Here is a 62,047-nt window from a genome sequence, read left to right on the forward strand (position 1 = left end):
GTTGCTGCTTTGTTTACTAATTGTGGCCTGCATCACTTAGTCAAGTATGATCAATACTAATTAGGTAGTTAACTCTAATAAAATAATGTTTGTCATCTTCAATTAATTTAGTTAATTCCTTAACTCAACAGAACGGGTTTGTCCTGACCCCGACCCCATCCTGCCCTCGATCGAAACCCGCCCTGCTCCGAGTCGGGTTTAAACCCGCCCCCGGTCGGGTTGTGTTGGATCGGGTACCCATGGGTTCGGGTGCTCCTACCATCCCTAACTGCGGGTTGAAATTTTTATTAAAATTCTACCCTATTCTACCTATGGGTTGAAAATTCCCCAACCCTAACTCTACCCGTATTCTAAAGTTTTAAACCCTATCCTATCTTATCCTACTTGCAGAAATATTAAATTTTTTCAAAATAAATATAAAATTCAATCAATCCAAATTTCATACATATTAATAAAATAAAAAATAAAAAATTAAATTTAAATTAAAATTAAAAATAATAAAATTTAAAAAAATTTAACATAAAACTACAAACATACATATTATTATAAATATACAAATATTTTAAATTACTAAATTAATTAACTAGTTTAGTAGTTATTTATTTATGATAAATTATTATATATGAGAGAGATTGTGGGTTTAATTTTTATTTTTTTATTATATATTTAATTTTTATAAAATGTGTGTTATAATAAATTTGAGAGTGGAGGGGTGAGTAGAGTAGGGAAAGGAAATTAGCACCAGAAAAGGTCCCGACAAGGCTTACGTCAAAGTCGAAAACGGTGGACCTAAGTTTCAGCAACTCTGTCAAAGTCGTTGACCAACTGATCTATGTCGTGGGCCCCATACCCGCATAATCAATTTCTCTTATTTCATTTACTTTCTCTAATTTTATATCCAATTTTTATACAGTAAGAATGTCGTTCAACAGTAGTATTATGTTATCACAAGAAGACACTCAAAAAAAAAAAAAAAAAGAAAAAGAAACTTTATGTTATCACAAGTCTCTCTCCAATTCTATCTCGTTTTCATAGTTGAATTAAACCTACTTAACTTAGTTTTTATCTAGACATATTTTATATTTAACTATATTATTTTTTAATAGATTAAAAATGTTCAAAATGAAAATTATATTTTAAAATAAAAGGTAATATAGTGCTAGAGCTAATTCATAAAAACTTTACATTTTATATATTCATTTATGAGCATGAAGGATGTGTTATCATAGTTTTTGGAATATTTATCAGTATGAAACATGTTTTAACTCTTAAACTAATTTTTAAAGTTGAGTTATATTTATTGAATTTTAATATGCATTATTATTCCTACAAAATTTGTGCTCCAAATTAGTGAATTAAACATTCTTATTTATTTATATCTACACACCACGCCTTTTATAATGTAAATAATAAGAATAAAAATGATACTATAGGATTTTTTTATTAAATTTTCTAAATACATTTAGTAAATAATAATTTAAAATAATTCATTTTCTAATCTAAATATTACAATTAAAAAATTTAGCTAACTGTTCTTATAGTACTAATCATTGTTCTTTTTAAGAAATATATATTTATTAGTTGTTACTCGTTTTGTTCTTGAATAAGGATAACCTTTTTATTGAATTAAATAACTGAGAATAATAATGAGTAGAATTAAATAATTTTGTAAAACATATTTAAACTAAGTATGTTATTTTATTGTTTTATATATTTAATTAACTAATATATATATTAAGGATACAAATTAAGATTACTTTTAGTATAAACTTTAAAATTTTTTTACTTCATTAAAATATGATAAAAATATGAAGAATTTATATTTTATTTATTTTTTAATGGATAATTTTAATATGTATTTTTAAGGTATGTAATTTTAGAATACATAGTAATTAATCGGTTATCTCTTAGAGCAACCGCAATGTATAATTTTAATTTTATTTTATTTTAGATCTTACAAAATATTACATAAATATTTGTAAGATCATATATCACAAAACTTAATTATTTAAAATTTAATATAAAATTTATCACTCTAATACTTAGTCTCATTTTAATAATAATATTACGATATACATAATAATGTTACATTATTTATTTAGTGGGAATTTAATAGATTATACAAATAATAATATTTTATTAATTTTTCTTTAAAATAATATAATATTTTTTATTAATATCAATATCATTTTAAAAATAATATTTCATATAAATTGTAATTTTAATTTATTTTAATTATTATAAAAATAAAAAATATATATCTAAAATTGATCCGATTCGAATTGCTATTAGGTTCATGGAGTTTTGAAGTTGCGTAGAGGAGCTGGCATCATTGTCTGCGGGGAGACCATAGATAAAGAAGAAATGCAAGCAATAGTCAAAAAATTATCCAAATATATTTTCTAAAAATAGATTAGGTAAAGACAAGTAATAACTAATAAGCAAAATATGAATTGAAATTTGGTTTCCCTTGGGTCAATGTCACTGATGCCTTCAGACTTCAAGTCTTCAACCATGCGGGAGATTAAATATGGCCGTATTTGGTTCTCACAATTGGATAAAACATTCAGAATAATAATATATATAAAATAATAATATAAAAAATAATATTTTTATATTTTATATACTAAATTAAAATAAATGATAAAAATTTAATTTATTTTTTATTTAAAATTTTAAAAAATTATAATAATAAAAAATATAATTATAAAATATTAATAAAAAAATTGTATCTTTATTAATATTTTTATATTTTTTAAAATAAATACAAAATATATTAATTTAATATTTTTAAATAAAATATTTTTATTTATATTTTATCTATCAAATATAATTTTATATTTCTATATTTTTATTTCATATCCTAATTCTGTGAACAAATGCAGTCATATGAGACATTTATTGCAAATCTCGTTAATAACTACCCTTTTAATTTCTTTTAATAACTACCATTTTCATTTATTTTGAAGGAAAAAAAAGTTGGAAACTCGGATATAGTTAATTTCACGTGAAGTTGATATTTGAAAATTGTTAGATAATTTGATTGATTTAACTAAATTTTTTTTTAATCGCTCTCAATATTAATTTCACATGAAGTCGACTTTACCTGAATTTTTACCAAAAAAAAAGAAAGTTGGTTTACTGCTCAATTAAGCAGAAATATGAATTAATTTATTACGGATGAAATATGTATGAATTATTTGAGAGTTTATATGAAAGGAACAAAAAGGATTGGGGTTCACAGCAGTCGCGTGACATTAGACACTGTTCGTCGTTTAGCATCTGCCTTTTTCTTCAACCAACAAACTCTTTGACTTGCAGAGAGACACGGGAACACACACTGGTTTTGGTTTTAAAATTTCATGCTGCTTTCCGCTGTAACAATTCCTACTAGCTAAGCTTTTCTTTAATTTAATCTAATTCTGCCTTAAAATAATTCGTTTTATATTTGCTTAACAAAGTTGAGAAGTAGTGTATTTACCATTTAAGTAAACAAAATATTGAAGGAAATCTAAAACATTGAATGAATATGTGAAATAGGCTTTTATTGCAAATTGCAATTATTAGTAGCGTATTCAAGTACTGTGCCAGTTAGTTATATTTTTCAAGTTCGCCAAGGGTCCCACTCGTTTGAAAAAACATGTTTAATCAATTTGATGGTTAGTAGCACTCAATTGTGCTATTGTTATTACATGTTTAATGATTCCTTAATTATAGAGTATGTACGATAAGTTTTGAAGTTCCACTTCAAGACAATTTAATTTGTCTTCATTCATGATCTAGCCTGGATGTGTAGCAACTTTTTTTTTTAAGAAAATATATTTTAATAAAAATTTAATTTTGATACATCAAAATTTAAAAATTTTTATATAATCATTTAATTAGGTTCATTCGTTTAAATAAATTTTTAAAATAATGTGTTTAAAAATTTATTTTTATTAGTGTACCAATATATATCTAAATATATGTAAAAATATTTTATATGGTCTTAGCATAAAAATTAAATTCATTGCAATAAAACCAAATTACATGCAAAGTTTACTTCAAACTAAGGATGAAAATTAGATAAATTAGATTTTATTATTTTTATTATACACCTCTTTTGTATACTTTCTTGTTAATATATAAAAAATATTTTTTTATTTTCTTTTCTTCTTATTAATTACTTTCAATACAAAAAATGAAAAGCATACCAAAAAGAAATTGCATACACACATAGTGCACATAATATTCATTTAAGAACATCGTTTTTAGGGAGTTTATAGTTTGTTTTTAGCTATTAAAAGATATAAAAAATAATTTAAGGATATCAAAGATAACATTATTTACAAAAGCTATGAAATATTAAAAGTTTAATAATATCAAATATATTAAAGATTATTTTGTTATAAATATTGATTAATTATTGAAGATTTGAAGACCTACTAAAAGATTATAAAAAAAATTAAACTTAACGTATCTTCTTAATTTATTACTTTTGTCAATATCTCAATAGACATTAAGTAAAACCGTTAATGCATTAAAAGATAGAATACATATATTTTAAAATTTTGTAGTGGTGTCTATTTTTTTAAATGAATTTACAGTATGAAAGAGATTAATTAGTATGAAAAAGTTTAGGGATTAGCAATTTTATTAAATTTTGACCAGCATGTAATCAACAAAGAAAAATGAGTTATTGGATAAAATTTTATACTATTAAATTATCATTAATGATTATTTAATAATTAGTTGACTATAAATCACAATAATTACTGGTCCTAGCACTCTTCTTTTCAAATAAGAACAAAAAAATCTCTATTGTTGATATGCCACGTTTCATAGTGAAATAAAACGATATGCCACTTAAAAAAATGGTTAAATTAAAATATCATGTGTATATTAATTTAGTTTTTGAAAGAATAAATTATTAAGAAATACAACAATGACAAATTGATCATTCATTTGATTAAATATAATGTGTTATAAAAATATTTATATCGTGTTATATTATTGAGTAATAGAAAGACTAATCTAACTTATAATATAATTTTTATGGCGTGATTAGCCAAATATAATATAATTAATTTTTTATGTTATAAAATATATTATCTAATTTTTTTAATATATTTATTAAGAAAGTCTAATTATTGTTAGAGTATTCAAATTAAACCTAATTTATAAATATAAGATTATAGAATAAAGGAAGTAAACAAAGTAAAAAATGCAGAAGAGAAATTATGATAAATGCATAAATGAATGTGGAAATTTAATAGGATAAATTCAGGAAAAAGAAAAAAAAGAAAGAAACAGAGTGGATTTTAGAAAGAGGCCAGCTCATGAGCTCATGTAACCGTCAACTCGGACCGTGACAAACAACTGCTCACAACAGACAACACAACAAATATATACTACTCCTACTTTTTTTTTGTTTTTTCATTTCAAACCAACGCAAGAAAATTACCCCTCTCAACTAAATATTTTTATAACAATCCCGCTAGAAAAGGATCTAGCTAATAACAAGAATTTTTAAACTGCACTTCTTATTAATTAAATTTTATTTTTAAAAATACAAAATTAATAATTATTAATTATAATTAAAAAAAAGTTTAGGAGGCCAATAATTTTTGTATTTTGTACTCAGCACTTAATCATAAAAAAAGTAGGTAATCTTTTATTATTGAATATAATTTCACACCATTAAAAGTGCTATTAATGATCAATTAATAATTATAAAATACAAAAATTGTCGACTCTTAATACTCCTCTTATTTAAAATTGACTGATTAAAAATTATTTATTCATATTTTTTCTTTTTATAAATACCAGCACCTGGATTATTATTTCAATTAATTAATAAATAAATAGAAGGGGGGAAATAAGAAAAAAAATTGAACAAGTCCTTTCTTTTGCTCCTCCTGCTTACTTTCTTTGGTTTCCTCTCTCTCTCTCTCTCTCTCTCTTTCTCTCTCTCTGTGACTAGTTTGTTTGTGTGGGTTGGGGAGGGATTTTCTGGGAAAATCGGTGGGTAGAATCTTCTGCGCCGCCAAACACTCCCTTCCCTCCCCCTCAACGCTTCAACTAAACTCAACTCAAATGTCATGGGAAGAACCTCCTCACTCTGCAACCTCTTCTCTTGCTTCGCACCACCCTCCACCAACGACCACCACCAACAACCACCCGAGCTCGCATTCCAAGAAACCGAACCGCTAGACGAAACCCTAGGTCACTCATTCTGCTACGTCAGATCCTCAAATCGCTTCGTCTCTTCTCCCACTCACTCACCCTCTCATTCCGATCGCTTCCTCTCTTCCCCTTCCGCCTCCCTCCGCTTCTCCCCAACCCACACCGAACCCGTTTTCAAGTCCATTTCCGGTGCCTCCGTTAGCGCCAACAGCTCCGCTCCCAAAACCGTTCTCCAATTTGACGCTGATGCCGCAGCTGGTTTCCCTCCCAGGGGCAGTATCGTAAATGGATTCGAAGCCACGTCGTCGTTTAGCGCACTCCCGCTTCAGCCAGCTCCCAGAGGCAATGGTGAGCCTTCTGGAAGGGCTTTCTTCCTCTCCGGTCCAATCGAGAGCGGAGCTATGTCTGGTCCACTTGACGCCGGCGCCGCCGCGGAAGGGGGAGGACCCGCCTCCAGCGCCGGTGTTCCTTTCTCGGCGCCGCTGGGCGGGTTGTACGCCAAGAAGAAGCGGAAGAAGGGGATCCCCGGGCTTAGGAAGGCGTTCCATCGGAGAAGCCTCTCGGAGATGAAGCGGCCTTGGGTGGTGCCCGTGCTGAACTTCGTCGGGAGGAAGGAAGATCCGCCGGAGACTGAAGGAGGGAGCGGGGCTGCAGCGCCGGAGGTGGGGAAGGGCGAGAGCAATGTGCAGTGGGCGCTGGGGAAGGCAGGGGAGGATCGCGTGCACGTGGTGGTGTCGGAGGAGCAGGGTTGGTTGTTCGTGGGGATCTACGACGGCTTCAACGGCCCCGACGCGCCGGAGTTCTTAATGGGTCACCTCTACCGTGCTGTTCACAGTGAGCTTCAGGGGTTGTTTTGGGAAGTCGAAGAAGAAGAAAAAGCAGTGGAAACTAACCCCTCGAGTGAACCTGCATCTGCACCTGCAGCTGAATCGTCAATGGCTGCTGAAGAAGATTTCAAGGACGACGGAGGGTCAGCAAAGAGAGTGACATTTCAGGTGGAGGGAACGGAGAGCAGGCGGCGCAGGCTGTGGGAGCTTCTTGCGGAGGATGCTGCTGAAGATGGGCTTGATCTTTCGGGTTCGGACAGGTTTGCATTTTCGGTTGATGATGCACTCAGCGTGAGCAAGGAGGGCTCATCAGGTAGTAGAAGGTGGATGGTGTTGTCAAAATTGAAGCATGGATTGTCAAAGCACAAGGAGGGCCGTGGGGGGAAGTTGTTACCTTGGAACTTGGCTACGGAAGATAAAGAGAAGGTTGAAGTGGAAACCCGGGCAGAAGAGAAATCTCATGGTGGGGATGGCACTGGCAATGGCAATGGTGGTGGTAGAAGACGGAAAGTGGGTCCAGTGGATCATGATCTGGTTTTGAGGGCATTGTCTCGGGCACTTGAGATGACAGAACTTGCATATTTGGATATGACGGATAAAGTTATCGATACAAATCCGGAGCTTGCTCTAATGGGGTCTTGCCTTCTAGTTGCTTTGATGAGGGGCGAGGATGTGTATGTGATGAACGTGGGTGATAGCAGGGCCATTGTTGCTCAGTATGAGCCCATAGAAGTTGGTTGTAGCAAGGAATCCGGAAGTCATGGGGATGTTGGGTCAGGTGCAGAGAGCATTACAGAGGAGTCTTCATTAGGCCAAGGTGAACGTGCCATCAGGTCGGGGAAGGAGGGTCCTGCTCAGGAAATGAGGTTGGTGGCATTGCAATTGTCCACTGACCACAGCACGAGTGTTGAAGAGGCAAGTTGATTATTCAGCTTTTCATCTCCTTTTAGCTAATTGGATCATTTTCTTTTCAAATGATTGAGTTGTGGATGTGGTGGAAACTGGAAACTTCTCTGTTATTTCCTTTTTGTTAGCTGCGTTCTTATGTTCCTATTTCCCTTTTCGGCACATGTTTAATGTCAAACAATTTTGTCTTAGAACTAGTGGAGATTTCATACTGTTGCTTTTTCTGAATTTCCCAATCTTCTTAATTGACTTGCTATTGCCTTATATAATTTCCTCAGTTTTTAAGGTGTTAAATGCTTATTGACCTTGAAGAGTCTAAATTTTGAATTTTTCACATTCTTTCTTTATTTGTCTCCCTGTCCTAGTGTATTAATTTGTTTCTTTGATTAACAAAAATAGTTCTTTGACATCATTGATCGTTCCCTTGTTTTGTATACTATATATGCCCCATCTTTTGGATCTTTACAAGACAACTTTGGTATCATTGCTTTCTTCGTTAACTTCTGTCAAGTTTGTTTTTCTGTGTGTCAGATTATGGACAAGTTTGATGAGTCACATTTATAAGTCCCACTTTTAATAGTGCTGGTATTAAGCTTGTTTTCTTTTTCTTCTGTTGTATTGCAATCTATTATATCAGTTGTCTAAAAGATTCGCCTTATTGTTTTTGCAGGAAATCATTAGGATCAAGAATGAACATCCTGATGATAGCCACTGTATTGTAAATGATAGAGTGAAAGGCCGTCTTAAGGTCACCAGAGCGTTTGGGGCAGGATTTTTGAAACAGGTGTCTTTAAAATTGCTTCATCGTAGTAATACTTCATTCTTACAATAAGCTTGTGAATAATGTTGCAGAGAAAATTAATGATAGGGTGGACTGATTAGTTAAAATGGAAATTGATACATAAATTATTAACAGAAACTATGATTTTAATAGTCTGCTCTAAACTTTTATTTATATGCTGCACTTTGAGAACTTGTACATATAAAAATCTGTCATCGGCCTTCCAGATTTTAGATGTTAGTACTTCTTAGTGAGGATCAGTCCTTGGTTTTAGAGTATGCCAAACTTAAATTCTAGCCATGGAAAATAGTTTTACATATATTTTCACTTTGTTAGTGCTTATGTGCTGCTATACATGATCATGTTGAATATAATATTACTTTTTTTTTTCACCACATCTCTGCTCTTGGCTTGGCTGCATAGACTTATTTAATAACTTTAGTAAATGGATTCTTACGCGATGGTATGATTTTACATGTTCCTGCAGCCAAAATTCAATGATGCAGTACTAGAAATGTTTCGAAATGAATATATTGGAACTGCTCCATATGTATCCTGCTGCCCTTCATTACGTCATCATAGATTATGCCCTAGAGATCAGTTCTTGATCCTCTCATCTGATGGGTTATATCAATATCTAAGCAATCAAGAAGTGGTTTCTCAAGTGGAGAGCTTCATGGAAAAGTTTCCTGATGGAGATCCTGCCCAACATTTGATTGAGGAGCTGCTTGTCCGTGCAGCCAAAAAGGCTGGTAAACAAGCCTTTTCATCTCATGAATCTTTCTTTTACTTTTGCAGTCTTGTTGAACATGTCCAATATGTTGAATTACCAAATATGGTGAATCGATAATTTATCTGTTTACTTATTTATTTCAAAATATTTTCCCCCCAATATATGGAGCAAGAAGGTTTATAATTAAAAGTTTCTGATTTTCTCTTCAACTTCTTTTGCTACTGTGTCCTTTTCTTTTAGCTTACGCTGAAAAGCTTTGTGTCATTCTTTATTGTGCTAATCTTCGTTTCTTTAGTATACTAATTAGTTAACATACTGCCGAGCCATTTTTCACCAAACTTGTGTTGCAGCCCGTGGTATTAAATCCACAGCTCTATCTTTTGTGCCAACAATGAAAAATTGTTTCTCCTTGCTGCATCAATAACCAAATCATAAGTTTCTGATAAAAAGCGAGCAGTTCTTGTAAGATTTAGAATATGAATACCCTTACGTTTTTTTTTGGATATATAAGATGCCATTCTGGGATTCCATTTTCTAGCCTATGTATTTCAACTTGCATCCTTGTGCTGCAGCAACTGCATATACTTTTGTAGATCCATAAACTGTTACTCATTTCCCCTGATATATATATATAAATATTCCTTCTTTTGTCACAATGCTATCACTTGGGACTATTGTGGAGTTTCGTAGCATCTATGTGCATTCTTTGAACTTGAATGGTTTGTTTGATTCTCTTATTTAGAGAAAACACTTTGTTGTTACACTTCTTTTATGCTAGTTGATCTGTTTGTATTCAAACTCTGCCTGGCAGTGAGGAAAAGGTAATAGAACAAAAGGGATTGAATGAGAATATTATCAGTTTAATGTGTATAATATATTTTTGGTGCTTCTCCACCGCCATTAACCTGCAACTTGCGTTCAGATTTGATAATGTATCTTCCTATTTGTTACAGGAATGGATTTTCATGAGTTGCTGGATATCCCTCAAGGAGATCGGAGGAAGTACCATGATGATGTTACTGTTATGGTGATATCACTCGAAGGAAGAATCTGGAAGTCATCAGGGAAGTACCCGTGAGGCCTTGCTCAAATTGCTGTTGGCTGTACATATGTGATTGGAGAGCATATCACCCAAGGGTGCGAAAGTGTCAGCAACGAAGCAGCTTCACAACTGATCCACCTTTCGTGGGTCTTCGGTGTTCATATGGATGTTACTCCATATAGAGTTACAGACTGAGGAATTTCACTTATCAATGGCAAGAGGCTAGTCAGCACCCAAAAAGAAAGAATGGTCAAGAATTGGGAGATGCAAATGCAAATTGGTAAAAGCTCAAGAACAGGCATAGGAGATGGGTTTTTTTTTTAAGTTCCTTTAGGCAGAAGAGCAAAGTATAGCCTTTTTATAAATTGTTTCTCAAATCCAATCTGTAGTTTTTCTCTTTTCCCCGTTTGTAGATGAAAAGTGATAGAAGTTTTGGATACCGTAGGCTCGTTCCATTCATTTTTTGTTTTTGTTCTTGTCCTTTTTCGTTCTCTGGCAGAGAGCCAAGAGAATGTGGGTGTACATTGGTGGGGATACAAATGTACTGATTGAACTTTTAGTAGTCCCTAGTCGGAAAGGAACTTGTGTAATTGAGGGTGGATTTCCACCTTTGCGGATTAACATTCATCTGAATTAGAGATCTCAATCAAGTCATGTACAATATAATCTGCTCCTTGTGAAAACTAAACGTGATATCAGATTTAAACATCGATATGATATATCCACATATGATTCCTCGTCATGTGTCTTTCAAAGTAGGTGGATATTGAAGGCATTTTGATTCAGACTTCAGACCAGTCCTCAGATAATATTATATCTATCTATTTTTATTATATAAAAGTCGTTGGTTAAGTTTTTTTACACTGTTTAAGCTATATTTTTTTTTAATGATGTCATGTCAACAATTTTTACATAATTGATAATATTCTACTACTCTTTCAAATAAGTTTAATTTTACCACTTTTTTTTATTAAATATATTTAAATATATCATAATTATAAAATTAATTTAATTCATCATACTAGTACAATGATGTGACTACATTTTCCATTATTGGTACCGTAGTTGATTAATACTAACTACTTTGTAATAAGCTGGTAATTACGACGAATTCCAAGTAATAAAGGTATCCCTAATGAAACCGATACATAACATGTCTGATAAAACAGCTCACTGCCTCCAATCAATCCACCATCTTCTTCTTGTTTAAGTTGAATGTTCAAACCTCAAAGCATATTCCATATATCTATATCTATCTATCTGTTGCATAGTAGTAGTGGCAGTAGTATAATTGAGATAGTGGTTAAGGTGGTGGTAGTGGTGGCTTGGTTGGTGGGGAAGAATAAATGCCCGGGCAAGAGAAACTGGTCCCTACTCAAAACAACTCAGGAACAGGACAACTTAGAGGTGCTGGTGGTAGTAACTGAGAAGTGAGAACTCAAGCTCAAACACACATTTCACTTGAGGGAGAGGGAAAAAAATTGGGTTAGATCCACCTATACAGATGGTAAGCCTTAACCGAGTGTGTATAACAGAAAAGCCCGAAGGCTGTTCCCGTCCCTGTCAGGGGAGATGCCAACCATCTCTCCTTTTCACGAACACAGTCAATGTATGAATAATCTATTTTATAAATCTGAAATGCTTCATCTTTTTACCCGATGTAGGACTAAAAGACGGCAAAAGAGTTACTTGAAGTTTTCACTTCTTACCTATTTAATTGCTTGGACACTTCCACTCTAACTTCCAATTTGCAAAAAGGGAACCGGTTATGCATGGTGATCAACATTTTAATTTTGAATTTTGATGTTTTTTGTTTTAGTTTTTTAGTGTGCCATGAAAGTACAAATAACTATGCTAAGAAAATGTCAGCAACCTTTCTTTTTATTTATTATTTTTCTTGGTTATGTGTAACTTCATCCGCTTCTAAAATTTATTGGTAAAAACTGTTACCAAACTTTTTGCCTTTGAAGATTAATATGTTTATTAAGTCAGAGAAACTACTCCAATTATGAAAAATCTCATAATCTTACATTATTTAACAAATGCATTTACCATTAAGAAAACAAATACAACTATAAATTAGTTATACATAATTATACAGGATGCACCAAATGTTATTGATTCAATACACAGTAAACTTTTCATTCTTTCTTAACCAATGGGAGTCCAGAACCATCACAAATAAAGGACCTTTGCTTTGGTTTCGATTCAGAATTTTATGATCATTTTGGCGATGGATCTAGTAAACTTTTAATCTGACTTCGTACTCTCTCTCTGATGGAAGGGTAAGGCAACTTCTCTATCACCTCCCCTCCAAAGGCAAATATTAGAACTCTTCTAGCTGACTTTGGGTCGATGCCACGTGCTCGGAAATACAGGAGTTGGCTTTCTTCTAGATCACTTATCGCAGCTCCATGGGAGCACTTGACATCATCAGCCACAATTTGGAGATTTGGTTTTACATTTATGCTAGCGCGAGGCTCGAGGAGAAGGCTTCTTGTTAACTGTCCAGCATCTGTCTGCTGAGCATACCTACAATAGAACAGTGTACCGTTGACACAGAATGACTCATCTGATAAAGTACTAGACATTTGTAAAACAAATGCATCTATATTAATAATATAAGAAATGGCTTAATCTCACTAGACCGTACTGATGAAACACTCCACAATTCCACTTTAGGGAAAAGAAAACTCGTTAACGTATTAGCATAAGACTTGGAATCAAAGATTGAATATTTATTGGTCAAGAGAATTACCTGTTAACCTTGATATTGCCATCAAAAACTGCTTGTCCCTTTGAATGTGCCACAATGCATTTATGAAGTTGACGGGAATAGCCCCGGGGGTGGTCCAAGACCAGACTACTATGCAGATCCTGTGTCTGATCACCAACAGACAAGTGCAAGGTTGATAACTCAGTCACCGTGTCTGGGCCAAGCTGTTGTATATGAAGATTGTGCCTCCCCAATTTTCCTCCCGTGCTTATCTCTGTAAGCTCATATGTACTAGATGATTCCTGCAAACAATCAACAAAAAATCACAAACTGCTCATCACATTTCTTCAATGTACCACTGTTATAACCTCTCAGGAGAAAAGAGCATTCTTTGGAGTTGTTAGATTATAAAGGCAACAGAAATACTTTATAGGTAGCGCTTAAGTATCATGATCTTCACTAATATTTGTGACTGAAAACAAGGTTTCAACTACAAGAAATGCTCTTTTTGAACAGCAGGTCCTTTAAAATCGCGTCAATGCCCAGCATCCTAACTCTGCTTCCTAAACAAGTTCAACAGACACGTCAATTTTTGGGTTGCGCAGAAAACCCAGCTCAATTATGAGGTAGGCATCACATTAATTGGATTCAATCAAATCTAAACACCAATAAGTTCTTCCTCAATTCCTCACCGCATATCTGGCTTAAACAAGTTACTACCTATAGCTCTATACATGTATATCATGATGCTAGCAAAGTTGAACAACCCACATCAGGTTCCACATACTATGTACTGGTAAGTAGAATGGCGTGACCTATTCGAGAAACAGCACAAAGCCACACTTGCCACTACCATGTTCTATTTAATCTATCTATTGTCCTGCAATTTCGGTGATTAAAAGTCATAAGGCAGTTCCTTTTTGGTCAAGAAAAGAAAGGCTACTATTTGGTACAAGTGACATGGTTCTACAAGAAGGAATTTTCCCAAATAATCAATGAATTAATGGTACATATTCCAATAGAAGCTATGCTATAGAATCAATCAACACAATGATAAGAGCGAGGATGTTGACCTGGCGAATAGAGGTCCACTTGATATGTGCAGAACTCGATGATTGGTTTTGAATATAAGAATGAGTAAGCTTAGCACCTTCTCCGACCACCGCCTCCAAAGCGGAGTTTGTCCAATAACAGTCATTCCCTTCTTCCGCAGCCGAAAACTCCTCGATGATACCCACTTCGGCGCCCTTCTCCACCACCACCACCACTCTCGGATTCGACATTCGCATCGTCTTCGAGCCCTCCGCACCTCCCTCGACGGCCAAGTACCTCAAATAGATGGGAGTCTCCACGCGGCACCCTTCCGGCACGTACACCACCGTGGCGTCGGGAGCACCGACACCGTTGATTGACCAGAATAGATCGCCGGCGTCGAAAGCGCACATGAGCTCCATTACGCGGTCAATTATGGGGGTGGATGCGAGAGCGGACAGAGTGCCTACGTAGACGCCTTGTGGAAGCTGGGAGGAGTTGGAGAGGGGCGTGACGGGGTGGCCGTCGGCGATGTTGAGTGAGAGGAAGGAGGTGGAGTCGGCAGCGGGGAGAGTGGTGGTGGGAGGGTGTTGAGAAACGGGGAGGATGTTGGAGTAGCGGAGGAAGGAGAGATCGGTGAACCTGAAAGGCTCGTCTCTGCGGGAAGGCCATGGTGTTGAGAGGAGTGATTCGGAGGAAGCTTCTCGAAGCTTCTGGAGAGGGGCTGTTGAGGAAGGTAGAGAGTCTTCGAGGGTTTCTGCGAGTTCTAAAACGAAGGGATCTGAGGTTACGATGGCTTTTGATTGGAGTGAGAATCTGTTGGGTTTGGTTCTCACGAATTTGTGAGAATTGAAGGAAGGATTCAAAGGTGTTGGGGTGAAGGCTACAGTACTCATTATCTCTCTCTCTGCTTCCTTCAATCTCTTCACTCCTTTCTTCTCTCTCTCTCTCTGTGAGTGCCTGAGAGACACAACTGAGCGAGTTCACTATTTTTGGCAATTGGGCTTTTCTTGGGCCTAACAAAAATTGGGCTTTTCACACTTCCGCGACAAGATGTCTGCGCGCCAACTACGTCCTACGTTTCAACTTTCAACTACCTGCGTGCTGACGTCCCATGAATCTATGTCGGAATCATGTCCCCTCATTCCATATTCCATTCTCTTGCCTCTTGCCACATTCAAATGTGTTTCACGCTCATATGCATCAACATCTCATCTACCCTTCAATTGCTTCATACTTCCTACCTACCGTATTAGTATTTTCGTTTGTCATATGCCACTATTTCACATACCATATCAGCACTTAATAACATAAACTAATAATAAAAACTAAAATAATTAATTTTTTTAAATTTTATTTTACTGCCATTAAAATAAATAAGAATATTAAATATGTTTAATATTTGTTTTTTGACTGTAAATTTACTTGGTAAGTATAGTACACATGGTTATCTGAATTTGGCCATTTATGATTTTTTTTGGTATTTTAAAGTAACATTTTTAAAGTTGGACAAATGCAATATTTAGAAAGAAAAAGCATAAAAAGTGATTAATATGTTTCTTTGCGGTAATATAAAACATTATCCATGTACCAGTAAAAGATTCAGCCGCGGTACCTGCTTTTTTCGCAAGAACTCCAAGATGAAGAATTACTCGAAATGCTGTTAAGATATCAATATCTTTTATTTCATGTTCTGTGAAGGAAAGAGTTCCGTTCATTATTTTAACCGATACATCGATATTGACAAATCTTTTTTTTTTGTCTTAGTTTGTGATCTGAACGAGTCGTATAGTATGTTTGGAAAAAAATAGAAAGATTTTTCAGAATAAAAAAAAATGTGTAAAAAAAAATTATCAACATATCACTTTTTAGTTTCAAAGAGTGAAGATGTGAATATTTCTTTTGTTGTTAATGACAATATTAAAGATGACAACAGGATAACTTATTGTCTTACTAAATTGCTAGGTGGATTCCTTTGGTGTTGGTTTGCTATTTTTTTTCCTTAGATAAAAGTTATTTATAAGTGATAAATAAATCATATCAGAAAATAATCAAAATAATAATGATTCTAATATATAATAGAAACTAAAAATTTTGCAAGCCTTCTTATAATTAACCAACTACTTGTAATTGTTGTGGCCTTTCATGTCTCTATTGGGCAAACAGTTTTTCTAAAAGCACTAAAGCCAATCGGATCATAATGCAGCCAAATTATGTATACATACACCTCATTATTCCTCCCATAGTTCCATATCTTCCATCTTCCATTGATAGGGTTGATCATTCTCCCCTAAGGTATGGTGTCAACATGATTAAAGAGAGGACTTCAATCTATGCGTATTCTCCGCCGCATACTTGTTACTTTACTAGTTGAGCCATTTTATCTTCGATATGCATTTTATTATAAATATGAACTTAATTTTGAAGCATTACAATTTTAGCTAGCTTTCCATCTTAGTGATATAGAGTATATATAACTGTACTTGGTTATCACTAACATCAATTATCGATCTAAAATCTAATCCCCACTTAGCACAAGTTAAGTGACCAAATTGGAAGTTGACTTTTTTTTTTTTTTTAATAACCTCTGAATGGTACTACTGTATAATGCACTTGAGTGTAGTATGAGAATGTTGAAGAATGGTTGTGCATTGCTGTGAACTTGCACCGAGAGTCAAGAGACAAAGAAACCGAAAGGAGCAGACAAACAACAACATCGGATAAGCTAATAAGGTTCATTGTCTTCATGTTTTTGTCCACTTCATTCCCCAATGGAACTGTACACATGGAAATCTTTTATTTTCTTCATTTTCCACCTCACAACCCAACAACCCAAATTCACCCTTGTCATGTGCATACCAAATAAGAAATAAAGAAAATATGTACATAAAATGCTATCCCTTTATTTTTTGGTTTTTCACGGACATCCCAATCTAACCGGCCAAAGATGAATCCGTCGCGAATTAGAGCTCTATTTAAAAGCTTATCGTTGACCAATGAGTTATTATATGTGGTGAAATTCAAACTCTAACACTTATTTAAACGAATTAGTGAATTAATACCAGACCAACCCAAATTAGTTTACGTGTTCCTTTATTGTAAAGGAGAATTTCCATTCCCACCTAGTGACTATGAATCCGAAAAATGAAGTCAATGAAATCTCTACAATGTTCATACGTAATCAATCAAAAGTTTAAATTTCTGTAATAAACACAAAAACAGATCATCTCAACTACTGCTAAGTTCTTTATTTCTTTAGCCATCTATTTGACACTATAGATATCTATATCTTTTCATTCCCTCTAAATGTTCTTAAACTAATCTTAATTTATTGGTTTGATAATATTCTACCCACATTATCTTTGCAGATTTATTAATATATGATATCATCTATATAAAAGTAAAAAGATAAGGATAAGAATATAAGAGAGGATTAAGGTTGGAAAATAAATGGAGTGTGACACAAGGCAGAAAAAAATTGCTGATAAAGTTGTAGATGTGTGTATAAACTGTATATATATAAGCCACTTGTGTTTAAAATTTAAATAGACCAAACTAGCAATACCGTTTCCTATGCACAATGTGAACCCAAAATTCCGTTGGATTAATTAAAATGTAAAAAGAAAGAAAGGGAGAATGAGAATCACATCAAAACTCAAAATAGAAAAACAAAGGCTCACAGCATTGGCAAGAGGAACACACTTAATTATTTTACTCCTTTTGCCTTTTTTTCACATCTTAAAAAGGAATAGTCCCACTTGATTGCTGCTTTGTCTAATATAACTTGTTAGCCACATCAGCATAGAAAATAGACCAATGTATAAAATATAAATGAAACCAAGAAGTTTTTAAATGGTCCAATAATGAGAAAATTAACTTTTATTCTGCCCCTGGATGGCTGGGTCGCTCTGCTTTTCTTTGTTTTTTTTTCCATGTCACAATGTTGAAAAAGCAAAAGCTTTTGTTCATGTGTCTTTGATTTCTTCACTAATAAATGTAAAGAGCAAAATGCTTAACCTACAATTTTGTAATGTGATTGTATATAGTTTAGTTTTTTCTTTTCTTTTCTCTTCTTTTCTTTGTTTTTAGAAAGAAAGTAGATATTACAAATATTAACCATGGACCATTATTCATGCAAGATTAATATAGAAAGAGCCCAAAAGAAAACTAAAAGGTCTTGCATAGTTAAGAAAGAAAAATGTCACAAATATTCTCATTCTCAATCCCAAACTTGTAACTCTGCATTTTTCCTCCATTCAACCTCAAATGTTATAAAATCCAATGCAAATACCCATGATAGTATGATACCTTTTACAAAAATTTCACAAGGAGTAGGGTCAGATTTTATTTATTTATTTATTTTTATTTTAGTATTTTTTTTAAATTAAAAAAAAAAGTTGATTGTGGAGTGGTAAGAATATGGCAGAAAGGACAAAGTTGAAAGCATAATAAAACTGACGTCAAAGCAAGCTTTAATTTTTAACTTTTCTTTGTGCTTTCTTGGTCATACACTCATATCTACGCAAGACAATTCCACTAATTACCGCGTATTTTGCTTCAGCATCCACTCCATAGTCCCTACAAGTTGGTCCCAGCAATGGCAGTTTAAAAAATGGAGCCAGATTGCTTTTAACAATCTACATGTGAATTTTGAGGTGAGAATATAAAAGAGACTCTCTGAAAGTTTTTTAGGAGACTTGGACCCTCACCCTCTTTGATGACACAATCACATGAATTAAAGTGTTCAATCCGACACAATATGATGTGGATTTAACTTGATGTTCAGGGTCTTGGTCGCATCATCCATCCATTTAGGTACCCTATTCCTGTTTTTTTACATGTTCACACAAAATTGAAAATTCTTTGCTTTCTCAGCAAAATTAAGTGATATGATATGTCATATGTGTTCAACCAAAATTGTCCTGCAAAGTTTGTGCTGAGATTTGGGAATTGAAATGTAGTCAACAGTCACCAATAATTTGAACCGCCAAAAATAAACTAAGAAAACATGTTATGAGTCTATATCAAATGTGAGAAACTATATGAATATATGGACTTATATATATATATGAACAGAACTAGAAAACTAAAACTTTATAGGTGTGAACGGGGCTGATGAAGTGGTTGGTGGGGCCATTTGCTTTGGAATTTTGGGTGCACTTGAGACAAGCAATCTCAATTCTCAAACTTTCGGTGTGTTGTGTGCAATAATCTTTAACTGTTAATTCCTTCTCCCAACTGTTATATATAGCACACCATCTCTGGCTTCTTTTACTCTACTCTACTCTACTCTCTACTCTCCACTCTCCACTCTCCACTCTCTTCCTTATTTCTATCAATTTTTTTCTGTTTCCAACTCAATTTCACATTCTCCATACAAAGTAACTACATTACTATTTAATTTGGTTCATCTTAACTTCTGGGGCTTTCAAAAGCTTCCAACTTTTTTGGAAATCTTTCCTACTCAAATTTTGGACTAGTGCCCATTTTTCTTTTGTGAAAGTTGGTATTTGGGTTACACTGATTTGAACATCTGGTTACTTACTCCTCAGTTTGGTTCATTTTTTCTTAACGGGGATTAATATCAAAGGGGTGTTGGTGGGGGAAGGGTGTGATAGCTTCATAAGAGACCTCAAATTTCTTTTTAAGACCATGATTCTGGCACACAACGGGTGCCTTCTGTTGAATTCTCGCCTTATTCTTCACAAAGAATATATCATAGACAAAAGTTTCTACTTTTGGATCTTTCAGATTTTTAATAGCTATAGTCTTGGTACCTAACAGGAAAATTCTATATCCTTCACCAACATTCTTGAAAATACTATCTTTTTTGTTGTGTTAAATTGAGACCGGAAGAGACTAGAAAACTGCATATACCTTTGGTTCCTTGTTTCTCAATTATACACTTTCCATTCTGTAAGTGAGAATGGGAGGGGCATCACTGCCTCCGGGTTTTCGTTTCCACCCTACTGATGAAGAACTGATAGGATACTACCTGAAAAGAAAAGTTGAGGAGCTTGAAATTGAACTTGAAGTTATCCCTGTGATTGATTTGTACAAGTTTGATCCTTGGGAGTTGCCGGGTAATCTTAAATTTCACATCTTAATCATTTACTTAAACACAAGAAAGATTTTCATCTATGCTAGTGTGAACATACACTTTATGGATGCTATAAAAATACTAGAAAGCAGTGTTTTGTATGTTTACTTTACTTCAGTGGTTAATAATTATTGCTGAAGCACTAACTTTTCAGCTTTACTTTAGTGTTAAATATCAATGGAATCAAAAGAAAAAACAATGATTTCGTTTCTAAGAGGCCTAATTTGAATTGCAGAGAAGTCATTCTTACCAAAAAGAGACTTGGAATGGTTCTTCTTTTGTCCAAGGGATCGAAAGTATCCGAATGGATCAAGAACAAACAGAGCTACCAAAGCAGGATACTGGAAAGCCACTGGAAAAGACAAAAAGGTTGTGTGCCAATCTAGTCCATCAACATCAATCATGAAAGCCACCGGATATCGCAAGACCCTTGTTTTCTATCGCGGAAGAGCCCCTTTAGGCGACCGAACGGATTGGGTTATGCACGAGTATCGCCTCTGTGATGATCTTGGCCAAGACTCACCAAGTTTTCAGGTAAATATTTGGTTCTAGTCTTTCATATGTTAATGCTTTGCTTTGGATTGGATTGGCCTTAAAGATTTAGTTCCTTTTGTAGGGTGCTTATGCTTTGTGCCGGGTTATTAAGAAGAATGACAAGGCCAGTGATTACAAGGGTAAAAGAGGTGTCAGCAGTTCCAAGAATGAGAATGAGAATGAGAATGAGAGCTCAATGAGATTGTCATCCTCTAAGGAGCACTTGAGCATCTCTGCTGATGTTTCTTCTCAAGCAAGTCAGCTATGCAGCGAGAGTCGTTATTCGAGCCCTATAGCTTCTCCTTGTGCATACAATGTGGCTGCAACGGCCGGGTTTGAGCCACCTTCTGTGGACACTAATCCTTCAACCTTCTTGGTCTCCCCTGATATGATTCTTGATTCTTCAAAGGTAGTGTGTTTTGTAGCAAAAGAAGGAACACTTGATTGAATAGCTATGTATTAGGGGATAAGTTTATGACATTTTTGCTCAAATTGCAGGACTTTGCTCAAACACAAGATGTTATTTCAGGATTCTTTCCGCATCATGAATTGCCAAGTACAATGACACCATGGCAATCATTGGAACATACAGAGATTTCATCCAGTTCATCCTACTCAAATTTCAATGGGGAGATAGAATTCTCTGATGAACTCGGCCTAATTGGCCGAATGTCGCGTTACTCAGGACAAGTAGACATGTTAGACTTCTATGGAAATGAGGAAGTGCTGTATGAATATGAAGGATATGACCAGATCAATTCAATCAGAGATCCAAGACAATTCTGAAGTGAAAAGGAAAATTTCTCCTTTTCTTGTAATGCTAAGCATATATGGGAATGGAAGTAAGGGAGATCTTGATGATGGAGGGATCTCTGAGGCAACGCCTTTTAATGTGTGTCTTGGAGTGAAAAATAATGAGTACAAGCTGCTTCTTCTGCACAAATGCTCCTAGCTATGTTTATCATTTCATGCAGTTGTGTAAGATGCTCGGGTGACATCACATTTTTTAAATTGCACCTGGTGTTTGGTCTTAAATTCATTCACCTTATGTAATGAAGGAGAATTTCTTATGTTTCTTATATTTATTCACCTTTCTTTACATACTAACTTAGTAACTTACATGAATTGAAATGCATGCTTATGCATTTTTGCTTTTCCTCCAATGCTTGCCTAATTTGTTAACACAGCAAATAACTATGGGATATGAGGCATGAATCATTCTTTTTATATTAAATCTTCATTAAGGTAAGTTAGAGTTGAATTGTATTCTCCACCCTACTCCAAAAGCAAAGAAATCAAAATGTTTGGCTTTGAAAAGTTCCAAATTATATGCAGACAAACTAAAATAGGTAGAATGAGCATATGAACAAAATCAAACTCCTGTTTCTCCTTTATGTCACAAGAGCCGTCATGTATGCTTATCACTGCATAGTTTTTATTTGAAAATAAAGCTTGGGGATGAGTTTTACTTTTAGAGTTGACAAGACATTCCAATCTTTAGTTGCTTTGAGAAGCATCCAACAAGCTTTCTAGGGGCCAACTCTTTTAACTCTTAGTGGGAAATGATCATTAAAATCTTGATGAGTTTTCCAACAAATTTAAAAATCAAATTCATCCATAAAAAGTTTCACCTTATCATTTATGAAGAGAAAAGGCAGTGCTATAGTGCAAGCAAACAAAAAACAAAAGATTGAATATCATTACTAAGATTTGACAAATCAGTTTAAGATGAGAAATTCTGTGATATTACTTTATCTTTAGATCAGTGCAGTCTCCTGTGGTGCTATCATTGTTTTCACTTTGGGTGCTATCTTAGTTTGAAATTTGATATAAACCTTATGCTTTTACGCTTTGACCCTCTTGAACTTCCTGTTCAATCCCCGCATTGAATTCACTGCATCCTCACCAAGCAGAGAAAATGCAAATCTATAAATATTGGGTGTCACATGGAAAGCAAAAAGGAAAAGAGGTTAAGCCTACACCAAATAAGCTAATTAGAAATAGTCAAATGTGAATCATACATTCTTAGCTACACATTTTCTTACAACACTTGACTAGTTTAACATTACAGATAGATCTAAAATCTGAAGCCAGATAGAGCATGGAGAACAAGATTCTAAACCTAGCATGATAAGAGATGAAAGACAGGTTGAATTTTCATGATCATTCTGGTTTCTGTTCACTACCAATATCGGACTAAATTGAGTATTAACTCGTGTCGAAATGGATTAATCCATTCTTTTGGTTAGCAATTTCCAAACACTAACCAAGATTTTAGGGTATGTATTCTTCTGATTCTGTTGGAAGAGTTTTGGCCAAACAAGAACAAAGAAGATTGAATCATGGACTAATAATGCATGACCTTTTGGATTGCTTTCCTAAAGCAGTAACAACTGTCAAACTATAAACTGTAACAAATTGAAAAAAATCTCTTGTTACAATCTTTGGCATCTACCACCCTGTGATTCCCAACCAAAAAGTGTATTATATATGTGACATGTTCCTCACTAAGCAGACATCTTTGATAGAAAAACTTGTCTAACCACTATGCTCCACTTGTAGAGTTGAAAACGAAATGAGTGAAAAGCAATCTCAATGGAAGTTATTTTATTGACACTTCTATTTGATATGTTGATCAATTTCTTGTTGAATGTGGGAGGGACTTTATTTGTATTGGTTGCTAATGAAAAATGAAGAAAAGATTATAGATACTGCCAAAACTTTCAACCATGAGAGAAAGTGGCCCTTTGATATATATAAAAAATCAGAAAAATTATTCCCTTGTTAGCTTGTTCTCTGATTTTGATATGCTTGCAGCACAATTTGGTGACTATTTGCAATTAAATCCTTAGATTGGGAATGTCTTATAATAATAACAGGTAAGATTCTCATTTTGGTGAGCAATCCAGGTTACAATGGAAGTCAAAAGCTTAGACAGAACACAAATACTAGTCTACTACCCTTTTGACATCATGCATCTTATAACCTGAACTATATTATGATTAAGAGAATGTTTATATTAATAAGTTTCTACTAAGAGTACATTAAAAATTGAAAACATACTCAAGCATAATATATAAGAATTAAGATCATGCATCACCATGTGAAGGCAAATGGTTCTGCATCACATCGACTCGGGGTTCCTCACAAGTCACAACAATGTTATCATCAGGCCTGAAGTCTTTGAAGCATGCTAACCTGCCCAGTTCCTCAATTTCCTCAATGACAAGGTCTAGTTTGGCCACCATTTCCACAAGCAAAGATGCAAAAGCAGCAAAAGGGAGAGCCTCAGAGAACTCAAGGCTAGTGATAGCAATCTTACTCAACTGTGGTCTCAAGGACTTTCCTTCTGTTTCCTTTGAATGTTCATTGCAACCCCTCTTTGTTTTCCATTCCAACAATGCAGAAGAGTCCGTCTTAACGCTCGATAAGGAGAATCCAGATGTCTTTCCCTGTCTTTCTTGGCCAACTTGTGCTGCAGCTATCTTGAACATGCTGTTACCATGGTTGTGCTTGTTCTTGGAGCCCAAGAAAAGGCGTGGCTGGGATTTTATGGCAGTGTTAAGGTCCTGCAGGGCTTCATGGAGATGATCAGAGAGTATTTCCGGAGAGATATGGCGCCGGTGCCTTATGCTGTTAGCAAGTTCTATCAGTGCTTTTGATACCTCTGCTGAAAGCCTTATGCAGGGGTCCTTGAACATGGCTCTAACAGATCTTGGAGTCTAAAACAAATAAAAAATCAAACCTAAACTATCAATATCACTCTATCAGTGAGATTTAAAGCTCAAACTTATGAAATTACTGATGCATTACCTGAATTTCTGTTCTCAAACAGCCATGTAAAGCAACCACAGTGTATCCGAATTGGCGAAGAACAGCTCCCACTTTAACATACTGCTGCCATGGAAATCTGTGACATGAATGCCTTGGCTCCCAACTTGCATGTAATGCCTATCCAAATTAAAATAGAATAATTGCCTTACTAGAAGATCTTCTATCATCAATACTTCATTGGAATAATGAACCAAGGAATGATTAAATGGACTTACCAACATTTCATCAGAGGATTTTGAATCCAAAACAGCTTTATAGCCTTTGTATATTGGATCCTCAGATGATTTGTCCTCTCCAGAGGATTCAATTTCTCCATAAAAGTATTCATTCACACAAGCTGCAACATATCTCAGCATGGTTAAGTGCTAACTATGGCAAATTATCAATTGATTGTATATATATATATATATATTTATATCACCTTCTATTGATTTTGCTAGGCCTTCAAGCTTGTAAACTGTTGAATTATGGAGATCTTCCCCTGACCAATTTGGGAATATGAGCAAACTCATGAGGAGGCAAATGCCACAGCCAATAGCAATGGTGTAGATTCTGTCATGTGCAATCTTCAACACATTGTCAACCCTATAGCTTGACACAGTAATCAAGTTGAAGGTCAAGAGGAATATGATTATGCCATAGTCATAGTTCTTCTTTATATAGGGAAAGAACCTTGTATAAGTAGCTACAGCTCCTGGCTCAAGAATAACAAAATAAACCTCAAAATTATTAGTCATCACAACCTTGTTGCTACTCAATTGTCACAACCATTATTAAAGTATATACCTATAACAAAAACTGCAGCCCCAATGAAAATAGCTTGAACAACCCTACTACATGCATTTGCAATATATCCAACAATAAATGCCAAAGACCCTGCTAACAGTGTCCCTAATCCTCTATTCAGCCCTTTGCATAAAGTTGCTCCTGCACCCATCACAACACAACCAAGATATTAATATATACAAAAATGTTACGTGCGCATAAAAAATCAGCTACTAAATCAGTCATTGTACCTGCAGTGAACTCGAGGACGACGACAACAGTCATGACAGCCCAGATGGCACTCTGGCCAATCCAATGGTACATGGGCTCCAAGAGATACATCAAAGAAACAAGAGTGAGAGAGAGACCAACTTTGAATGCATGGATCAACCTTCTAGGGTCTTCACGCCCCACACTCCACGTAGTCTTCCATGCAACACTAGGAAACTTTCTCATCCTCTCACCAAACACATTTGCACGCTTCATCCACTTCCCATCAATAATGCTTCTGCTTCTTCCATTGTTCTCATTGTTATTATTCTCCCCAACTGCCATTTCCAACCCTGCATGAACTTTAGGAACCATTTTCTTTTTAACTAAGTTGTAATATATGATTAGTGTTATCAATTAGTTCGATGATCATGCATGTTTGAGCATGCAAGAAAATAATAAAATCGAAGTGGGGATTGTAAATGTATGACATGTGAACCCCAACTTTGTGACACGGAGCAGCTTCAAATTTATAGGGAGAAGCTACTGGTGATGCCATTTTCTACCCTTCATCACATGCATTCCATTAAAGTGAGTAGCTTTAATTTCTCTCTAGTGTTATTTAGAAGTCAGCAAAGCGTGGAACCACATTTATACGATAACTATTTTTGTGGTCAATTGTTAGGAAGGACACATGTGTATGTAAACCATTCAAAATTGACCAATATATTAATCAAAGAAAATGTTAATCTATTGATATTAACAATAATCTTTTTACGACACTATATTATTATACTATTTTTATAAAAAGCTAAAGCTTATAAAAGATCAAAACTTATTCTTCACAGCTGCTAATAACAGTTAACATGAAATCAATTTAGGTTCATCATTTGATCAGTTCACTCATTAGCTTAAATATAAATCGAGAGTTCGAATTACATCTTATATATACAGTAATTTATTAACCAATAATAAATCTTTAAATAAAGTTTGGATTTACATATTAGTTCTTAGTATATGGGAGTGAGAGATACCTTTAAACCAAAATAATAGAGAACATGCAAAGTTGCAAACTATTGTCTATGAATATATAAAAGATTTGTGTTATGTAAAGTGTAAACTTAAAAACATCCACCAGTTATTGAAATTTGAACATATTTTATCCATCCTAGGTAGAAAAATGCTTAAATAAATAGGGTTTAGGCAGAAAAGAAAAGTTGGTTAAATATGTTGAATATTAAATAAATTAGGGCCACAAAATAAATAAAGTTGCACCGACCAAGCTAAGGCTACGAAGTACGTCCGTCCATGAAGGTACAATTATGCGGCAGCAGACGTTCAACTAAGGGTGCATTATTTTATTTTGTGTATATTAATTCCAGTTTTCAGTAACTCAAAAAATCAAAATATTATTATATTCTTGGTGTGACTGAGTGAGAGTCTAGCTAGTTGGGATTATTAAAGGGTCCAGCTGCCAGCCACGAACATTTCACGGGAAAAATGTTTGATATGATAATAGCCATAACATAACATAATAATGCGAATGAATATATAAAAAGGAAAGAGGCGAGCCGTGCGTGTGAACTGTTTTGTTTGATGTGAACGTAACTCTATTTCTAAATCAAAAACGTAACTGTCCTCAACAACCAGCTGGTGTTGATGTTTTGTGAGCGGTTCTCTCGTGCACTTCTAACTTGTCCCTCCATGACTTCAAACCATTTGAAGCTCGTATTTCACCATCTGGTTCCACACACAACTTGCCATTTGTGTTGTTCTCTTCTATTCGTATCTTTCTTAGATACTACAATCTATATAAATAGATGCTGCACCATTCTAGACTGAAAACAGGTATACATGCATTTTTGGCCTCTCACTTCTTGATTTTTTAATTTACCTTTTTCATTCCTTTATGTCTCAAGTTGACCATTGTTTTCAACTACCTCTTATTTTTCTCAATTTGATTCGTCATATAATTCAAATCATTTTTAACCGAAAATGTTCAACTCACACACATAAGTCTAATCAATGTATCTAGCTATGCTAACATTAATCACAAATTACGGTAATGACACACTGGTAAGTGGTAATTATATTGGTTAATCAGGAATTCGTGGAACTAACGTTAGGGCAAGGGTGACTACATGTCTACATGAATATGCAAAGGGATGTTGGTACCCCTCAAGGTCTCTCTGTCTATGACATCTGACTAAAATAGAACATATTATTGGATTATACCTTAAATATTAACTAATATCACCTACTAAAATAAAAGATTTATATATTTCACTATTCGATTCCCTATTTAAGTAGGATAAGAAATGGATTTCAGTATCAGCATGAACTGCCATTGATACTTAATATTTTCAATTATAACACAAGTAACATATCCCAACATAACATAACTGCCATTGAACTGCCATTTGCATGTTTGTTATTTACAAGCAAATGGCAGCAACCACCAAAACTGCAGCTATTCAAAAGAGAAGCTGACGCCAGAAATAAAGATTTTATTTATATGCAAATTGCTGATTAAGCTCTCGCCTCACAGCATACAGTAAACAGTATTTGGGGGGGGGGGGGGGGGCGGGAGAGATAAAAGGGCAAGAAATGACTGCAAAGAAATGAGAAGTTCACTGCATAAACCAATGCAAGCTTAAGAACCTGCACCGAACACACGGATTCTCTGTTCAATTGGAACCCGGCAGCAGGGACAGGTAGCTTTGCCCTTCCTCCCATACTCCTGGCTGCAGCTACCACACATAATTTGGTGTGCACACGGCAAGAAAACAATTGAAACTTCGTCTCCCTTGCATATGATACATTCTCTAGCACCGTTGACTTCTTCTTCAAAATCCTCAAGATTGTCTAATTCTTTAAGAAGCTTTGTGATTGTCTCCCTTTGGGGCTTTGCAACATCAGAATTACCTGTCCGTGAAGCTTTTGATTTCCGATGCTTATCAGCAGATCGAGAAGATACTTTAAGGCATGAAAGCTCCTGCTCAAGCCTCAGGAGATCATCCTTGCGACGTTGGAAATCTATCTCTATCTTCAGGCGTAAAGCCTTAAGATTTCTCTTACTGTCAACCTCAGCTGCTTCCTTGCTATGGCGTTCCTCCTCAATTAGTACCAGGGCTTCCTCTTTAGCCTTCAACTCTTCCCTGACCTTGACCTGTCATAAGTTATTATTCAGATTCAACTATTCAGAAGAAGCATGTGCTTGGCAATGAACATTTGTATTAAATAATTTCAGTAAAAAGCATGCATAAACAGAAAATTTCAAAAAGTTCAGCCCAAAAAATGAAGTTCTCAATTCATAGCATCAGCATCAGACTTAGCAGAACGCTGCAAATTCATAGCTTAGTCATAGAAAGGACTTGAATATAATCAACAGACAGAAAACTCAGGTATAGCTAATTAGCAAATAGCAATGAGGAATAACCAAATAATCTACTTCCAGAATTACGAATCAGAGAATACCTGTGTTGCAAATAAATATAATTAAGAAAGCTAAGAACCGATATAAAATCATGTACCCTCCAACAATATCTGTACAAATACGTAAGATGCTATACCTTGTAGGAGCAATTCTCCACAAAAGTGATCAATTCAAGAACACTAGTACAATTAGTGAATTCAAATGGATTCTACTGCATAAACCTGTAATATACAAATACGATCCTACAAATGAAAGACATCATAAACAATAAGGTTTCAAAATCACAATGTAGTTGTAGACAACAAATTCAAGTTAGATCCACATTCATTTGTTCAGGTTAAAGTCCAAAGTCCTTCATGCAGAAAATATAGATTTCAGTATCACAATAGCAAAAAACAAACACCACACCACAGGTAAACAAAATTCCTTTTAATGGGGCCTGAGTGTGAGCATTGTCTATAAATAAATAGATTAGAGGTGGGAAAAGAGCAACCTCAGCTTCTTTCTGACACTGTCTAATCCGAGCCAATTCTTTTTCAATCTCCACTATCTTCTGTTTTTCATCTGAAATCTCCTGTTGTAGCTTTGCTATCTGTTTTTCCCAAGCAAGAAGCCTCTTTAAACACTTTTTCTCCCTTTTCTCAACCTGTGTACAGTTTTTGACAGACTCTGATGCACTCAATTTAGAAGCCTCCAACTCTGCTCTAATTTCTGCATTCTCCGTCTCTAACTTTTTGACAGTTGAATTCGCCTGATCAACTTCACCACTAGTCTTCCTCAATGCCTCCTCCATCTCTAATAGTTTCTTCATTGTCGCGTCGTCGAGCGCTTGCTTGCCTTTCTTTAACTTCTGAGCCTCCTCTCTTTGGCTTTCCATCCTCAACATTTTCAACTCAGCCATATCATTGCTCAGCTTTGTAGCTGCTTGCACTGCCCTCTCATGAGCCCAATCCTTTCGGACCTTGAGCTCTTTCTCGAGATCCTTAACCTGATTAAACAGAGCAAGTAACACCTCATCCTTCTGATCCTCTGCAAGAAGCTTCATACAATCATCGAGATTTAGCTCGCGAAATTTATTCATCATGGAGGTAACAGCATCCTCTGCCGGCCCAGTGCTACCAGCGGGAATGGCTACGGCTTGTGGCTGCGGCAACTGTTTTGAGTGAGCCTTAAAACCAGCAGCGCACAGTGCAACATTTCTTTTCAACAAGGACTTCATCGAAGGAGAAAGATTAAACCTTTTTGGGAATTCAATATCTCTCTGCAACCGCAAACTCATCTCATGGCCGCAAGCGAAGACCAAATTAAAATCCGGAGGTCCCCCTCGAGACTCACAAAAATGTGGAGATGGAGACACAACACCAACTGCATTGTCACCAGTGTTGGTGGTAGTAGTAGTAGCAGTAGTAGTAGCAGTACGCGAAGAACAACAAGTACATTCATTGTTTGCAACCGGAACCTGAATTGTGCTAGCCTTTCCGACATGAAAATCAGTGACTAGCAAACACCACAATGCATCACCCTTAGTCAAATTGGGCCTCAACTGCTGCAAGAGACACACCATAGCAGCAAGAGAATACGCCTCCAATTGCATCAAATCGGTGAAAACAGGCATAGTGTCATCGCTACCCTCCAAATTGCCGTTGCTTTTGAGATAAGCCAAGGAATTGTTGAGTATGTTCTCCAGCGCATCGACGCCGCCGAAACAATGGCCATTGTTGAGGACCGCCTTGAGAGCTTGGTCCTCGCTGTAGCCCATGGACACGATCTTGGAAACTACGTCAGCGTAGACGATCTCCATGTTCCTCAAGAGAAGCTCTTGGAGCTCGTCTTCGGTGCAGAAACCCCAGCTGTAGGGAGGAATGTTAGGGTTTCGGTTGGAATTGGGCGTGGCCACCGTTTTATTATGGCAGGAATCCGAATTGGAATTAGGATTGGGCGAGGATCGAGGTTTGCGATTGGTTCGGGTGTGCTTGTCTTTGGCCCTCATCCCTTTATATCCGATTATTCGTGCAATTTTTGGAAGAGGAGACTCTTGAAGATAGCAAGGAGAAGAAGAAGATGATGATCAAGAAGAAGAAGAGGAGCAGTAGAAGAAGTTGCAGTGATCAGTCGGTGAGTGAGTGAGTGAGAGAAATGAAGGGGGATTTTTGTGCGTTGTGTTCGTGCTTCGCTTCGCTTTTCCCTCCTCAAGAATAAAAAGTAGACCAATCCAAATTGTAATGGTGAGGTTTTAGGGTTTGGGTTTTATTTTTTTTTATAGGGAGTTTGGACCTGGGGTTTTGAATTACATGGGCCCCCATCTATACTCTTTGTCAATTTCCAGCCCTTCTTCTCATGCCCAACAATTTTTCTTATGTTTTTGTAGTTTTTTTTCCACCGCATCTCTACACCAATCTATTGTAGATTTGAATTTCATTTAAAGATTTGTCACTGATCAATAAATTGCTATATACACAAGGCAGAATTTTAACCTGCAATACTTGTTTATTTATTTATTTTTATTTGTTTAAATAAATTAGACAACCTCAATTCTAAACATCACAAACTCACACACACTATACACTCATCCACATATTTAAGAGTTCTACCACTATTTGGCCCTTGCCAAAGTTTGAAACTGGATATAACATATTAAGAGGCATCATATATTGCCACTTAACCTAAGCTACAGCTGCGATGTCACATTGAATGTGTGCAATGAATCCCAGCTTAATAAAGGTAGAAGTCCGTTCCATTTCCAAGCTGCTTGGCTATTACATTCTGATTTCTCTAATATAATTAATGTTATTATGAAAATATGATAAAAGTAGATAAATCATAGTTATCAGAATCGAACTGGTAATTGAACCGATCAAGTCATTGGATCACTGAGTCATTGGTTTAACTGGTGGATCACTGGTTGAACCAATTGACTCGGTACTATGCAAATAAAAAATAAAAATAGTCAAAAACCTAAAATTAAATTTTAAAAAATACATATTTTTAGTAACATTTTAAGAATAATTAAGTTGAATTCTATAAATAACTAATACAAAAATAGACATATAATTAGTTTATACTATTATATAGTATCTTAATTAGACACAATAAGAATAATAATCTATGAATTATATCCAAAGAATAATTTTAAGATCTAAATATTTTTATATAATTAAATAATTATATAAATTATTTTTTCTCAGAATAAATAATTTTTATTTTATTTTTATATTCATTATTATTTTTTATTTTAAAATTAATTAATTTGTACTTCAATTAAAAAATAATTAATTTAAAAAATATTGAGTTAAGTATTTTCATATATATATATATATATATATATATTATATATATATATATATATGTATTAGTTATAAAAAATGAAAATATATATTATAAAAGCATTAACAATACTAAAGAAACGGTTTAATGCAGTGGTTGTCAACTTGGTCTTCAATTTAGAAGACCGAAGTTTGACTCCTACTCGCTGCAATCCATTTTTCCAAATTTCTCAACCCGCATGCTGACGTCAGCATGACGTCATCAGCACGCAGATTGACCGTTGACGGCATCGGTTCGGTTCTGATCCGTGTGGGTTTTGACCGGTTTAAATCGGTTTGATCGGTTCGTACCGATTTTGACCGTTCCATTTTCTTAAGCGGAAAATATACCAAATTGGACCGATACAAGATTCGGTTCACCGATTTTTTGGTCGAACCGGCTGGTCCGATCCAGTTTTTACAACTATGAGATAAATAGGAGCAAACATTTAAATATGAGAATATAAAAAAGTTGTATCTTGATCATATTCTCACAATGTAACGAAATAAATAGTCATTTCTGGTTATTAATAATTTAGACGCTGATAAAATTGATCATACAAACAAAAATTAAAATTACATTTATGAAAAATAAATTATATTTGACAAAATTATTCAATCATACCTAATTTTTTTATTAATATCGTTAAAAAATGAATTAAAATACTCAAACTACCTCTGTCTTATTATCTTCCTCGTTTCAACTCTATCTTTATTTTTTTTTGACACCACCATTGTTAGCCATCTGAAAAAAAAAATTACATCATTCTAATTTCATTATTGTTTACGTCTTCTCCCTCACCACTATTATCTCCTGCATCTTCTTTTCATTTTTTATTCTCAAAAGAAAAAAAAAAGGAAAGTAAAACTCAGATCAGAAAAAAGGCAAGACGGAGCTGACGACAATCTTCTCTGACAACGCATTCTTCCTCCTTTCCTCCTTTCCTCCTTTCCTACTTTAACGGTTTTCTTTTTCAAATCTTTCCTCTCTTTCGTGTGTGGAGCTTGAGGTGGCAAAGGCATGGACTTTGGTGGAACACCGAGTGCTGCTGCACCATTCGCTATAGATGAGGGATGTGGTTTGTTTGCCCGTGATAACTTGGATTTAAAATATAATTGTAGCGTGAACATCTTTAAATTTGGGTCATAGTGTAAGAAAAAATTTAGTGTAAACTTATCAAACTTCATTCTAGGGGCCTTGAAAGCAATGATTTCATAAGGTTCAACCGCAAACAAAAGATATTGATATATTTTATCAAATGGTTGCACCTTCTGCTCATAAGAAGATATAAATCGGTAACTTGGTTTTGTTAGGTCTTCAATCTCAGGATATTCAATCTGAAAAATTAGATATTTTGCTTTGTCTCTGATCATATTGCTTTATCACTCGATATCCAAACCGACCAATCCTGACTGTTTTGCGAATGAAAACTTTGCGCTTGTGAGGTTAAGGTTGAGTTGGAGCATCTTTAGCTTCAGGAGCAGCATGCTTCGCTAAATTGGTTTGATGGCGTTTCCCTTGCATATGAGCCAAATTGGTTCAATGTCGGCGGCGATGGTTCTTGTGTGTATGTGCGCGGTGGTGGTTCAAGTCACCGCTGATGTGGTTCAATGTTGGTGGTGGTAGTAGCCGTTCGTGTGTCTGTATGGCTGGTTTGTTTTTAAGAACGGAACAGACAAGATACTGATAGGCAAAGATACAAAATTTTGTGTTCTTGTATTATGTTTGGCAATAAATTAAAATAAATTATAAAAATTCAATTTATTCTTTTTTTTTCATTCAAAAAATTTGAGATGAAAAATATAATAATAAAAAATATAATTATAAAAAATTAACAAGAATAATGAAAAAAATAAAAAGTAAGTTGTATCTCTTGTTAGTGTTTCTGTGTCTTTCCTATCAGGATGGACACAAAATACACTAATTCAGTGTTTCTGAATACATTGTCTCTGTCTATGTCTCATCTGTCAAACACAATTTTGTGTCTTTGTGTTCCTGTCTCAGTGTACTATTTCTGTAAACAAATACAGCCTATATGAAGTCACTGTTGTAATTTAATGTTGGCGGCAGTGGTAGTAGTTTGAGTCACGTTTTTGGCCTTTTCAATGTCGTCAGCGACGGTGTGTGTATAGCAGTGTGGTGTGTGTATGTGTGCAGCTGTGGTTTCGGCTACCGCTACTGTAGTTCAATACCAGTAGTAGTGGTGGTGGTTTGTCTGTATGTAAACTTGTTTTTTGAGAATGGTTAACAATGTAAGGGTGGTGGCAGTTATTATATAACCTAACGAGCATCCAATTTAAAAAATTAATATACACAATACAATTATTCCACAGGACAATTCAATTACTCTTAAACAATATAATCATCAAATGTTTAATTCTATATAAAAGTTTTTACTTAAATAACACAAACACAAATAAAATATTGTGATATAATGTTATATTTATATATCACTAAAATAAAATTAGTTTTTATATAAACAAAATTGTTAAATTAATAATTGACGATCTTAACTCAATGGTAAAGACTTTTTACATTAAGTGAGACGTCTTTTGCATTAATAAAATCTACTCCGCACTTAACACTACGTCACTACTTGCAGAATGAGATTGGCAATCCTATCTGACCAGATTGGATAGGTATACATGGGTCAGGCCACACCGGGTTTGGCCTAACAAAGACCCGACTCGAAATATATACCGGACTTAAATTTTAGACCCAAACCCAACCCTAAATCCGATGAAACTTACACACCTTCGAACTGGGTGAAGATCGAGTCTTTAGCATGTAAAAATCTTCAAATTTCTAACCATTATTTCACAATTAACGTAATAAAATTCATTTAAAAAATTATAAAAAGAAAAAACTTCAAATTTTCAATTTCTACTGTTTTGTTCTCTTCATTAATTGGTGAAGGATCTCCTTCTCCCATTGTTCGTATCCTAAACAAATAAAATCAAGAGTTAATTAGAAATTTCTCTTAATTTTAAGGTAAAAAATCATATACATCTTCATTAGAAGTTAATAGTTAAAAATTTATAAGTAATTTGGCATATTCGATTAAATTGATATATAAAAATTTTTTACTATCAAATATCATCTTATGAATTCTCCACCAAATTTTAAACCTCTAATGTCTAAACTATCTATATCCACTGTCCATAATTTCTAATGTTCGTCCACTCCAAAATCCCAACACTTTTATACACATTATAAAACACAAATCTATTTTAAAAACAAGACAAATACACACAATAAACACATAATTTTTCATTCAACACCATCATAATGTTCCTATGTTTTCTATTCTATCAAAATCATAAATTTTAATAATCAAAATTTCTAATAAGAAATTTCAATAACAGAAAGAATAATAAAGACTTAATCAAAATACTAACAGGAAGATGGTTACGATGGAAAAGTTGGCGGCGACGCTGTCAAGGCTTGAAGAGAAGGACTGAGAGGGGACTGAGATCTGAAGGTGGCACTGTGGCAGGCTTAGAGTGCGTAGAAGAGGGCTTGTGAGGCATAGAAGCAGTAAACTGAGTGAAGCTTGTGAAATGAATGCGTGCCCCCTAACTCAAGTAGCGAAAATTAGAAACTATGATCCCCCACCGGGCCGGCCCAGGTGACATGAGCTATGGTCCAGTCCCAGTTTCGTCTCCCATTTTGGTTTTATTTTTTTTCTTGGGTCATTTTCGGGCCACTTCGAGTCTGTGCCAACATGTCCCAAAAATCTTTGGGTCTGTGATGGATCTTTGGGTCGGATCGAGTCTTGTATACTCTTGGAATTAGATACTCACGGATAAGATATATGTTGTCACTCTTATAATAATGGTAGTGTTAGAGATAAAAAAGAAAGATTAAAGATAATAAGATAGGAATACTTTAGGTATTTTAATTCATTCTTTAACGAAATTAATAAAAAATTAACGATTGGATATTTTTGTCAAACATAATTCATTTTTTTATGGATATAATTTTAATTTTAATTTTTTAAGGTTAGTTTTATCAGCTCCTAAATCATTCATGGTAAGAAAATGACTATTTTTTTCAATAAAACACTTAGTAATTATGAAGATAGATTTTTTATTACATAAAAATAATATACAAAAATTCAATACAAGAACTAAGATAATGTAAACTTTGTAAAATTTGTGTGTCTTGAAATTTTTTCTTTAAGATTTATTTGTAGAGGAAGGTTTTAAAATAAATAATAGTAAGATATTATTTACATAACTCATTTACTAATTAGTTAAAATACATTATGAAAATCTATATCCTATTAGTTGATAATATTCCATAATCCATTATATATAATAACACTCTATACTCTATAATATGATGCATGATAATAATCATTTTATAACAAATATAAACTGAAAGATTCAGGCTGATGGATTAGGAATGGCAATTTTTTTTATGAAACTAGGGATGGAAAAAAGCTAGCAGCCTGCAGTTTGACTTAGTTTAGTCTGATTTGACTTGCTATAAAATAAGTACATATTTAAATTTTTTTTAAAAGTTTTAATATGTTAGTAGATCAGATCTAAAGTTATTAATTAATTTTATTGGCCTGTCAAACTTGATTAAATCTGTTAAAACATAATTAAATATATAAATAATTTATTATTATTAATTAATTATGAAATATTTTAAATTTATTATATTTTATTATAAATATTTTTGTATGTTTTAAATACTTTAAAAAATTAAAATATTTTATAAATATTAAATATGACATATTACATAAAAATATTTTTTTATTAAAAAATAATTTTTTAAATAATATTTTTATTCTTGTAAAATAAATTATCAGATTTTTTAATAGACTTTAAGTTAGACTAGATTAAATAACAGGTCAGATCTTAGGGGTGTTCACGGTGTGATTTGGTTTGATTTTAAGGAAAAAAGTCATCCGATCCGAACGCTTAATTTATGTGCGGTGCGGTTTGGATTGGATGAACTTTTTTTGAAAATCCGATCCGATCCGATCTAATTACAAGCGGTTTGGATTGGTTTGGATTTGCGGTTTTTAAATAAAAAAATTAAATATATATATAAAGTCTTAACATCAAATTTTAAATAACTAACAATGATATAACAAGTCTTAACAATATCTTAAAAAGCCAACAATAACATAACAATAGAAATAAAATTATAGGTTAGTTAAAATAAATAAATAAATAATATTTTGAACATAAAATATTTATTAAATAATAATAATACATGAATAATAAAAAAGTATAACAAATTGAACATGTTATAAGTATAATTGTAAATATAATAATAAAATAATAACATTATAGCATATTGTGCGGTTTGGATTGGATTGAATCGGTTATGAAAAATAGATTCGAAATCCGATCCAATCCAACGGTTTGCAAAAAATAGAATCCAATCAAATCCAAATTAGTGCGGTTTTAATCGATTTTCAATTTGAATTAGATTAAATAAACGGTTTAATTTAGATCAGTTTAAATTTAAATACTCCTATTAAATCTAATACTTTATAAATAACTTATAACAAACTATAAATTAAAATCAGGACAATTAACTACATAATAAATTAGGCCTGTTAAAAATAAAATCTAGCCTAACTTAACCTATTTTCGCTCCTAGATGACACAGATATCCACAAAAATTTATTCGTCGAAGAACAAATTTGAGAGCTATTTTCTCCCCGCTCTCGCGGGGGATGGATATATGTTTAATAAACGTGGCAAGGGACAAGTGGTGTGGATACCCTTTTAATTGTTTTTAGCTTTTTGTCACGGCCTTGGACACACTCCAACGCTACCGTGCCGGCACTCGAACTTACTCAACCTCTTGAGCTAAGACCAAGTCAGCCTAACCCTCAATACTTAGCAAGAAAGCTAAGAACACAAGAGAACACAAGAGAAAGGAAGCTTGGTGGAAAGAACACTTTATTGCTCAAGTGTTTGTTACAAATGATTCACACACACCCACACTAACTCTTACCTCCTATTTATAGCCATCCACCTCCTCAATGGATGGATAGGATTAAATCTAATCAATGGTCTAGATTAATCATCTAGAACCTTCTTTATAAATATCTATCCTACTACTACTTTCTAAATACTTCTAGATTGTTCCATACAACTCTTCATACTTTTATATCAATCCACACTCTTCTAGAATATTCCATGATCTTCTAAAGTCTTCTAGAACCTTCTAGGGTATTCCGGGACCTTCTAGAACATTCTAGAATGTTTCGGAACCATCTAGAGTATTCTCAAATACTCCAGAAAACTATACAAACACTGTTAAATCTAACCTTCTAGAAATTTACCGTGACATTCTCCCCCACCTAATGCGCAGACGTCCTCGTCGCGTTCTGTTCATGATAGCGCTCTAGGTGTTCTTGGAATTTCCACAGATCTTCACGAGCTTCCCAACTAGCTTCAGTTATCGGGAGCCCTTTCCACTTGATCAAATATTGAATACTTGGTGGTACCCATCTTCGTCTCACAACGCGATTAGCTAAGATCTCTTCGATTTCTTTATCGAAGGATCTAATCACCACAGGCGGAGCACGACTCGAATCACCTCTACTCGGTTCATCTTGGTCTTCGTGATATGGTTTAAGCATACTCACATGGAAGACCGGGTGAATCTTCATAGAGGGAGGAAGTTGTACTTTGTAAGCAACCTCCCCAACACGTCTAATGATCTCAAATGGCCCTTCGTATTTGCGGATTAAGCCCTTATGAACCTTGCGAAAGGCTTTGAATTGTTGTGGAAGAAGTTTGATCATTACCTTGTCTCCCACTTGATAGCTTGCATGCCTCCTCTTCTTATCTGCCCATTTCTTCATCCTCTTTGCAGCTTTGTCGAGATAAGAACGAGTGACATCTGCTTGTTCTTCCCAAGACTTAATCATATGATAAGCTCCAGGGCTCTTCCCTGAGTAAGAGGAAGAAAGAGAGTGAGGTGTAAGCGGCTGTTGTCCAGTCACAATCTCGAGTGGGCTCTTCCCTGTAGACTCACTCCTTTGCAGATTGTATGAGAATTGGGAAATGTCTAGGAGTTTTGTCCAATCCTTCTGATTAGCGCTTACAAAATGCCTCAAGTAACACTCAAGTAAGGCATTCACTCTCTCAGTCTGCCCATCGGTTTGAGGATGGAAGCTTGTTGAGAAATGAAGCTCCGACCCAAGGAGTTTGAACAACTCTGTCCATAGTCGTCCTGTAAAGCGTGGATCTCGATTACTAATGATGCTCTTAGGCAATCCCCAGTACTTCACCACATTCTTGAAGAATAGTCGTGCTGCTTCCTCTGCAGTGCAGTCAGTAGGGGCGGGTATAAAGGTAGCATACTTCGAAAATCGATCCACTACCACGAGAATAGATCCAAACCCCTCAGACTTCGGTAAAGCAGAAATGAAATCTAGAGAGACACTTTCCCACGGTCGCTCTGATAGAGGCAGAGGTTCCAACAACCCACTTGGTGTCTTGTTTTCAATCTTATCTTGTTGGCACACAAGACAAGTCTTCACATAACTCTCCACTTCATCTCTCATTTGAGGCCAATAATAAGAAGATTCAATGAGTGCTAAGGTCCTTCGCTGACCTTGGTGACCAGCTCACTTGGTGTCGTGGCATTCTCTTACCAACTTCCTTCTCAGATTTTCCCACTTAGGAACGTATAATCTTCTCCCTTTTGTGTAGAGAAGGTCGTTTTCTAACCAAAATCTTTTGGTCTTACCTTCTCTAGCCAACTCCACCAACTTCTTGGCTAATGGATCGTGATGCAACCCTTCCTTGATGGTATGCACAATAACTCCTTCAACCATAGAAATGGCCGCCAACTTAGCCTTGCGACTCAGCGCATCTGCTACCACATTAGTCTTGCCTGACTTGTATTCGAATTCGAAATCAAACTCAGCCAAGAAGTCTTGCCACCTAGCTTGTTTGGGGCTTAACTTCTTTTGAGTTTGGAAGTAGCTTGTAGCCACATTGTCTGTCTTGACGATGAAGTGTGAACCAAGCAAATAGTGACGCCAAGTTCTCAGACAATGCACCACCGCGGTCATCTCCTTCTCTTGGACAGTGTATCGCCTCTCTGTATCATTCAACTTGCGACTCTCAAAGGCAATAGGATGTCCTTCTTGCATCAGAACTCCTCCAATAGCGTAGTCAGAAGCATCAGTGTGGACTTCAAACACCTTTGAGTAGTCGGGTAGTGCTAGTACTGGTCCTTCTGTGATAGCAGCCTTCAACTCATCAAAAGTCTTTTGACACTCCTTTGACCATTCCCAAGAGTGGTTCTTCTTGAGAAGATCAGTTAATGGTGCAGCCTTGGCGGAGTATCCATTGATAAACCTCCGATAGTAATTAGCCAACCCAAGGAATGACCTCAATTCGGATACCTTGTTTGGAGGTTCCCACTCTTTGATAGCCTTCACTTTTCCTTGATCCATGCAGAGAGTTCCATCTTTAATGATGTGTCCCAAGAAGTGGACTTCGTCCCTTGCAAAGGAACACTTTTCCTTCTTCACATATAGGTTATTCTCTCGCAAGATCTTGAACACGGTTCGTAAGTGTTCTACATGTTCCTCCAAAGTATTGCTATAGACAACAATGTCATCCAAGTAGACCACTACAAACCGATCAAGGTAAGGTCGAAAGATCTCATTCATCAAGGTACAGAAGGTCGCAGGAGTGTTGGTCAAGCCAAAAGGCATCACCAACCACTCATACGATCCATACCTCGTGACACACGTGGTCTTAGGCTCATCACCATCGGCAATTCTCACTTGGTGATATCCTGACCTCAAATCTAGCTTTGAGAACCACTTAGCTCTACCAAGTTGATCAAACAAATCGGCTATCAAAGGAATGGGGTATTTGTTCTTGATGGTTACCTTGTTAAGTGCTCGATAGTCGATGCATAGTCTCAATGAACCATCATGCTTCTTTTGGAACAAGACTGGTGCGCCATAAGGTGCCTTCGATGGACGGATGAACCCAGCATCTAGCAAATCCTTGAGTTGCTTCTTCAACTCATCGAGTTCTGGCGGTGCCATCCTATAAGGTGTTGAGGCGGACGGCTTTGCTCCTAACTCCAATTCAATCTTGTGGTCCACCTTCCTCCTAGGTGGTAGTTGTTTTGGCAACTCGGGAGGCATCACATCCTTATTTTCTTCAAGGACTTCCTTGATTTTGGGAGGAACGTCTTCTCTTTCGGATGTTGACTCCTCTTGTAATAGAGCCAAATATGTAGTCTCTCCCTTCTTGAACCCTTTCTTGAGTTGCATGGCAGATAGTATCGGTGGTCCGCCAACTTTAGATACTGTAGGGACCATGCATGAAGACCCTTTCTCCATGACGCATACTACGTCGTAGTATGGCATAGGTATTATATTTGCTTTCCTTTGCAAATCGGGTCCGATGACTATTTTAAAATCGTCCATGGGTGCTACTGAGAAATCCACAAGGCCCTTCCAAGAACCAAGAGTCATCTCAACCCCTTTTGCTACTCCCTTAAGGGGTTTACCCTTGGTATTCACGGGTTTGAACCAGCCATTCTTTTCGGTGATCTTCAACCCAAGCCTCTTTGCTTCATCAGGTGTGATGAAGTTGTGTGTAGCACCAGTGTCGATCATAGCCATGACGGGTTTTTCATTGATAAAGGCTTTGACATACATCAAGCCTTTCTTTTCTGCAATGCTTGCCTCTTCGGCCTTCACAGCATTTATGTGTTGGATAGATCCAACACACTCAGTTACTTGAGTTTGAGCTTCTCGTTCTTCAGCGATAGATGCCAAAGTCCCTAGCTTGGGACAATCCTTCATTTGGTGTGGTCCCTTGCACACGAAGCATCCTCCTTTGGGCACGAAAGCCTTCTTCTTTTCTTCGTACTCTTTTTTTGAAGAGTATTTTCCTTCCTTCTTGGTTGAGAAACTCTTCCCCTTGTCTCCCCCACCTTTAGCAAAACTAGGCTTGGAGGAAGACTTGGGTTTAGAGTCTCCCCTATGATACTCAGTGAGTGATTCGGCCACCACGATGGCCTCATCGACATCCTTAACATTCCTTCTTTGTAGTTCTTGCTTTGCCCAAGGTTGGAGTCCATCAATGAAGAAGAACAATGCATCCTCTGATGCTAAGTTGGGGATTTGAAGCGTGAGAGTAGTAAACTCCTTTACGTAGTCGCTAATCGTACTCTTGTGCTTCAACTCCCTCAACTTCTTCCTTGCTTCATAAACCACATTCTTAGGGAAGAATTGTCTTTTCAATTCCCTTTTGAAATCTTCCCATGTGGCTATGTTGCAAGTACCCTTTTTCATATCTACGCACTTTCTCCTCCACCACAAAGTAGCATTATCAGAAAGGTAGAGAGCTGCAGTGCGTACCTTTATTGCTTCTTCGACCACCCCTTGGCCTTCAAAGTACCTCTCCATTTGCCATAGGAAGTTCTCCACCTCTCGAGCGTCCCTCACGCCCTTGAACTCCTTTGGCTTTGGGAGATCAATCTTTGTCATCTCCCTTATAATGGTTGGTCGAGATTTTGCCTCCTCGAACCAAACTTGAACTTCCTCAAATAGCTTCAAGGAATTCTCAAGCTTCTCTTCGATTTGGAGCATGTTTTCTTTGAAAGCATCTAGTTCTCCTAACACGTGAGCCTCGAGGGTCTCCTTGTCATGTTCTATCCTTTGGAACCGCTCATCCATAGAGGATAGAATATTTTCCAACATAGAAACTCTTTCTTCTAAGAAGTTAGGGTCCTTACCTCTAGGCTCACTTGAAGAACGTACCTTCTTGCCTCCCCATTGAGAAGGAATAGTATCCCTTCCCCTTTGTGACTCAACATGCTCCATGGTGATATTTGAAGCCATACCCACAAACCACTTGTGCTCCCTCTCGAACCTTGCTCGGATACCAAGTTGTCACGGCCTTGGACACACTCCAACGCTACCGTGCCGGCACTCGAACTTACTCAACCTCTTGAGCTAAGACCAAGTCAGCCTAACCCTCAATACTTAGCAAGAAAGCTAAGAACACAAGAGAAAGGAAGCTTGGTGGAAAGAACACTTTATTGCTCAAGTGTTTGTTACAAATGATTCACACACACCCACACTAACTCTTACCTCCTATTTATAGCCATCCACCTCCTCAATGGATGGTTATGATTAAATCTAATCAATGGTCTAGATTAATCATCTAGAACCTTCTTTATAAATATCTATCATACTACTACTTTCTAAATACTTCTAGATTGTTCCATACAACTCTTCATACTTTTATATCAATCCACACTCTTCTAGAATATTCCATGATCTTCTAAAGTCTTCTAGAACCTTCTAGGGTATTCCGGGACCTTCTAGAACATTCTAGAATGTTTCGGAACCATCTAGAGTATTCTCAAATACTCCATAAAACTATACAAACACTGTTAAATCTAACCTTCTAGAAATTTACCGTGACATTTTGCATCAAAGCTACACTTATAAAATTGTGCGAAAGTAATTGTTTTTATTTTTTAAATTTGTATATTTGCATTTAAATTAAGTTTGGTGTTGTAATTTTGAACATATTCTAATGCTATAATGTTAGTACTTGAATTTACTTACTCTCTTAAATTAAAACTAAATTAACTTAATCAATATTTAGCAAAAAAATTAAAAATATAAAAAAAATTGATAAAAAATATTTTATTACTAAAGTGTTTATTATAAATAATTTACATACATTAATTTAAAACTTTTATTCTTTATTTATAGTCATTTACTTTCTTGATAAACAGTTAGGATTAAATCTAATTAATAGTCTAGATTAAATATTTAAAATTTTTATTACAAATATTTTACTGACTACATTTATCTAAATACTTTTAAATTATTCTAAACCACTCTTTATACTTTTATATATATTTACACTTTTCTAAAATGCTATATGACATTTCAAAATCTCATAGAATTTTGTAGGATTTTTAGAATCTTCTAAAATATTTTAAAAATATTTTAGAACCATTTAAAATATTTTTAAAATTCTAAAATACCGTACAAATACCATTAAATACAATATTCTAAAATTTATTGTGATATTGAACTTAGAGTCTTTAATTTTTTGGGATTGATACTAGATTATTATAAAATTATAAACAAAAACAAGTTAAAAGAAATGAAAGATAAATAATATTATTTTAGAATTAATTTAAAAAAAACTAAAATATCCTTTAAAATTAAGATTATTTTAATTTGAATTAAAAATTTAATTTAATTTTAAAAGAAGTAAAATAAGCTTGTAATTAATTTTAAAAAGATAAAAATATCTTTTTGAGAGATTAAAGTTGTTTGGTTGTTTTAAAAATTAAACATTTATATTTAAATTAAAAAGATAAAATTATTATTTATGTATTATCTATTATATCTATTATATATTACTAAAATTAAATTTCTTCAATTAACAGCATAACTGACGTGATATGTTTTTGATATATTTTTGAAGGTGTTTTTTGTTTATGTTATTTAATTCATTTAAACGCATTAATTAATTGATTATTTATTTAATTTAATTAATATTAAAATCAAATTATTTATTTTTTATAACATTAATTATAATTAATCAATTATAATAATTCTTTTATTTGATTAGAATAAATGAAATAATTTTATTTTAATTTGTATTAATTTTTTATTATATATATTTTGATTACTAATTTTAAAAAGTATTATAATTATTTATTTATTTGATTTGATTGAGATAAATATTAAATTATTTAATATTTTATTTGACCATATATTTTGTTTTAGCTAGAATAAATAAATAAATTTATTTTAATTTGTATTAATTTTTTTGCTTTATATATTTTGATTAATAATTTTTAAAAATGTTATAATTTTTACGTGACATATTTATAAGATATTTTTATTTATTTAATTTAATTTAATTCAAATATATGTTAATAATTCAATTTATTATTATGTTAATGTTTGAGTCGTTGTTTACCAAAAATTTCTCTTCTTTTCTTTATCTTGAATAATTTGATTCTAAATTTTAAAATTTTATTCATTGTTCATATTTATTTTAATATCAAATTTAATATTTTTTGTAATTTATTGTCTAATAGCTATTTATCTATTATCAATTATATGATTGTAAATTAAAAAATGTAATTTTATTTATTCTTTTTTATTTTATCTATTTTTATATTTCATAACTTATCTATTATCTATTTTCTATTATATATTATTAAAATCAAATATTTTCAATTAATAGTATAGTTCACCTAACATGACGACGTTGAAGGTTTTTATTATTATTTTATTTGATTCATTAAATGCGTTAATTAATTGACTATTTATTTAATTATATTAGTTATTTATTTGACTGGAATAAATAAATTAATTTTATTTTAATTTATTTTAATTTTTTTGTCTTAAGTATTTTGACTAATGATTTTAATTAAATGTGTTATAATTCATTATTTATTTAATTTGATTGAGATAAATATTAAATTATTTAATATTTAGTTTAACCATATTTACTATAATTAATTAATTATATCAATTATTTGATTTAATTAAAATAAATAAATAAAATTTATTTTAATTTGTATTAATTTTTTTGTCTTATATATTTTTATTGATAATTTTTAAAATTGTTATAATTTTTGCATAAACATAAGATATTTTTATTTATTTAACTTATTTTATTGAGTCAACAATTATAATTAGTTTATTATATTAATGATTTAATTTGATTAATTCAAATAAATATGATAAATATCAATTATAATTAATTTATTTACCTTACGAAGATAATAGTAAAATTAGTCCCTAAAAGATGGAGCGTTCTCTAAATTCGATCTTGAAAAATCTTATCAATTAAATTAGTTTTTTAAAGATTAAAATTAATCATATTTATTCTCCAGTTGTTATATTAACAATTTTCATCAACAATTAATAATGTAAAATGTTAATTTGATAACATATATGACACCTAATATGTCCAATAGATATTGACCAAATATATGTATTAAAATCTATTAATTTAGTATCTTTCCTCAAACATAAACCCTAGACATATTAGATGTTATGTAAGTTGTCAATTAACATTCTACATCATTCATCGTTGACGAAAATTATTAATACAATAACTAGAGGACGAATATGATTAATTTAATTTATAATTTTAAGAAACCGATTTGATTAATAAAATTTTTCAAAAATAAATTTAAAAAATATTTTATTTTTTAGAGACTAATTGATTATTAACTCATTAACTTATTTAATATTTCAATTATGAAAAGTAAACAGAAAAAACATACTATTAGGCCCTAAACCATTTGGTACATGCTAGAATCCAACTAAATTTTCTCTAAGATACTAGCAATCTTGGTTTTGTTTGGGAGCAAAAGAACAAAATACATGGTTTTCAGCTTCTTCTGAGGAGGTAGCATTAGTCCATTAATGAGGGTGTGGAAGTTGCTCCTTCTCCAAATTAAAAGCTGAATTATTGATTGATATTTCTATCTAGAACAATATATTGAAGGGAAGGAATATGCACTTGGAATCATGCTTATTACAATGGATGGATCCAACACAAACAGCATAAAAACTTTGTGGTCCCCATCCTTCTTGCTGTCTTCCATGCTTATCTATGGACCACTTTAATTTGTAGTATCAACATGATCACAAACAAGCTCCCAACTCACTCGCTCCAAATAAACGTTACATTTGTTATAAAACGATTATTAAAGAGATTCTAAGTAATTTGAATAAAAATTCACTCTATTTTAGAGGTAGGCATCAAAGTGGTCTTTGAAGTTGTCCTCGAGGATCAAAGTAATCCCTAAAATTAAAAATTTGTCTGAATCGTCCCTGAAGTTGATCTCCGGTACTCATAGTGGTCCTTCCGGTGAATTTCATCAACCTGGCGCAACCAGAAAGCTGAGCTGGCATTGTTGGTGACACGTTAGCAGCCCAACGGCTAGTTGACGTGGCCTAGTAAACGTTTTGGAGTCAATTTGGTCCTTAATTTAAGTTTAAAAACCCTAACCCCCAAATTGAGTCTGTTCTCCTTTCTTCTCCATCGCACACGCTTTTCTCATCTTCTCTCCGTTCCTCTCCATCGCACCAGAGGTGAGTCTTCGGTGTTGTCTTCATCATCGAACACCAGTGTTGATGGCTAGCGTGAGCAACGCAGCTGGGAGCTCCAACAACCCAAGATCATTTGAAAGCATCATGAGGAGGATGAATACAAACAGAGATGTACGTCTGCCAGAATGGTGTGCATGCGGGGCGAGACCAGTGCTGCGATGGTCAGCGACGGATTCTAATCCACGGAGACCGTTCGTGGGTTTCCCAAACTACAATGTAAGTGCTTGATGCTGTTCCTTGTGGTAAATCTAGAGGTTGGTTGATTCACTTTCCTGGGTTTAGACTGCAGGTAAGAGGTGGTGTGGGTTGTTTCTTTGGGTGGACAAAATTCTGGAAGAAGATACGGTGACATGTGATGGTAGAACAAGCTCCTCAAACGACAACGAAGAATGAAAGATGAAGATTGCTTGGAAACTTGGAAGACTAGAGTCTGAAGTTAGAGTTCTGAAAATGGGGGGGATTTTCTTGTTTACATGTATGCTGATGCTGCTGGTTACAGTTGTTGTGTTTGTCTTAAGATTGGATAGGCAGCATAGTCAATTGTATTTAGCCAAAAACTAAGTGAAATGTGATATGCATATGTTGTTCTGTTCATGTAATTTCACTTGTCATTTTGGTTGAAAGGAATGCAGATTAAACTGTTTTACATGACTGTCCAAGAGTAATTTGGAATCTGAATAAAGTAGAGGTTATATGTATACATAACTGTTCCTGCAGGACTAATGGAATCCTCTAATTTTTTTAATCGTAATGGCATATTAGAGAACAACAAAAAGAAAATATGGTACAGCTCAAGTTCAATGAGGCCATAATAATCCATAATCATATATTAATGCAGTAAACATATACAAAATAGGCAAGGAAGAGCCAGGGCAATATTGTGCAAGTCTGTCAGCAGTTCTCAACATATTGAGAACACAAGTTTTGAACAAAAAAAATTCCCAACACTTGGGTTCTAAATGCAAAAAGTACACTGCTTCATCAAAAAAGTTAAACAAAATAATGTTCTGCTAAACATAATAAACCTAGTCTTCATTTTTTGTTTCTTGGTGGTCTGAATCCAGGATTCGGAACAAACTTCATGAAGTTAAAAAGTCTTGTTACGGTCCCTTGTGATGCACCTTGCATAGGATGAGCCGGAGGAAGAGTTATGGGTTGAGTGGTTGCTGGTGGGGTGGCAGCAGGTGGAGTGGTTGCTGCTTGAAAGCTGCTTCCTGGAGTTGCCTTTTCTTGTTTGGATGACTTCCTTTTGGGGAGGCAGTTTTGGTGGCCTCACAGGAGGAGGCAAGACCTATTAGTGAAGACATGTATAATAGTTACTAAAAGTGGAGAAGAACATGCACATAATAAGATTGAATGTGATATAATTTTGTAACCTCTTGAGAGTCATCGGTTTGTGACAATGGTGGTTGACTGGCTTCAAGTTGAATTTCGGTGGGGGGTTCTGGGACAACGCTGGCTTCACCACCATTAGCAGCTGGAGGTTGGACAGCAACAGCCTTAGCAGCAGTAGCAGCCACCTCATCAGCAGCTCTCTTTCCGCAGTTTCTCTTGGTGTGTCCTGATTCACCACAATAACGACAGTGACCTTTTTGATAGATTCTTTTCATCTTCTTCCTCTGCTTTTTACCCCCACTTGGCTCCTCATATGCATTCTTTCTTCTTTTTTTCGTAAGTGGACCTGGTTTCTTTTTTAATTTAGGTGCTTGTGGTCTGTTATGTGGTGACTTTTCCCATAGGGCTTGACCTGAAATTGGGTTGATATGGAAGGCATATGTGTTATTATATGCCTCCATTGTCAGCCATTGGTGACAAAATTCATCTGGTCTTCTACCAACCCTTGCCAATGCAGCACAAGCATGCACACACGGCATCCCTAAATAACATTATCATAAGTCCAAATATTACCAATATTAAGCCAACAGTCAAGAAAAAAAATAACAATGGAAGAAACTGGTAAAAGTAGCTCACCACTCAATTGCCAAAAATCACATGTGCAAAGCCTCTTTTCCAGATCAACAACCATGATAGTCGGCCACCCGTGAACCTCGAATTTCTCGTACTCAGAGTCACCAGACCACATCGGGACCCAACTCTTTTACTCCTTCCTTATTTTTTCCAATCTGCTGCGCTGTATAGGTGGTAGAATACCATTGTTGGAATTAAGCTTCACTTTGTTCCTAGCGATTGACCTCATTGCATACAGTCTGACTTCCTCTAACAGTGTAATGATAGGTTTGGTTCTAGCTTCTTTGATCCTTGAGTTGAAGACTTCACAAGCATTGTTGCAATATTGTCTATTTTAGGTGCGTTGCTGAAGAAAGTCCGGCTCCAAGAGTCTCTAGGTCACTTGTTCAAATACTCCCAAGCTTTCTTGTTAACTCTCTCAATCTTTTTTATACTTTCTAGGAACCCATCTTGGCTGGTGCACCTTGCACACTCCCATAGCAACCCTCTCAACTAGAGATCTTTCCACTGCTTATTGAAGTTCTTCCATAAGTGCCACACACAGAATCTGTGATGGACACCAGGAAAAACTTCCTTAACAGCATGGATTAGGTCCTGATTTCAAAAAAGAAAATAGTGACATACAAGTTATCGAGCATCAAACTGATCCCTTTAGTTTTATAAGTGACATCTATTTGGTCCCCTAAGTTTTATGAGTGACATCAACTTGGTCCCTTAAGTTTTATAAGTGACATCAATTTAGTCCCTGTTCGTTGCAGTACATATCAGTTCAATATATATATACCAGTTCATCCAGCAGTAGTCCATCTATTTAGGCAAAGCATTTGTACATTACAGCAAAATTATACAACAACACAGCAGTTCATTACAACACAGCAGTTCAGCATATGTAAAACAAAATTATACAACAACAAAACAACAAAAACATGGACCAGCCTATACAAATAATATCAGAGCAGCCTATACAAATTATGTACTCTATGCAATTACTCATGTTAAAATTAGAGCAGCCTATACAAATTATACAACAACAAAATTTAAATAAAAAATGGATAAAACGTACCTTCTGCATATCTGAAATGAAACAGAGCTTGTTTTGCTTATAATCTCTCAAGTCTTGGTGAAGTAATTCCAAGAACCACCTCCAATTTTTAGTATTTTCAATAGGGAAAATTGCATATGCAATCACATATATGTGATTGTTTGCATCTTGTCCAATTGCAGACAAGATCTGGCCACCATGCTGGGTCTTCAGAAAAGCTCCATCCAAGCCTATGAGGGGTCTGCAGCCAGCCAAAAATCCCTTCTTACAGGCATCCAAGCAGATGTACATCTTTTCAAATATTGGTTCATCATCAGGGTTGGGCTGAGGGATAACTCCAACTGTGACAGTAGAGCCTGGGTTACTCCTAAGCAGTGTAAGCCCATAATCCCTTACCATCCTATACTGGGCAGCAGCATCACCATACACAACAGCCCTAGCATCTCCTAAGGCCCTAGTCAGTGAACACTTGCTAAGTTCCAAGTCACATTTTGTCTTAAAATACTGAGCAGCCTTACAGTGTCTTAAGTTAGGATATTTTTGTAGCTTCTTTACCAATTTTCCTACCAGCCACTTTCTAGTAGCCAATCTATTTTTGGTTTCCCTTGCACAAGTGTGATCATCTTTGAACGTCTTGATCTGCCAGTAATTGTTCTCAGTGTTGTTAGCAGCATAGACAAGCCATCCACAGTTCTCATCCTTACACACTGCTCTCATCCTTACATTATCATTCTTTTTAAACCAAATCCTCCGACCCTCCTGTATACAATATTCACGCACAGCCTCTTTGAACTCCATCTTTGTAGTAAATGTCATTCCAACAGCAAGCCTAAGCTTCCCAAACCTACCTACATCTCTAAACACAGGGAAAACCTCATCCGAATCAACCTCCTCCAATTCATCCTCAGAATTTGGAGGAGTCTTCAGTTCTTCTGAGTGCCATGAGTCTCCACCATCAGATTCCTCATAACTTTCATCTTGGGCATCATCATATGTTCCCATGGACCCGAACCTAGGAATTGGTCCAAAAAAATGTGCATTATCCTCAGAGCCTGAGTCAGCACACACAGGACCATCATCCTCAACCATTACATCCCTCTTTTGTTTAGAAGTTTTCTTAGCTTTCCTGGTTCTCTCCTTCACATTTATCTTTTTATTTCCTGCTAATCTCTCCACACCCACATCTTCCTCACTAGACACTAAATCACCATCAGGCCGATATGGTTCATCCTCCTCACAACCATCACTCGCTTCACTATCTGAGGAATCCTCTGAACTAGACAATGCAACATGTTCTGTTTGGGCTGTTTTCCTTTATCATTACCTCTTACACTAGCTCCAATAGCAGCTGCTCTTGTTAATGGCCTCCTTCCACATGGTTTTGGTGTTGCAGATTTTACATTCCTAGTCCCTCTTCTTGGTACAGCAGACTTCTTGGACTCTTTTGATTTCGACCATGGTTTAGGCATTTCAGTTGGTAGCGACATTTTTTTGGGTGGATTTTTCGGCTTGGTTTTACTGGGCTGAGTCACTGTTTTTGGGGGTGGATTGGGGTTTGGCATAGGAGTTGCAGTGGGGTGGTGGTGTATTTTTTTGGCTGGTTTACTAACAGTAATTGAAATAGGTGGAAGCTTTGTAGTTGAGTTTGGTTTTTCGGTGGGAATAGTGCTGTGAATTGGTACAGAGGTTGTAGTAGATGCTGCTGTGGTGGGAATTGGCTCTGCATTATCATTGGTGGTGGGATTTGGGGTGGGATTCAAATCCTGTATCACCAAACCTCCTTCCCTTTAGATGAAACTGCCTCTTCTTCCTCAATGTAAAGAGGTTCTGAGACTCCATGTTCATAGTAAACATGAACAACCCCCTTGTTCTGCTGACCAAGGTAGCACATCTCCATTAGCTCCTTGTCATTTGTTAGAACCCTTAGACCATTTTGCAACGGCCTATTAGGAACCAGCCACCATGTTTGAGTGACCTTGTCATATCCAAGATCCTTGTGGTAGTCTCGGACAAAGAAGACGTCCAGTTTGTCTGTATCAACTCCTGGAAACTCAGAGACATCTCCACCATTGTAAGTCACACCTCCATCATCAGTGATGAATGATCCTCCATGGTGAAATAGGATGGTAAGCAAATCATCACCCATCTGCAATTTAATTTTTTTTATCTTATATCAGCCTCCCTAAACTTCAAGCACATTACCAACTTACTACCTCCATAACTAAAACTACAACAGCAGTAAACCCTTGGACAAAAAAACAAGTTTCCGTCTTAACAAAAACCCCCTTACTTAGCCTAGCCATTAAAAAACCTCCTCCCGATCAAACCCTAGCCAATACCTCAAAACACAAGCATGCATTCCAACACAAAACACTCCAAGAAAACGTTTTTTCCCCTTCTGAAGAATAGATTAACAACAAAATTCAAAAAACAGAGCTTCACCACACATTTAAATTTTTTTGCGTACCTTTATCAGAGAAACCCGTCTTCACAACTCTCTGCCTGATGCAGATGATGAAGGCGATCCTCTGGAGCTTACGTTCTCCACCCAAATACGCTCTGGTGAAGGCAACAGCATTGGCGCCACTGAAGAAGGTAACGGAGAAGAAGATAACTCTGCTTTGTGTTATGTTTGTGTGTTTGAGTGTGGGAGACGAGACGTTAGTGAAACGTTGAGGGTGGGGTTTTTTTTTCGCATAAAACGACGACGTTTTATGCCTTTTTGGCGCCACCCAACAAACGACGTCGTTTTGGCCTGCTAACGTATCACCAACGATGCCAACTTAGCTTTCCGGTTGCGCCAGGTGGACGAAATTCACCAGAAGGACCACTATGAGTACCAGAGATCAATTTCAGGGACGATCTAGACAAATTTTTAACTTCAGGGATTACTTTGATTCTCGAGAACAACTTCAAGGACCACTTTGATGCTACCTCCTCTATTTTATTAAAGAGATTCTTATCTTATTACTTCTACTTAGGAGTTAGGAATGAGTAGTATTTTTTAAATATGTACACATTAGTAATCTCTTTAAGAAAGGGAAGCAGCAGTAGAATCTTGCTGCTGTGCTTTATATCCAGGGGCGGAGCTAGGTGGTAGGAAAGGGGAGCGATGACCTCCTCTAATTTTAATTTTTTACATATAAATTATATATAAATTTCAGTTTAGTTCTTTTTTAAAATTTTATTTTAGTCTTAATTTATTGTATAAATATTTTTAACTCCTCTAATATTTTATCTAGCTCCACCTCTGTTTATATCTCAATTATTCATCTAAATTAGAAAGAAGAATCTTGGAGGATATCAACCACATTAAGATAAAATGGAGTAAAAATAACCAAACATTATATTCCAAGTCTCTCTCAACTCTGATTATAGTGTTCATTTTGATAGCAGGACATATATATTCTATAAACATACATCAGACATTAATTAAATATAAATATATATGCTGATGTGATGAGAGTATATACATTGAATGAAGGACTAAAATCTTTTCTTCTATAAAAGCAAAAATATATAAGGATAATTTTTTTCTTTTGGCATGAATATGTTTATCAATTGAAACTGGAACTACATACAAATATTAGAGAATTTAATCAAACTATATATAAAAAGTATATTAATCTAAAATAATTAAAAAATTTTAATTATTCTATCATTTAATTTCTTATCATTTTAAGAAATTTTTAGTTTGGTCATCCTTATTATTTAAAAGTTTATAATTAAATCTATACGTTAGATAAAACTTAAAAAAAATTCAATTAGTCCTTGTTAATTTTTTTTTTGAAAAATATGAAATATTCTTGGAGTATTTATTTTTTATATTTGATGTAAGGTGAATTACGAATATTTTATAATTATTATTCTTTTTAAATAACTACTAGTAAGAATTTAACTAAAAATTTTATCTAACTAATATACGTATAAATTTTTTTATTAGTTAAGTTGAACTAAATTAGTCTAATATCAATAAAAAAAAATTGTCACTCTCACTCACCGACTCACTCAAATTTTATTGTTCAATTTAATTAAACTTAGTTCACAAAAAATCTTACACGTGTAGTATATCTCTTTTTATCTAGTACATCTATCTAATTATAAACTTTTATATTACAAGAACTTGATTAAATAATTAGTTAAACTATGTGAACTAACAAAATAATCAAACTAAAAAATAATTTACAATTATTCATCTCTTTTTATTTCCAACATAATTAAATATCACTGTTTAATATATGTTCTAAAACAAGTATTCAACTATTCATTATCGACTATTCAATTACAAAAGCTAGTTTTATAATATGATGGCATAATTTTTAAAAAAATAGATAATATAATTTATTATCTCAACTAACTATTGAAAATAAGAAAAAAAACTATTAATTTCTTTTATGTTTAAAAAACTAATTTTCTTTTATTACGGTCATAAAGTTCACTACCCTTGTTTATTGATTTTTTAATTGAATTGGATTATTTATTTATTTATTTTTAATATAAAATCAAATTTTTAGTATGGTAATTATTATTACTATTATTATATCAAATTTAATAAAATAACTTTCTTAACATAAACTTAAGAAAATAATTTATGTTTTATTATGAAATAAACACAATTCAACAATAGTGAAATATATATATATATATATATATATAACGAGATTATGTATTTGGTACATACAAAAAATTAATTATTTATATAAAATACATGTTAAAATATAAAATATAAATTAAAAATAATTTAATTAATATATATATATATATATATAAATATAATGATTAATTTAAAGTTTAATTATTCTTTTCGTTTCTATATATAGTTTTATTAAATTTTTAATTATATCTTTATATTTTTTTGTTAGAATTAATAAAATATTATGTTAAACAAAATAAATATGCCTGGATTAAATATTCCGTATAATTTAATAGAATATTTTGTTAATTCTAATATTTTTATTACGGTATGAATTTAGTTACAAAATTTAATATAGTATATAGAAACGAAATTGAAAAAAATATAAATCTAATTAAAAATTTGATAAAACTATAAGAATCGGTAGAATAATTAAACTTTAATTTAATGACATTTTTTAGTACACCGTTAGTATCCATATAACATTTTTACAAATTTACTTATTGTCACAGATAAACTACAAAAAATGTATTTGAATAATTTTGTTGCTGAGAAGAATATACCCAAATTTTGTTATTGATAAAAATACTCTCAAATAATTTTAAAATACGACAAAAATATTTAATATTAAATATGTATTTCTAAAAAAATACTTAGAACTTGAATTTTGATGCAATTTTTCGCAAGCATAATTAGAAAGTTCAGATATTTTTATTCTTAAATTTTGGTGATTTTTCGCTAGCTATATATTTTTTGTAATTTTTTAAAAGTATTATTAGTTGTTGACAAAAACACACAAAAAATCTATACTTAACGGAAAATCACAAATTTTAAGAATAAAAATATCTCAATTTTCTAATCATACTTATAAAAAATTACATTAAAATTCAATCTCTAAAACATTTTTTGAGAATACATATTTAATGTTGGGTATTTTTATCGCATTTTTAAATAATTTAAAAACATTTTTGACAATAACAAAATTTAAATACATTTTCATCAACAACAAAATTATTCGAATACATTTTTTTGTGATTTATCCTATTATCACTCGCTTGTTCAATAGAATAATAAGAGAAGAAAGGATAATTAAGCAGAATCCTAAACCATGAGAGTTACTCATGAACTGTTCCCCCCACCCCCACAATACCTAATTCAGATATGAGAAGTTATAATCTTTAAAAATGTCCTACGAAATTAGTTGTGATATTACAAGTTTGCAGGTGAAGGGAAATGAGAGTCTTCAATGGCACTTGTGCAGGACCACAATTACAATCAGAGGCATTATCCCAGCACACAGAATAATAATAGTAATATAATGCAAATCACTCTCATACAAACAATACTCATTTAACTTTAACTGTTCAGGCTACGTGGTTCAATGTGAACCATCAAATCTTAACCATGAGAAGAAAGAAACAATTACATTCCTGCTGAACTCAAGTGCTTCCACTGTTATTCACTTATTCCACCAATGGCTGAGCTTCAAAGCTACAAAGTAGGACCAGCCTTCCCATGTCAGACTTGATCTCGAGAATACTTATTTTAATTTTAATTATTTACAAATTACAATAGACCATTAAATAGTGAAGAAGATGAAAAGAGTTCTTTTTTTTTCTTCTTCTTCTTTCACTTACCTATGGCCATTGCCCATTAGTACTACCTTAACGTTTATTAAATTAATTTAATGATTGTTTTTCCCCAAGTGACATCCTTTCTTGGGCCCTTTTCATTTATAAGTGTATGTGTCTCTCTCTCCACCTTATCTAGAGCAAGCTGTGAAGGCAAGTTTGCATATTCGCCCCCACTTTCACATTATTCAACCAAAAAAGTCTCATTTTTTCTGGTGAGAGGGCCTAGCTTAGGTAGTGCTTCCTTCTCTTTAATTAGCTCCATGCATGGTTGAAGGAACCAACAAAGCCTCCACTCTTATTCTTCTTCTCCTTCTGTGCTGCTGCTGCTAATTGGTACTAATTAATGGCAAACTCTTAACTAATTAACTTTTCTTCATGCCTTTTTATTCCCCATCATCACTTGTTTTGATGCTTTGCTTTGCAATGTTTTCACATTTTGTAGGAGCTGTGAAAATGGGAGAAAGAGGGAGCTTTATGCTCTGATTAGAGTTCTAAAAAAGAAGAAAAAAAATACATATTGTTTGAGAGTTTTGTTATAATGCCACCAGTTCCACTTGCTCCCTACCCAACACCATCGGTTCCATATACTACGCCTCCATCAAATGGTATCTTCCTCACTCTTTCTCTCTGTTTGGGAAATTCCAATTTGAAGACTAATATTCTAATTTATTGTGAAACACCTTAGTGACGTTTGGATTTGATTTAATAAGTGGTTAGATGTTGATATTATTATGAATAAATAGATAATGTGAAAACGTGAATGGTCTAAGTAGGTGCACAGAGTCAACTTGTGTGTTCCGGTTGCAGAAACCTACTGATGTATCCAGTTGGAGCCACGTCAGTGTGTTGTGCAGTTTGCAATGCAGTGACAGCAGTGCCACCACCTGGTATGATCCAATTCACAAATTTCTCTGTTTTGTTTGTTTCTCAAAAGAACCAAGCATTTTATTAATGTGTGCAGGCACAGAAATGGCCCAGTTAATTTGTGGAGGATGTCACACTTTACTGATGTACATCCGCGGAGCGACAAGTGTACAATGCTCTTGTTGCCACACCGTCAATCTAGCACTGGAAGGTACGATGATGTTATTATGGGTTTATTATGTCTATCTATCTAAATGTTTTGTTAATGTATGGTTGTGATTGTTGTAACAGCAAATCAAGTGGCGCATGTTAATTGTGGCAACTGTAGGATGTTGCTGATGTACCAATATGGAGCAAGATCCGTGAAATGTGCGGTCTGCAGTTTTGTAACCTCTGTTGGGGTCAGTACACACTGCTTTTCTCTTCAGTTTCAACTTCATAATCAACTTAGCTTCCCCGCAAATCACACCTAATAATCACTTGCTAAATATCGTATTTTTTTATTACTAGTGGAGTAAATAGTCAAATTAGTCCAGATCATTCATTTTTTAAATTAGTTTATAAAAAAAAGTTTATTGATATGGTACGTTAATTAATATTACTACACATACCTAGTAGTCCTAATTAACTACTAATATGATTAATTTAATAAATTAGATCAAATCAATTCCAAATTAAAAAATTTTAATATCTCAAGTTTTTTTTTTCAATTAGGTTTTGATTTGATCTAAATTCATAAATTTATTATGTTAATAGTCAATTGAGACTTTTAGAAATGTGTTGTGATGTCACTTATGGTGCCATATTAACGCATTTTGACACTATCAATAAAAAAAATGGAAAAAGAACTACTACTAATTTAAAATCTTTAAAGGACGAATTTGATTAAAACAAAATTTTTGAAGACCAAATTAAAAAACGAGTGATCTTTTATAGACTAATTTAACCATTTATTTATTATTAGTAGTAAGCTAATATGAATTGAAAATTAGTATTCTAGGAAGTGAAACTTACCATCTGAAATTGATAGTTAAAAGTAATTAGATGATATTTTAGTTAAACAAAATTATTTGTTATAAGGTATATATTGGTGTTATGGTTTAATATGATGTAACTGGGAATGATGCATTGCAGGACTCATCAACAAGCACCACAGAGCAGAAATTCAGCACTTGATAACTCAGCACAAGCTCTAAAAACCTTGGTTTTGCTATTGACATATATATATATATAAACACCATATTACATATGATATATTATAATATATCACCCTTGAGAGAATAACAAGCGCATAAAAGACGAGTACGATGGAGGAGATTCTCTTCACATGTATAGAGCTATTTTTCCCTCGAGTGATTTGATTAAATAGTTTTGGTATTATTATTGGGGTGTAAGGATAAACTATTTATCATTATATGTTTTTCCTGCTTCTGGGTGCTTTTGAAGAAATTTAATTTTTTGTTGTATTTTTTCTCCCCTGCCCCTTCAAACAACAAAAGGTCCAAGTACGGCCACCGAATCTTGGTTTTCATTACATAAAACGCCACAGCCCACATGGGTCCATAAATTCGACAGGATAACATCTGAGTGTGAAATCCAACATACATACAGATTCCTGTTCAAAATCCATAGTACTTGCAATAATTTATGATCCAACTTAGTGACTTACAAGAGAAAATCACTAGATTTTGACATCATAAATACTAGAAATCTGTCTAGTAATATATATTTTTTATGAATTAAATATATAATAGTAACAAATTTGAAATTATTTTAGTAAATCTTTAATATTCTAATAAGTTTTTGGGTTTGAGTCTGCAAAATAGTAAAAATATATTTTTTATAATTTATAAATAATAGAAAAATATTTAAAAGTATTAGTTCATTCTCTTAATTTTTTTCTTCTAATTTTAAAATAAGTTCTTTTATCATTTTGATATTAAAAATAACATATATTTCAATTTTTATTTATTCAAATATTTAATCATTATTCTATATAATAAAGAGTATTTTAGAAAAAGAAATTTATGCATCAAACTCCTCCCATATCATTTTTATATCAGAGATAGAATATATATCAAAACGGTGATTCTCGTTTAAATTTTACTATTAAGACTAAAAAGTTCCACCTTGAGCTTGGTAAAATGAGAAAATAACAGTTTAATCATCTATGAATCAAGATAGTAAAACTTATACGTTATCAAAGTTTAAAATTTAATAGTGATTAAACCATCACTTTTTTACTTTCTAATTTTTTCATGAGAGGATCATTTTTCATGTAAGTGTTAGATTAAAAGCTTATATGCCATGGCTCATATCTAAGAAAAATTCATCTCAATTCAAAATTGTTTGGTATCTTTTTTAATATATACTATAAAATCGACCTAATATATTTATTCGAAATATACATAAATAAAGTGTTCTTTAATTACATTTTTATTGATGTCCGATTTGGTGAAATCTAGTAGAGATGATATTCATTGTATGTTATTTATGATTTAATAATTAGATAAAATATTTATCATCTAAAATGCTATAAGCGACATAATTTTACATAAATTGACATAGGTTTCATTTTATCCTAACTCTAATTGTGTATATATATATTCACAGTTCGAAATAGATATATATCCAAATTTAACCCCCAAAGATAAAAGCCTAATAATATCTTATGTTTTGTTGCTAAAAGCAAACATGAAAAGATCCAAAATAAGTCCAATGCATTAATTAATTTCACCTGTCCCAACTCCTGTAGTTGTCACCCCCAACTTCCAAGTTGATTATAGCCAATGGACCAATTCTGTGGAACAATGTGAGAGAAGATTGTGCCCCACAATCTAAGTTCCATGGTTACTAACAACTGATTTTTGACTTGCATGACTGGTGCCACCAGTATTCTAGGAAGGCAAATTGATTAATCGATAGTCGCATTCCCATTCAAATTTTGAGGCTATTATTATCAAAATATGAATGTGACCATAGTGCAACTTTTCAATTAAATTTTTCATGAGACAGAAAACTGTGGTGAAGAGAGCAAACATTTTGATCTCTAAAGAATTTTGGACAAGATATTTTAGTTTTTAACTAAAATTAATTATTCGATTGGTCCCTAATAATTAGTTCCGTTAGTCACTTAGATCATTTGCTCTGTCAACTCTAACGAAGACAAAATAGTCTCTAGTAATTTTAATAGCGAACAAATGGTCTCTAACCTTCTCTGTTCGAAAACGACACTGTCTTCCTCCAATTTCTATCATATCTCGCATATATCGCATAGCTCTAACTGTTTAACTCATCAACTTCAAGTTACACAATGTACACTCTGCAACTTCAATGTTTACAAGAATAAAAATATTCAATTTGTTCTTAACCAATTCATACTAAAAAAACTAATGACTATGTCTCTCAAGTACTTGTCGTCTTCGATGGATCCTATGAATCTAGACAGCAAGTCCAATTTGTTAAGACCCGTCGTCGTCGTCACTATCTCCCTCCTCCTCTACCCTATTATCTCCATGGCCATCTTGTCTACCACTCTGATCGCTTCATTTAGCTTCTTCTCCGAACCAATGTTCAGTAATTACTTCAGTTTCGATATAAGCAGCGATGACGATATTGCTCGCTGTACTGATAGCTTGGATGCAAGGTCGAAACTGTTTGCCAGCTTGGACTCGAAGGAATGAAGCACTCAGGGTCCATTCCAAATGAGAATTTGCATATGATGTCGAAGGAGAATCTTCTCATGATGTCCTAATGACCAATAATCTATATTGCTTGTTGGAGAGTAGAGAAAGGCGTGTCCTTGGGATAGTTGAGGAACTTGGTCTTGAAGATGTAGTGGATGTTATCGGGGTTGGAGGTGATGCTGTTATCAGGACGTGGAGGTGAATGTTTCTGGTGGGTAAAGTGCGGAGGAGGTAGATGTACCAGTCACAGAGATTTAGGAAGTGTGTGGTCCATGATATGTTGAGGTAGGTGCGACACGCGTGACAATTACACTATGACTTGATCTTAAAGCTGAAGAGGAGGAAGGAAAAGATGGATAAAAAGACTGTGAAGGTGACAAGAAGAGTATAAAAATTAGGGTTATACGAGATATGATGGAAATTGGGGAAGAACGATATCGTTTCCGAACAGAGGGGCTCAGGGATCATTTTGTCTCCTATTAGAGTTGCTAGGAACTATTTTGTCTCCCATTAAAGTTGATGGAACAAAAAACCTAAATAACTGACGGAGTTAATTATTAGAGACCAATCGAGTAATTAATTTTAATTAAGGACTAAAATTTCTAGTCCGAAAATGTTTGGAGACCAAAATGGATAAATACTCAATTTAGCATGTTGCAGACATGTTGAATAGACAATAGGCCAATGTATCTTTAAACCGAACAACAATCAC

At 34.1% G+C, this 62,047-nt stretch overlaps 6 protein-coding genes and 1 non-coding gene across 7 annotated transcripts; 3 read left to right on the forward strand and 4 right to left on the reverse strand.

The window, feature by feature from the left end:
- Positions 1-5,826: 5,826 nt before the first annotated feature.
- LOC112748003 (protein phosphatase 2C 29-like) lies at positions 5,827-11,143 on the forward strand. The gene is made up of 4 exons (XM_025796211.3): positions 5,827-7,907; positions 8,569-8,682; positions 9,167-9,431; positions 10,366-11,143. The coding sequence occupies exons 1-4, from the start codon at positions 6,081-6,083 to the stop codon at positions 10,488-10,490; spliced, it is 2,331 nt and encodes a 776-aa protein (XP_025651996.1). The 5' UTR covers positions 5,827-6,080; the 3' UTR covers positions 10,491-11,143.
- Positions 11,144-11,928: 785 nt separating this feature from the next.
- Positions 11,929-12,056, reverse strand: LOC112753606 (U6atac minor spliceosomal RNA). Its single transcript, XR_003177986.1, has one exon. It is a non-coding gene; the product is annotated as a U6atac minor spliceosomal RNA (small nuclear RNA).
- A 404-nt stretch (positions 12,057-12,460) lies between these two features.
- Positions 12,461-15,797, reverse strand: LOC112748004 (protein ABCI7, chloroplastic-like). The gene is made up of 3 exons (XM_025796212.3): positions 14,244-15,797; positions 13,213-13,472; positions 12,461-12,986 (listed from the first exon to the last, which is right to left on the reverse strand). Exons 1-3 carry the CDS (start codon positions 15,096-15,098, stop codon positions 12,677-12,679), a joined length of 1,425 nt encoding a protein of 474 aa, XP_025651997.1. The 5' UTR covers positions 15,099-15,797; the 3' UTR covers positions 12,461-12,676.
- A 3,677-nt stretch (positions 15,798-19,474) lies between these two features.
- Positions 19,475-21,917, forward strand: LOC112748007 (NAC domain-containing protein 71-like). Its single transcript, XM_025796215.3, has 4 exons — positions 19,475-20,285; positions 20,538-20,836; positions 20,919-21,245; positions 21,335-21,917. Exons 1-4 carry the CDS (start codon positions 20,129-20,131, stop codon positions 21,620-21,622), a joined length of 1,071 nt encoding a protein of 356 aa, XP_025652000.1. The 5' UTR covers positions 19,475-20,128; the 3' UTR covers positions 21,623-21,917.
- A 1,752-nt stretch (positions 21,918-23,669) lies between these two features.
- Positions 23,670-27,076, reverse strand: LOC112748008 (aluminum-activated malate transporter 12-like). The gene is made up of 6 exons (XM_025796216.2): positions 25,687-27,076; positions 25,457-25,597; positions 25,092-25,364; positions 24,886-25,007; positions 24,650-24,787; positions 23,670-24,558 (listed from the first exon to the last, which is right to left on the reverse strand). Exons 1-6 carry the CDS (start codon positions 26,018-26,020, stop codon positions 23,926-23,928), a joined length of 1,641 nt encoding a protein of 546 aa, XP_025652001.1. The 5' UTR covers positions 26,021-27,076; the 3' UTR covers positions 23,670-23,925.
- Positions 27,077-28,132: 1,056 nt separating this feature from the next.
- LOC112748011 (MND1-interacting protein 1-like) lies at positions 28,133-31,305 on the reverse strand. The gene is made up of 2 exons (XM_025796217.3): positions 29,575-31,305; positions 28,133-28,814 (listed from the first exon to the last, which is right to left on the reverse strand). Exons 1-2 carry the CDS (start codon positions 31,069-31,071, stop codon positions 28,299-28,301), a joined length of 2,013 nt encoding a protein of 670 aa, XP_025652002.1. The 5' UTR covers positions 31,072-31,305; the 3' UTR covers positions 28,133-28,298.
- A 25,183-nt stretch (positions 31,306-56,488) lies between these two features.
- Positions 56,489-59,098, forward strand: LOC112748023 (protein LOL1-like). The gene is made up of 6 exons (XM_025796230.3): positions 56,489-57,118; positions 57,228-57,390; positions 57,559-57,672; positions 57,747-57,860; positions 57,941-58,050; positions 58,784-59,098. Exons 2-6 carry the CDS (start codon positions 57,324-57,326, stop codon positions 58,823-58,825), a joined length of 447 nt encoding a protein of 148 aa, XP_025652015.1. The 5' UTR covers positions 56,489-57,118; positions 57,228-57,323; the 3' UTR covers positions 58,826-59,098.
- The last annotated feature ends 2,949 nt before the right edge of the window (positions 59,099-62,047 follow it).

Source organism: Arachis hypogaea, chromosome 15 (genome assembly GCF_003086295.3).
Source record: "Arachis hypogaea cultivar Tifrunner chromosome 15, arahy.Tifrunner.gnm2.J5K5, whole genome shotgun sequence".
NCBI classification, from domain to species: domain Eukaryota; kingdom Viridiplantae; phylum Streptophyta; class Magnoliopsida; order Fabales; family Fabaceae; genus Arachis; species Arachis hypogaea.

Coding starts and splice junctions, on each gene's coding strand:
- LOC112748003 (XM_025796211.3), top strand. CDS start 6,081: ATGGGAAGAACCTCCTCACTCTGCAACCTCTTCTCTTGCTTCGCACCA. Junction 7,908..8,568: donor ACAGCACGAGTGTTGAAGAG/GCAAGTTGATTA, acceptor TTGTTTTTGCAG/GAAATCATTAGGATCAAGAA. Junction 8,683..9,166: donor GGGCAGGATTTTTGAAACAG/GTGTCTTTAAAA, acceptor ATGTTCCTGCAG/CCAAAATTCAATGATGCAGT.
- LOC112748004 (XM_025796212.3), bottom strand. CDS start 15,098: ATGAGTACTGTAGCCTTCACCCCAACACCTTTGAATCCTTCCTTCAAT. Junction 13,473..14,243: donor AGTGGACCTCTATTCGCCAG/GTCAACATCCTC, acceptor GATTGTTTGCAG/GAATCATCTAGTACATATGA. Junction 12,987..13,212: donor GGCAATATCAAGGTTAACAG/GTAATTCTCTTG, acceptor GTTCTATTGTAG/GTATGCTCAGCAGACAGATG.
- LOC112748007 (XM_025796215.3), top strand. CDS start 20,129: ATGGGAGGGGCATCACTGCCTCCGGGTTTTCGTTTCCACCCTACTGAT. Junction 20,837..20,918: donor AAGACTCACCAAGTTTTCAG/GTAAATATTTGG, acceptor TTCCTTTTGTAG/GGTGCTTATGCTTTGTGCCG. Junction 21,246..21,334: donor TGATTCTTGATTCTTCAAAG/GTAGTGTGTTTT, acceptor CTCAAATTGCAG/GACTTTGCTCAAACACAAGA.
- LOC112748008 (XM_025796216.2), bottom strand. CDS start 26,020: ATGGTTCCTAAAGTTCATGCAGGGTTGGAAATGGCAGTTGGGGAGAAT. Junction 25,598..25,686: donor CGTCCTCGAGTTCACTGCAG/GTACAATGACTG, acceptor TGATGGGTGCAG/GAGCAACTTTATGCAAAGGG. Junction 24,559..24,649: donor GTTTGAGAACAGAAATTCAG/GTAATGCATCAG, acceptor TATTTGTTTTAG/ACTCCAAGATCTGTTAGAGC.
- LOC112748011 (XM_025796217.3), bottom strand. CDS start 31,071: ATGAGGGCCAAAGACAAGCACACCCGAACCAATCGCAAACCTCGATCC. Junction 28,815..29,574: donor AGTGTCAGAAAGAAGCTGAG/GTTGCTCTTTTC, acceptor AACTTATGACAG/GTCAAGGTCAGGGAAGAGTT.
- LOC112748023 (XM_025796230.3), top strand. CDS start 57,324: ATGCCACCAGTTCCACTTGCTCCCTACCCAACACCATCGGTTCCATAT. Junction 57,391..57,558: donor TACTACGCCTCCATCAAATG/GTATCTTCCTCA, acceptor TGGTCTAAGTAG/GTGCACAGAGTCAACTTGTG. Junction 57,673..57,746: donor GACAGCAGTGCCACCACCTG/GTATGATCCAAT, acceptor TAATGTGTGCAG/GCACAGAAATGGCCCAGTTA.